Here is a 72,089-nt window from a genome sequence, read left to right as displayed (position 1 = left end):
CGTTACAAAATATTTTAATCTCCGAAATATTCCAATAACTTTAGATATTAATGTGGTTATATTATCAATGTGGTTATTCCAATTTAAATTGGAGTCAAGGGTTACCCCTAAGAACTTGGTTGATTTTTTTCCAATAATGGGCATACCATCAATAATAATGTTATTAGGCATTATCGGTTGCAAATGTGAAGTATTGAAGTTTATGAAACACGTTTTATCTATATTTAATGATAATTTATTGCATTTAAACCATGTAGAAATTTTTGCAAGCTCAGAATTAAGTATATCCACTAGTGTGTTTAAACAGTTGTGAGAGTAGAAGACACTGGTATCGTCCGCGAATAATACATAGGTGAGAAGGGTTGAGGAATTTATAATATCGTTAATATATATAAGAAAAAGTAGAGGTCCTAAGATGGATCCCTGTGGTACACCGCAAGTAATATATGACTTAAACGAGGTACTTGAATGAAATGCTACGTATTGCTGACGTTGGGATAAATAATCTCGGAACCAGGAAAGAACTATTCCTCTTATGCCATAATTATGTAGCTTTTTTAATAAAATTCCATGGTCTATTGTATCAAAGGCCTTGCTCAGGTCCATAAAAACTCCTATCACGTGCTGTTTGTTCGCAATAGAATCGATAATTTTGTCACAAGTTTGAATGATTGCAAAATCTGTAGAAAAACCTTTTCGAAAACCAAATTGGTTAGGATTTAAAATGTGGTTATCAACTAGAAACTTATACAAACGTTCATGTGCAATCTTTTCAAGGATTTTGGAAATGACGGGCAATAATGAAATTGGACGATAATTCTTTATTTGGGACGCATCATCTTTTTTGTGAATAGGGATTACTTTCGCAATCTTTAAAGAATTTGGGAAGATCCCAGTAGATAATGATAAGTTACAGATATGTACTATGGGGGTTACTAAAAAATATATTATTTGTTTTAGTAAGTGCATACTTAATCCATCGTGGCCACATGATCTACTCGACTTAAAAGATCGAACAATATTCAGTATTTCATTTTCATTCGTGGGAGTAAAAAATAAAGAATTATTATTACTTTCAGGAAGGTAATCTGTAAAATTTCCAGCGTTTGGAAGTATTGTTGAGGCGAGATTGGGGCCTATGTTGGTAAAGAACTTATTAAAACAATTTGCAATGATTTCAGGGTCGTTAACATCTTGGTCATTTTCGGAAATAACGGTCGGGAGTTCTTTCTTTTTATTCTTAATAAGGTCATTGATAGTTCGCCACAGTTTGGTTTTACTGTCCTTATTTGATTCTAATATGTCTGAATAATATCGCTTTCGAGATGCCCGGATTAATGTGGTTAATGTATTTCGATATGTTCTGTATTTTGCTTTGTTCTGTGGTGTTGGTTTACGTAAGGACATTTTATATAAGCGATTACGGGTGAGTATAGAACGCATTAGCCCTTTGGTAATCCATGGTTGTTTTATTTTTGCGCGATTGTTCTTATTAACTAAAGGAATACGATTATTGTAATAATAAAGAAATTTATGCAAAAACATTTCGTAAGATAGATTCGCGTCATTGACCGAAGTCACATCTTGCCATTGTTCGCGTGATAAATCAGATATTAATGAATTAATATTTTCGTGAGATTCTTTTCTTCGCGTTCTATAGCATTTTTGTTTTGGTTGAACGTTTCCAATCTGCTCGTGAATGGTAAATATGGGAAGATGATCAGATATATCTGAATAAAGTATGCCATTAGTATAATTTTTATCAATAATATTAGAGAAAATGTTGTCGATTAAAGTCTCAGTTGACGTGGTGTTACAGATTCTCGTAGGCTTATTAATGTGAGGATAAAGACTACTTAATGATAATGTGTTATGAAATCTAGAAGAATTTAAAGTCTAACATCAAGTCGTTTGTTGCATGCCTTCGAAAAAATATATATGATTTTTTTTTCCCGACAGAAAACATAAAGAGTACGTCTACTTTGAAGGTTGTGATGAATAATTTGAATATATGATGACATCAGCATTGTATCCATATTGTTCAAATTGTCAAAGTGTAATGTACACTGCTTCCAAATGGCTGTTAACTGAAGGTAATAACAATGCATTCGATTTACTTTGAGTTTTCTCGAGAAAACATTTCAAGATTGTTAGGCAAACAGAATGTTTTAAGACATTACTCCAGTGTCAGAGCTATGATAATACAGTATGTCCCAAAACAATTACAATCAGATTTTCACACTGATAGTACCCAATGTGATTAATCTGTCTAAATGCTATACTTCAGGGTCTTAAAATGTAACACATTAGCTCTATTTTGCAAAAAAAAACAAAAACAAAAACAAAAAAACCCACATACAATTCGGTTAAGCGGTAACAGAGAAATGTGGATTGTTGTAAAGCATGTCATGAGTCTGATTCTTCCAAGTTTAGCACTTGGATGCTCTTGTGTGTGAACACAATAGACAGAACTTGGAGGGAAGAAATTCCTGACATCCTCTACAAAAATCCTAATTTCTCTTTGACCTCTGAAGCAAATCAAATGGGGTTTCTGTAAGATGTGGGCAATGAATTATAGTTTTGTATGCTGAAATTGTATTTGGATTAATTCACTATCTTTAGGGTTATCATTGCGGAGGGTCCCATTGTATTTCTCTTTTTTTTGGGGGGGGGGGACATACGGTACATTTCTCACCCTCGTGCAGCTGTTCGCACAGTACATATAGATATACGTGTATATACATGATATAAGACAAGACTGGATATAAGTTGCGACGTTATTTCATATTAGTTCCTGGGTTGTTAATCCTTATTCTTTCCACGAGCGAATTCAACATCCATGATGAAATGGAATTCGATTTCCTCTGATCTCGTGAACAAATCAAAAATAAGCAATGAATAAGACACGGGCTCAATGACATCTGTTATGTTTGAGAGATTGACACAGGCCCAAAGATCTTTTTCAAATAGATGACAAATAACATTTATGGAACTGCAATGACAGTACTTCTTGTATTAGATGAAAGTATTCATTTAACTCCGTTCTGAAGGTTTTCTCATAGATACAATTTGTATTCTTAGGTAAAAATAGATAATAACTTTAGACATGTTAGTTTTCTCAGTTTGCTGAAATTGCTAGAAAATGATTTCCCTTCATTAGATGTGATGATTACGTATTCAACCACGGCGCCATTTTTCTTTTGGTGCCTTTTAGACATGAATTGTTAGAAGGTCATAGTCTTCTGTCCACACGAAGTACTATTGTCGTTACGGTCTTACGTCAAAAATATGTCACTTGCTACAGCATTGCCAAAGTACTAAGTATAGCTATTTACAAAAAGTCTAAGAAAAATGCCTTGTCTCTATTTGTGATTGTGTGTGTGTGTGTGTGTGTGTGTGTGTGTGTGTGTTATAGTCAAACACTACTATCACTGTTCTTTAAAACCCAAAGGTTGATAGACTGACGGTGGGTGTAATCAGTCTGACGAATTGATTTATTAAGAATCCACTGACAGACCTGAGGTTATCATGTCGGCAATATTTTGCCACGGTAAATAGCTATTCCATTGATGGTTTATTCATATAGCATTTTACCCTTCTGCGGGATCAAACTTCAAAAGGTATAAATCACATTTTATTTCAAAGGGTGTGTACAGTTCTGGTTGAGGTGAGGATTTAGCTTTTAACGTTTTGCAAGATATTCAGAAACCACTCTATGAGATGTCAATGAGAATGCAATTCCATGGGGTATCAAAAGTTTATTTGATGAAAATCGGTTTTGAATTGGCTGAGATATCCAAAAACAAGGCGAAACAAAGAGATCCTAATAAAGTTGTGGCCTGTCGCCTTTTATTATCATCACTTTTTTGGGGGGATATCTCAGCCATTTGAAAACCAATTTTCATCAAATAAATGTTGAACCCTTAATTCTTAAAAGTACATGCTCTTTCATATTTCATAAGAGGTTTCTCATTATCTCACTGAGGAATGTGCAAAACATGAATCCCCACCTCAGCCAGTATTGTACAGTCCCTTTAAGACATGCAGTAAAAGATGGCGTAAGATATAATTCAAAATCATACCGCTTTGCATGGGCGTCACCAGGGGGGGTGCGTTGGGTGCGAACGCACCCCCCTTCAGACCCTAAAAAAAAAAAAAAAAAAAAAATTAAAATTAGTCTGCGAGCGACCTCAACGCCGGACCCTAAATGATTATTAATTTCTATTTTTTTTTTCTTTTTTTTTGCATCGGGGACAAAAAAAAAAAAAAGAAAAGAAAAAAAATCGTGGGCAAAAACAATTCGCACCCCTGGTTCTGGCAGCACTGATTTTATACATATCTACTAGTACAAGTTGGTGTATTCTATACAGTGTTTACTATTTAGATAGATTTTGGACATCCTTCCCATGCTTGGTCACTTCGACGCCACCTCGCTGGTCATACCTCCCCCAGTCATGAACATAAACCGACACCCTTGACTACCAGTGGTGGATCCAGGGGGAAGGGCGCACCGGGCGTCCCCCCCCCCCCCCCGCCCCCGCCCCTCTTAATTTCCAAAGCGAAAAAGTATAGCTACAAACGGCAGTTTTTGGAATGTAAAATGTCAAAATTTTCAAGCTCGCTCGCTCCGCTCGCTGGCATTTAGTCGTAATGCCATTCTCCTGAAGTTGCTGCCAGTAATTGCCGGCAGTTCCAGCCGGTGCGCCCCCCCCCCCCTTACTGTAAAAAAATATAGCTACAAACGGCAGTTTTGGGACTGTAAAATGTCACAATTTTCAAGCTCGCTCGCTCCGCTCGCTGGCATTTAGTCGTAATGCCATTCTCCTGAAGTTGCTGCCAGTAATTGCCGGCAGTTCCAGCCGGTGCGCCCCCCCCCCCTTACTGCAAAAAATATAGCTACAAACGGCAGTTTTGGGACTGTAAAATGTCACAATTTTCAAGCTCGCTCGCTCCGCTCGCTGGCATTTAGTCGTAATGCCATTCTCCTGAAGTTGCTGCCAGTAATTGCCGGCAGTTCCAGCCGGTGCGCCCCCCCCCCCTTACTGCAAAAAATATAGCTACAAACGGCAGTTTTGGGACTGTAAAATGTCACAATTTTCAAGCTCGCTCGCTCCGCTCGCTCGCATTTAAATTCTCCTGATATTGCTGCCAGTAATTGCCAGCAGTTGCGCCCGGTGCGCCCCCCTTAATTTCGAAAGCAAAAAAGATATAGCTTCACACGGCAGTTTTTGGACTGTAAAATGTCAAAATTTTCAAGCTCGTTCGCATTTAATCTTTATGCAATTCCCCTGATGTTACTGCCAGTAATTGTCTGCAGTTGCGCCCGATGCGCCCCCCCCCCCTTAATTTCCAAAGCGAAAAAATATAGCTACAAACGGCAGTTTTTCTACTGTAAAATGTCAAAATTTTCAAGCTCGCTCTCTTCGCTCGCTCGCATTTAATCGTTATGCAATTCACCTGATGTTGCTGCCAGTAATTGCCAGCAGTTCCGCCCGGTGCGCCCCCCTCCCTTGATTTCTAAAGCGAAAAAATGTGGCTAAGAACGGCAGCTTTTGGACTGTAAAATGTAAAATTTTCAAGCTCGCTCGCTCCGCTCGCTCGCATGTAATCGTTATGCTCTCCTGATATTGCTGCCAGTAATTGCTAGGAGTTGCGCCCGATGCGCCCCCCTTAAATTCCAAAGCGAAAAAAAATATAGCAACAAACGGCAGGGTTTTTTTACTGTAAAATGTCAAAATATTCAAGCTCGCTTGCATTTAATTGTTATGCCTTTCTCCCGATGTTGCTGCCAGTAATTGCCGGCAGTTGCGCCCGGTGCGCCCTCCCCCCTTTCTTTCCAAAGCGAAAAAAATATAGCTCCAAATGGTAGTTTTTTTACTGTAAAATGTCAAAATTTTCAAGCTCGCTCTCTTCGCTTACTCGCATTTAATCGTTATGCCATTCACCTGATGTTGCTGCCAGTAATTGCCAGCAGTTGCGCCCGGTGCGCCCCCCCCCCCCTTAATTTCCAAAGAAAAAAATATGGCTACAAACTGCAGTTTTGGGATTGTAAAATGTCACAATTTTCAAGCTCGCTCGCTCCGCTCGCTCGCATGTAATCGTTAAGCCATTCTCCCGATATTGCTGCCAGTAATTTGTCGTTTCACACCGTCATTCCATAATCCATTTATAGGGGGACAAACCCCTCCCACAACCTCCCCCTTGCTCGTTCCGCTTGTTCGGGCTCGGTCGCGTTCATGACATCAGTGTAAGAATTATTATTAGAAGTTTATTTGAATTATACCTTTTATAGGCAAATTGTTCAGTAACAATTTACTTCAAAATGTACTGATACCTTAAACAAGTGGGACTGTTTGTCGATAAAACACGCAAAATACCTGCATCAAATTGCACCATTTACAACATCAAAATGCAAAAAGTGCTCACCGTGGGAGGAGGACACTCCCTCCCACATCCTCCCCCTCGCTCACTCCTCTCGCTCTTGCTTGGCCGCGTTCATGATATTCAGTGTAAATATTAAAACAAGAAGTTTATTTGGATGATACCATTTTATAGGCAAATTGTTCGATAATAATCTACATCAAAATATACTGCTTTACTTTAAACAAGTGGGACTGTTTCAAGTCGATAAAACAAGCAAAACATGCATCAAATCCCCCTCGCTCTCTCCGCTTGCTCGGGCTCGGTCGCGTTCATGACATAAGTGTAAGAATCAATGCAAGAAGTTTATTGAAATGATATAGTTTATAGGCACATTGTTCAACAACAAATTCCATCAAAATGTACTGCTACCTTAAACAAGTGGGACTGTTTCAAGTCGATAAAAACAGGCAAAGAGCCTGCATCAAATTGCACCATTTACAACATCAAAATGCAAAAAGTTCTCACCGTGGGAGGGGGGGGGGGGGACAACAGGCACTTCCACACCCTCCCCCCCCCCCCTTGCTCGCTCCCTCGCATACTAACACCCCCCCCCCCCCCCCTCACACACACACACCCCCAAGATGAAATCCTAGCTACGCCGGTGTCCTTTCCCCGCTTGGTTTCCCTCAAAAACAGTAAAAGTCTAGGGATTGAGAGCTTCCTATATTCCAAATGTCTGTCCAAAAAAAAAAAAAAAAAAATCTCGTTACATTAAGGTCAAAACGCACCCCCTTGAAAAAAAGCTGGTGACGCCCCTGGCTTTGCCTGTGTTATTGTACATTGCGAGGTATAGTTTTTAGAGTATTTGTTTCGCTGTCCGTGGCAGATATTGCATTTTCGCCTTTCCACAAAGGAACACATTTAATGTGTTCCTTTTTTCTTTCTTTCTTTGGTTTGAAAATACGATATCTGCATGGCACATGGCACATTTACGAGATGTAAAAAGTTAGAAGAAGACATTGCATGGTGTTGCGTTAGTATGCAAATAAATAAAGCGCACATCATCAGTATCTCCGTCCCAAGTACCTTACAAAAATTATGCGTATATGTTTGGACCTGTATAATATTGTACATAAGTAATCATATCGTATATGTTTAGTTCATGTAAGGTGCTGTAAGGTGTAAGCACACATTGCGCGTTGCTGATCATCAGACATTGGAAATGGAGTATTATAGTTGGACATCCAATGGCAAGAATGACTGTTCTTTATTCTGATGGAAATTACTTTATAATTATGTGTGTAAAAAGGTTGTTTGTTGCGTTTATAAAGACATCATTTCCTGCACCATGTAGGATCATAGCATTTTTCATACGTTTACCAAGTTTTCTGGCTGTCTTTCGTCACATTGGTAAATTGAATTGTTCGCAACATAATTGTTATAGTAGTGATTGCTTCATTTGATTGAGGTTATACTCCGAACATGCATTTTGAAATTGTTGATCTTAGACTGATTTTATAATCTTCAGCAAATCATCCACAGTTGATTGGCTTTATTTTTTCCTCAACAATTCAGATAGAGCAAAGTATCTTTGCACAGTGGTTTGTATAGGGGTATTTTTATGATACTACAATGTGATATCTTGTTTTCAAAAAAAAAATGTGCTTAGAAATCGTCATGTTTATCGATATTCAATGAAATATTTTTGAAATAAAAACCATATATACCATTCTACAATGCGCCTATATGATCTGTTCCTTCATCATTACGACTGCATGATTATTGCTAACAAGAAAAAGAAAGAAAGAAAAAAGAAACTCTATTCCACATACGTAGAAAGAGCTGAAATGATAATGAAACTAGAGAACAGTGTAGGCATTTAATGCTATAATGCCGGTGCTGATGAGAAACCTTGTAGGCCGTAATAGAAAGGGGTGAACGCAACTTAAAGCGCGACAGCACATAACGAGCCGTAACAACACTTTTGGGCGGTCCGTAGTGAGACGCGAGGGAAAATATTGTATAGTCTAGCCTGACTAGACGCCGTAAGAACTGCGTCTGACAGACTGCCTGCGGCGCACTACGTTTCGGGCAAACGGGGCCGCAGTCCGTGGCCGCCGAGAACATGGTGCAAACGTCACAGAGATATAAACTTCGAGACTGATCGCTCTCCGGCTCATTGAGCAAATTCTTCTGTTGTTGACATATTGGCATTGTCTGTCCTCTTCTATGGTCGTAAGTCCCTTTGTATTTGTGCTAATTTGTTGGTTTTGTCTGTATGACTTCGGCAATTGTCATGACTTGAAATATCAAACTTGCTTATTCAAGGGGCGTATTTATACGTGAAACTCGAGATAAGCTCCTTGCTCATATATAAAAAGTGATCAGAAGGCATATGACGTATGTCAAGTGTGTTTACAACTATTGACATTTTTATATCGTGGTCAAACGTTTGTTGAAGTCAAAAATTAAGATGCTTCCAATTTCAACTTCATACCTTTATGAATCCAATATGGCACACATATTCGTATTCATAAGTATAAAGGTTATGATGATAGATTCTATTAATGAGACTTGTTTAACGTGGCCATAACAATCTACACAATAAATGCTTTCTTCTTTTATAAAGCCCTACATAATGGATCACAGTTTTTAAGCTTCTCTTCTACCAGTCATCAACGATGATTTATAAGTCTTTTACACACCATAATTATGTTGACGAATTCATTTGTCGCCATTTTTCATATCTATTCGATTATGTTTAAACATATCAAAAGTATGCCCTACAGCTGTTTCTCGCCATGAAATATAACGAATAATCCAATCTTCCGTGTTAAGGGTTGCTCTTCGACAAGACCGAATTGGTTCTATTCTCATATTTTGACATTTCGGGCGAGCCTTGGTGTTATGTTTGCTTTATAATTATGTTTGCCGTGCGTGTGCCTCTGCATGACACAATAACGATGACCTTAATAATTTGTGAGATAAGTAGCTTCATTATTTAACATTAACAACATTAATCGTAATGCCAAATAACAAAATGCCTCACAGGGAGTGTTATCAATATCTCAAGGGTCTCAGTAAACATTATCGTTTATTATCAAACCAAAGTCTAACCGAATGGCACCTAGAAGTACCCCCCCCCCAAAAAAAAAAGAAGAAGAAGAAGAATAGGAGAACAAAGACGCTAAAAGAATAGAGAGATGATTAGTGATTAGTAATGCATCAAAAACCAAAACACAAAAGCAGAACTTTTGAAATGATTGTTCTAATATCCTGAACTTTCATCAAGTGTTCTAAATGAACTCCTTTCCATTCTTTTATTTTCATTCACCGACCCACAATATCATTCTTAGGGAAAATTGTCCTTTAAACACATAAGTTTGGACTTGATATATACTATATATATATATACATGTATAATATACTGAATATCCCTGACTTATTGCCTCTGGAGCATTCACCTGTATAGACTGTATCCCCTCGCGTCACCACTTTGGTCGTATGTAGTGTCATGTTGTCAAAGCGGCCATAGGCGCCGGAAGTGGGGGGCAGGGGGGGCGGCCGCCCCCCCAATCCAAAAAGTGGGGGGGCAAAACGCATTTTTGCCCCCCCAAAAAGCCCCCCCCCCAAAAAAAAAAATAAATAAATAAATAATAATAATAATAATGATAACAAAAACAAATGAATAAACAAAGAAAAGAAAATAAATATGTATATATATGAATAAAAGGGAAAAAATATGGCTACAAACGGCAGCTTTTGGACTGTAAAATGTCAAAATTTTTAAGCTCGCTCGCTTCGCTCGCTCGCATCCAGCAGTAGAGCCCGGTGCGCCTCCCCCTTAATTTCTAAAGCGAAAAACATAGCTACGACGGCAGTTGTTGGACTCTAGAATGTCAAAATTTTCAAGCTCGCTCGCTTCGCTCGCTCGCATTGAATCGTTATACCATTCTCCTAATGTTACTGACAGTAATTGCCAGTAGTTGCGCCCGATGCCCCCACCCCTTAATTTCCAAAGCGAAAGATGAATATAGCTACAAACGGGAGTTTTGGGACTGTAAAATGTCAAAATTTTCAAGCTCGCTCGCTCGCATTGAATCGTTATACCATTCTCCTAATGTTGCTGACAGTAATTGCCAGTAGTTGCGCCCGATGCCCCCATCCCTTAATTTCCAAAGCGAAAGATGAATATAGCTACAAACGGGAGTTTTGGGACTGTAAAATGTCAAAATTTTCAAGCTTGCTCGCTTCGCTCGCTCGCATTGAATCGTTATGCCACTCTCCTAATGTTGCTGCCAGTAATTGCCAGCAGTTGCGTCCGATGCCGCCCCCTTAATTTCCAAAGCGAAAGATATAGCTACAAACGGGAGTTTTTGGACTGTAAAATGTCAAAATTCTCAAGCTCGCTCGCTTTGCTCGCTCGCATTGAATCGTTATGCCATTCTCCTAATGTTGCAGCCAGTAATTGCCAGCAGTTGCGCCCGATGCGCCGCCCCATTAATTTCCAAAGTGAAAGATAAAGCTACAAACCCCAGTTTTGGGACTGTAGAATGTCAAAATTTTCAAGCTTGCTCGCTTCGCTCGCTCGCATTGAATCGTTATGCCATTCTCCTAACGTTGCTGCCAATAATTGCCAGCAGTTGCGCCTGATGCGCCCCCATTTATTTCAAAGCGAAATATGTAGCTACAATTAAAACTCCAGTTTTGGAACTGTAGAATATCAAAATTTTCAAGCTCGCTCGCTTCGCTCGCTCGCATTTTATTGTTATGCCATTCACCTTATGTTGCTGACAGTATATAATTTGTCGATCGTTTCACACCGTCATTCCATAATCCATGTAAGGAAAACTTACAATGTTCCTCAATGACTGCGTTGTTGAATGTATCACATTCCGTAATGTATTGTAGTCCCATTATTGCTCACGCACACACGCACAAGCATACAGACCGTCAAAATTACTTTATGGTTCCCCCCATGTTTCGACCCACCGTACGCCACTTTACACACACACACACACACACACACACATATATATATATATATATATATATATATATATATATATATATATATATATAATAGATGTGTGTGCGCGCGTGTGTGTGTGTGTGTGTGTGTGTATGTGTATATTGTGTAACATATGCATGGTCTAATCTTGAGCCCCCTCCAATGTTTGCCCCCCCCAATCCAAAACTGCTTCCGGCGCGCCTGAAAGCGGCACTTGCGAATTGTCGTATTATGATTAGTTGCTGCGCAATTCTGGAATCTTTTCGGCCAGACAAGCACTCCGGAACGGATTGTTTCGTGATAATAATGTTGGCCAATATTAATAATTAACAGGCATTGTTGGATGAAGAAAAACGGTCTTATGATGTTTAAAAAAAATGATATTGCACATGACTACATGATATCTTTAAGGCGTAATCAATGATTCTATTCGTCAAATTCCAAGACAAAAGAATATTTTGAACATTATGTTATGCATTACACAATTATCTTATGATGCAATCAGACAAGAGGAAAAGAAATGAAATAGTGTACGATCGTACAATTCATTGTATAAAGATGGAGTTAATTTGTTAATATATATCACTGTTCCGCATTCATGGGAATATAATTATTGTGTGTGTAATCTGAATGAAGTCTATCTATTTCATCATTGCATACATATTCAGGAAAAAAAAAGTTTATGCACAGAATACTGCCATTCATTAAAGAAATAGCAATTAGCGAAAGTTTATCACGTGTTTTCAAAGAATGATTCATCCCAAATCATTCGTTATCATATTTTGTGTGGTATGTGTTTAGGCTTAGATGACGAGGAGGTATTTTTTGCGAGAGTGCAAAAATCGACTAATTTTGATGAAAGAAGATGATATCAGCTCTACAATTTCATTGAACATTGTGTCTTATATCATTTCTAGACTTAGTGGTGAACGCATGTAACGTGGACACTGGACGAACCGAAATGCTACACTAAAGTTGGTCTGTCCATGTTACATGGCATTGCGTTCACCACTACGTCTAGAAACTGTATGAAACATATAGTACAGTAGAAGTTTAGAGCTCTTATTGTCTTTTCTTTTGAATATTCGGCCATTCATCTAAAAAAAACCAACAAAGTTTCAATGAGCATTCGTAATTTGACCTTCATAATTCTTTATGTTAGTACATAGATTTCTGTCCAGCGTTACATGCGTTCACCCAATTTTTTTTTCTTCATTTTGGCATAAATTCTAATAGATTGCTAATTGTTTGCAGCAATTCTAGTGCAAAGTTAATTAAAATGTTCCGTTCATTAAAATGCTCTAGAAGATCATTGTATGGGGGGGGGGGGGGTAATGCACATTGGAAACAGAAAATAAAGCAACATCCCTGAAAAGTACCCTTTTACTGTGGAAATGCCCATGTGATAGACCTATTCTGTCAGCAGCCTGCTATAAACCTCAAAAGTGAATACCGAGCCAAATGAAAACATCAGTAACAGGAAGTGATGCCAAGGACTGTGGGATATCAGGTCAGAGTTCACAGGCTATAATGACCTCACGCTCCTTTTCCGGGCTCCCATAGAAACCCAGCATATTCCATAAATCATAAAAAATCAATCGAAACATAGAATTTTTTTAAATTGAAGTAGATGAAGGGAAATTTTCTTTGCTTTCAAAGCAAACAACATATTGTGGGATGTTTTCCAGCTCTAAAAAAAAGTTAAGAGCCTCCATACGAGACTACTCATCCAGTCACTCTCAAAAACAATAAAAATAGCAAATACTCTCTAAAAAAATCGACTGAAAATATTCACTCTTAAAGGAGTGAATACAAAAAAGAGTGAAATTAGAGTGAAATTGGAGTGAATTTTGAGTGAAAATGTTCATTTTCACTCGTTTTAGAGTGACGTCAGGGATCACTCCAAAATGAGTGAAAATGAACATTTTCACTCAAAATTCACTCCAATTTCACTCTAATTTCACTCTTTTTTGTATTCACTCCTTTAAGAGTGAATATTTTCACTCGATTTTTTTTTAGAGAGTACCCCATACATCAATAACAATTCATTAAAAATACAAAAACCCTGATTCATTCAACTTCTTCATAGCCTACAGAAACTCCTGTCCTCAAGCAATGTCAAACACTACCAAAGGTGGCAATTTTCTACTTGACTGATTTTTAATGATTTTTTTTTTGGGGGGGTACAAAATAACATTACCTCATCTTTGTACTGCCTTCCCTGTAGGCAAAGCGCGAGTTGAATTAGGAGCGTGAGGCCTAATAATATAATAAACTCTATAAATGACGTCATCATCCAAGCCATTTCTGCTTCGGATTATCCGTTGTATCGGCGGATATGGGTCAAGAATACTTACCCTTTTGACCATATTACACTTTGATATGTGCTCTTATATATATATATATATATATATATATATATATATATATATATATATATATATATATATATATATATATATATATATATATATGTGTGTGTGTATGTATATACATGTATACAAACCCTAAACTTTTGTATGGATTTTTAGATCTCCGGTACGGTCGGAAAGCGATCAGGACGTGCAGTAAACACAATCATGGCTCACTAACAGGCACGATATTTCTTGAAGACATATTTTGCTGTCAATGACATTGTTATATTGGCTTAACCAGTGATGATCGAGGAAGGATAGGTACTAGATAGCACCATCAAACTTGAAAGGGGTTCGGCGTTATCATAGAACTTACTTATTGCTTACTCTACATTCGCTTTTCCAGAACGTTGCTGCAGGTAAGAGCCTGTTCATCAATCAGGGTCCTCGTATCCTCGGCATCTCTTGATCCTTCTAATCAATATAGCCTGGGCTAATCTCATTCAAACATGCACGTTAAAATTCTGAAAATCTATGGGACGTACACATGGGAGCTGGGAGGAGGGGGGGGGGGGGTGAAAACTGCTTGAGACCAAGGACATCATACTTATCCGTACTTAAAAGATGCACATTTCTTCCAATGCTCGCCCAACTTATTGCATTAACAGAGCACGCCGAGACCACAACTTCTGGAAGAGACTGAATTCCACATATCGACCAATCTGTTAGCAAAAAAAAAAAAAAAAAAATTATAATAATAATAAAGAATAAAAAATAAGAGGGAGAGTAGGACCTACTTCCTCACATCCAGCTTGCACAAGTGTTGCTCGGTATATCATGGCACATTGTATTTGAAATATTGAAATTGTTAATACTGTGGTATAAAAAAGATTTACCGTTGGAAATGTTGACTTTTTCTCTTTCCTTCTTTTTTCTTACTTCTTCCAATTTCTCTTCGATCTCAATACTTCTTACTTCTTCCTCTCTCTTTTTTTTTCTCTTCTTCTTCTTCTTCTTCTTCTTCTTCTTCTTCTTCTTCTTTTGTGTGTGTTTGTGTTATGGTATTTCAATGCACCATTTTGAAAAGTCAAAGTCTCCTTTTTCGATCTTTCAAATCCTTCCCCGGGATCCTTCTTCCAAAGACAGCAAACCAAAGCTTCAGTGAGAGAGAGAGAGAGCGCTTATCTATTATACTCTTTGATCACGACCACAGAACTCTTCACGACACCTTTCGCTCTCAAATCTAAGGACGACCGTAGAGGGTGTCATTCTTGATTTTCTGAAAGAACAGAAACCAGTCCGCTTGTCGGTGTCCACCGTCCTGTGAAACTCTCGGACTTGTGGAATTGCTCATTTGACATCGAAATGTGAGTCGATTTCTCATCAGTTTTATTTGATTACATGGTAGGCATCCGTACAGATGTTCTGCTTGGTTGATAGCTGGTCGCAGCTGGTATATCTCCCATGTAAATGTTTAGGGATAATGCTCCTTCGATGGTCACTTGAAATTTACATTGTCCCATATGCTTAAATATGTGTAAGTTGGATTTCGAGTTTCTATGTTTTTGAGAACTTCGGCCTTCGGGGGTCGTGCAAGTGTAATGAGAATTCATTGGTTGAAAATTTGCTGCTCATCTAGAGCTCTAGAGTACGTAGAGAGATCTAGACCGGTCTAGATCTATATGAAGGAAGGAATTTCTAGATTCTAGTTGTTACTAGATCTACCAAGAGTAGTTTATCGGCACCCGCACCAAGATTCGACCTCCTGATGAAGCCGAGTCCTGTTGACTGTGCCAAAGGTTTGACTGTGCGCAAAAGCACATAGGTTTCTACATGGTAAAATTTTGGACAGCATTGTGGTTGAATTATGGGCGGCTTGTGTTTATCTAGACTCGATCAGTCTAAATTTACGTAAACTTTTAAAAGCTTTAAAATTTAACTTTGATTCCCTTGAACGGCCATTTCTGAATTTGACTTCCAAGTTCTAGGTTTGTTCTAATCACCAATGACTGATTGGTAGCACTGCCTGCAGTTTCATATCACGTTTTAATATGGTTATGTTGCTATCAGCACTTGCTGTAGATTCTAGTGTGTTCACAAAGAGAGAGAGAGACAGACAGACAGACAAAAAGAGAGAGAAGAAAACCATAGGAAAACCAGGCAAAAAGGAGGTAACAAACAAACCACTGGCTTGAGCAGACGTTATTTGCTGCACTGCTCAGTCATTGGCCCATTCCCGTTAACTGCGACCAGCAGCCCCATACGCATAGCGTAATGGGGCTGCGGACTGTAGCATTCAGGATCGTGATTAGGTATTATCGCGCCCAAATATCAACTTTGAATTGAAAAATTCATTCAATTTGAAGACTCACCAGTGAAGTTGAAGTATTGACAATAGGGTTCGTGCAACGTTTGGTCCTGTCAATAGTCCCTTTCTGTTCGAATTGATGACTTAATGTGACTCGGTCGAGAGAAACCTGGGAAAGCTACACTGAATTGACGGCCAGCGCATGCGCACACAGACATCTTATCCAGTCAATGGATTAGAAATTTGTGCGCATGCGCTGGCCGTCAATTCAGTGTGGCTCTCCCAGGTTTCTCTCGACCGAGTCACATTAAGTCATCAATTCGAACAGAAGGGGCTATTGACAGGACCAAACGTTGCACGAACCCTATTGTCAATGCTTCAACTTCACTGGTAAGTCTTCAAATTGAATGAATTTTTCGATTTCAAGTTGATATTTGGGCGCGATAATACCTAGTCACGATCCTGAATGCTACAGTCCACAGCCCCATTATGCTATGCGTATGGGGCTGGTCGCAGTAACATTCCCGTGAGATATGGATTGTACCAGCTCATAAAGATGTTCAATGTGATCTAATTCTGAACCAGAAAAGTTTGGGCATTTGCTAAGTCAGGGGTGTTTGTTTTTGATAACTGGATTGTTCATTGTGTTTACATTGTGTTTACATTGTGTTTTGTTTTGTTGTGTTTTTTCTTTTTGTCACAGGGCTGATTATTGGAAATCTAATCCAAGGAAATTTTGTGACTTTTGTCAGTGCTGGTTTGCTGATAACAAGTCTGTAAGTAAAAGGATTTCTTTCTCACACATTTTTTTTTTTCAGCTGGTCATTTTATGTGTGTCAAAGATGATAATAAAATCAGAAATATCAGGAATGTCCCTGACAAAAGGTGTGGCAAACCTTCACATGAACTAAACTCCCTCAAAATGTTGCAGCTGTGATGCAATAACTCGTAAGAACTTTTTTTGTCACTGTGAGCCAATTAATAATTGCATTTTAGAATTCAATCCAGATGCAATAGACAATTTAATGTGATAAGATACTATTACTACCTGATTAAGGAGATAACATGTGACACACCGGTAGGTTTCAAGAGTGACGGGATGCTGTTGAAGCTTGTGTCTTAGAATGATTATGTGGTGCTTGCTGACTATGCACCCATCGATCTTTATTTTTCTTGCTGATAGCGTTATCACCAGTGTCTCTCCTTGAATATCAGTGATGTTGGCTTTTATCTCTAATGAAAATATTAATATAATCCTTTATTCTTTTATCTTTTTGCCCCAGTTATGTCCTGCTGTTTATAAGATGACTACATTCAATGATATTCTGTACAGCAACACTGATGTTATTTTTTAATATTTTTTTTGCATCTCCTGCAATTAGAGTATTGAGTTCCATGAGAGAGGTAAACGTCACCAAGAAAATGTAGCCAAGAAGATTGCTGAGTTGAGGAAGAAGGGCCAGAAGCAGCATGAAACCCAGCAAGAGCTCAGCGGCTTCCTCAAGCAAATGGAAGAGGTAGGTATGGTGATCGCTGATCTACAATCAACATTCCAATTTCTACTAAGAATGACAAGTAGGAACTGGTGGTTAGTGATTTAACTGTTCTTGCAGTTGTAAGTTCAAGCAGCCTAACTTTAATCAAAACAATGGTGGTTGACTGAGTGACTAGATGGGCTGGCATTGCACTGCGGGTGTTGAACTCTCCATTACAGACCCTCTCTCCATTTCCACCAATTGTTGTTGTTTTTCCCTTCTGTCTCCCTCTAGTTCCCTGAGTAGCAATTGAACAGTATCACTGTATGTCTGCAAAATCAGAACAGCGATATGTGTGCCGAGACAACAAGGCAGCAACACTCACAGGACGCTAATGGTTTTTCTCACCAGCAGTTGATACAATGGAGGAAATTTAGTGAAGAACAGCACAAAATCAGAATAAGGTAGCTGATTATGAAATCTTGTTCAAATATTTGTGGTTTGTGAAAGCAATATGTGAAATTTATACAAGGTTTTCATTTGACTTTTTCCTCTTTTGTCATTTTTTTTTTCTTTCCTACTGACAGGGGGCCATGAAAGCTTTCAAGAAGGATGTTGCCCAAAACCCTAACTTAGTCCCAGAGTACAAGGTGGCTCTTGTTCAGAAGAAAGTACGCGAAGCCCAGGGTAAGTTACAGGTTGTCTCAATCACACCTACAGCAGCAGAGGTGTTTAGGCTCCATTTTCACTTGTAGATGTTTTTTATCCTTTTTTTTCACTGTGTTTTAGGCTATTCATTGATGATTGGATATTAAACACTGTTTAATTCAAATCTTACAGAAAGTAAATGAGATCTCACCACAGTGATAGAAAGACTGATTCTATAAGGTGTAAGTCTGTTCACACAACCACATGTACTGTCTTTATCTTTTAAACTGGCTAAGTAGATTCTGCACCAACATTCTGGCCTCATTTGGGGTGTCCTTCTTTCTCAATTCAACCTTCCCAAGCTCCTCCTCCACCGATCTCATCCACGTCCTCACTTTGTAGCTCATTCACTTTAAACTCTAGCACTTACCTCAAAACATTGTCATCATCCTTCCTCAACATATGCCCATACCTTCGCATTCCATTTGCCCTTTGCCAGTTTTCAAGAAAGCTGTCAAGTAGGATTTTGCATTTTGTATGAAATTATTGTTTATTGAAAAACCGCAGCAATAATGGATTTTAGGAGAGGAGCTTAAAGGGGATGGCTAGTAACTGATTAGTGGGAATCAGTGGGAATGCTGGGGGATGATTGTTCCAATCCTTGTGGGATTCATTTAAGAGTACACAACATTATATATCTATTGTTGTGTGAAAATTATTTGCTTCAGAATGGTCTCATATTCAAGTAATGTGCAGTTCAATGTTTCCAGGTTAGCATGCCTGTACAGTGTCGGGGTGATCGACACTGATCAGTTACTAGCCATCCCCTTTAAAGTTTATCATTTGTAACCCAGAGACATGATTTCTATGCACTTTCTTATGCACAAACCAACAAATACTACTTTATTTGTTCCAGTCGAGTGGAAAATGATGCTAGTGGCGTATTAAATGAAAGCAAGAGATTATTAAGCAAAGGGGTAAAGATATGGGGTAAGCCAGAAAGCAGTTGATGACGTGTTCGATTCCTGCTGGTTCCTTTTTCACAGACATGTTTGTTAAAAATTTAGTTTAGCAGTTGCAATCTTACAAATTTCATTCATACAGACAGAGACAAATTGAAAGAAAACTCATACCGCATATCGTCAACCCTCTGATTAATCATCTCTTGCTTTCAAGTAGTATCTTAATTAAAGTGGATTAAATGTCAAATTTCAGATGCGCCCTCTGCCCTGCCCGGTAGTCGCACCCAACCAGCAGGGGATGGAGTTGCTTCAGAACAAGCAGCAACATCAGGGGCAGCAACGTCAGCCACTTCTACCACTGCCTCCTCCTCGATGGGTCAGAGCCAGGCAGAATGGGTGGAAGCAGTGAGTCCAGATGGACACACCTACTACTGGAACACAGTGACAGGAGGTGTGTGGGTTTCTTGTACTTTGGTTTCTAAATCTGTGACCTCATGCTTGCTTTTTGTTGTTGTTTTGTTCCTCATGTTATTTCTCATGTGTTGAGATTTTAGCTGTGGAGTGCGTTCATTTAATTTTTCTAGCTCATTTAACGTTTTCCTTAGTGAGTTTTATATTTCTGTCTTGACAGAGTAAGGTGTTCTTTTCCTTGACCTTCTTTTTTTCTTACCCCTCCAGACTGCTATCCTCTCCTTCCCTTTTATTATGCAGCTTTTTAATTTGTATTCTGTGTTATACAACACCTAAACACAATATAGCTATCTGATTGGTTGATTGCTCGTGACATGCAGTTAAAAGTTCCATTGCATGCTGTCGCTGTCAGCCGTGCAATATTGTTTGAGCAAAAATGGATCTTACACGGCTAATGCCACCAACTTCCATTGACTTCCGTGTTAAACTCATGACTGACTCGAAGTTTTTGTTCCATTGCACGGTTCTGATGTCACAATAAACGAACCTTTGCCACGCACACTCAGCAGTTACAAGGGTGCATTCAAGACTGCATTTTGTCATTCATTTTACTATAAATAAATGCAGCCAACATTGCCTCAGTCAGATCTATTTGAACTGAAGAAATGGCTTCGACTTAGAGAAAATTCAATTGATTTTGGATTAAAATTGATAGAATATAAAGATAAAAGGACTTGAAAAGATCTTCAACATAGGCGATTATTAGACTTATTAGATCGACTTATGCGCGAGGTCAAGGACTTCTGCATTTACATTAGTGATTTTTTTTTTAATTATGAAAACAAACACATGAAAATCATTTACATTTTTTTTTCATGGTATCGCTTTAAAGTTCTGAAAGTTTTAGATCTTGTGACTCTTTTTGTTTTTGTATCCAACAGTCTGATCTTTGTGAAACATGTTTGCCTTATGCCAGGTGGTAATGTTTGCATGTCTACTATCTACATTTTCCTTTCATTTCCATGTTATTAGAATCCCAGTGGGAAAAACCTGAGAATTTCACTCCAGTTACAGGTGGTTCCACGACAGAAAATGAGGCTCCTGCCCACAAGGTAGTTATCAACTGTTAAAAGTTTGTTCAATTGCAACAACTTGGATTATTGCCAAGTATTCTTATTACAAACCATGTTTTGCTAGTATCTATATCACTTAAAAAAAGGGGGGGGGGGGAAGGAAATGGAAGAAGAACAGGTGCCCAATGTTTATTGCAGAATTTAGAAGTTTGCAAAGATACAGACTTACGTTATGTCTCCCTTTAATAGACAATTTCATGTTCACTGGGATGAAATGACAGATCCTTGACATAGCTAGTGTGGTAAAATTGTATTCTTTCAGAAAACGGACCTCATAAGGGAAGACAATGTACAAAAGTATGTACTGGGAGTTGCATTCTATAAATTAGTCTAATCAGGATATGAGAAATTCACTTTATTTTCCCAGAAATATTGCCAGGATAAATGTTTCTTTCTACAGTTTGTTGGATTCTTTTTTTTTTTTCACTTTGACTCTCTACCCCGATGTTCTTCATCTTTTCTCACTTTCCCTATTATTTATTTGTTTGTTTGTTTATCAATTTATTTATTTATTTAATTTTTAAATATATTTCTTTCTTTCTTTCTTTATTTATTTTTTTTATATATTTCTTTATTTCTTCATTTCTTTCTTTATTTATCTATTTATCTACATATCTATCTATCAATCTATCAATTTTATCTATCTATTTACTTACTTACTTACTTAAATTTGTTTATTTTCAGGGAGGAAAGGATGATGGTGATAAGAATGAAAAGAGCGTAGAGGGCCAGGAGAGTAAAGGAAAGAGTGAAGAGTCCTCAAGAGCCACAAAAAGAAGACATGATGCCTATGGGGGATGGTCAACAGTGTCCAACGAAACAGAGGAGTAAGCTATCATCGAGCTCTTGTGTGTGTGTGTGTGTGTGTGTGTGTGTGTGTGTTTGTTTGTTTGTTTCCATTCTCCATCTGAGAAAATTTCTGGATAGCCCATATTCAGCTGCACACGCTGGCCCTCCTTGTGGTCCAGTTGTATGGTACTTGGGGAGGACCACTTCACCAGGTTAAACCAAGGAGGTTGAAGAGATGGAGTAACAACAGAGTTATTCCCTTTGATCTATGTTCGAAGCCGCTGCTCAAAAATATTTGAAGCATGTGCCAAACAGGATCTGCCGCGCCGATACAAAGACAATTGACTCGTGTCTCATTGCATAATCACCAGCGGCTTTCAATGGAAGATATGTCTTTGTGATGGTAATTACTTTTCGCTATCCCTTCTTATAAAAGCTAGGTGGTACAGACACGGGGATGCGGGAACAGAAATTGAGGAAAAAATGCTGAAATGAAGATGAAAATTACTCGACTGGGCATACCCGGGCACTAATCTGATATATCTATCAATAAAGAATTATACTTGAAGATTATTACATGTTAGTTTCATTTGGGGAAATTAAGTCGAAAAGTGATAAAACCAGATTCCCTGGATGGTACAGTTTTAAACATTTTCACATAATACAGCTCTGATTTACACTTTTGTGCAAATTTCTGAACGGAATTGACTTTTGTTTTACATGCTTTATTATTAAGTGAAATTTCATTTCATTTAATAAATAAATAAGCAAAATATGGCCAACATTATGATAACGTTCAAAATGAATCTTCAGATTGCTCAGCAAGACGGCGGCTTGGAACATCGATCATCAGAGGCACATTGTCAAGTGCACCTGTGGAATTCTTTTGTACATCAATAGAAATCTGACAAGTGTTTGAATAATTACAGCCAGTTGGAACTCCATGTATAAAACCTCCTTGGGTTAAACACCCTGCTCTTTGCGACAGATGAATGAAGCGGAGTCTTTTAGATGCATAGGTTGTGACTCTGTTGAACACACGGGACCTCCATTTATTGTCCTATCCGAGGGACAGAGTGTTTTGCTTCTACTAGAGGGGACAGAATGATAACCTGCGCTGGAACCCGAGCCATTTGATTGAAAGGCAGATATTCTACCGTCTTAGCCACCTTGCTGCCCTTTATAGACACATGAACTTACTCAATGAACACTTCCATTTTTAGAGCCATTCAATGTGAGGTTCTAAAATCCCCATAATTTTTGAAAAGGACCTCACAGATTACTTGTAGGTATTGGATAAATGTAGTGCAACGTAAACCTGACGAAAAATTGTTTAGAATATTTACCCTTAGGCATCTTTTAGCAAGACTAGAAGAAAGTAACGTTAAGTTCTTGGGTTTTTAAATTTTGATAGTCTTGCCTACAGGTGTTTTTGATAGTCTTGCCTACAGGTGTTTGCTCTTTTGTATCAAAGAGAGTTTTCCTTGCAATAAGCATGCTATCATTGTCTCTGCATATTGATGTTGGTGGATTGTTTCGTATTTGTGACCGATTCAGTAATTTTGGTGATTACCCCAACATGCCAGTCTTTCTCATACATCTCTCCACACTTTTGTGACCACCATTTCAAAACACCATTTATTATGCGTAAAGCTAGAGTGCCATGGTAATAAGTTAATGCTGCAGTCAACTTCTGTTAATTAGGTCAACTCTCTTGACCGAATTAATCTGACACTGGAGTTTTGGATGCATTGACACTGAACTGGTAACAAATGAAAATTGGCCCACAAAGAGTTAATGTTCCACTTGAGAGCTCTCAACAGGTGTATCTATGTGCAGAGAAACATGTACCAGTACTTATCGGCCATTCTACTTGTCCTCAGTGTTTGAATAGGAACAGTGTTAGAGGTTGCCATGTGTATTCTCTGGTTTTTTTTTTGTGTGTGTGTGTGTGTGTTTGTGTGTCTTTTTTTCCGGGGGTGGGTTAACCATAATGGACTATCAGTCCTTATCATGTGCTTATCTTCCTAGCCAGCCAAGTAACTTCCCAACTGTGTTTGCTAGGAGTAAACACAGTTATATGCCCTTCCCTGTTCCTGAGTATCTGCATGATTGTGCTGCGGATACATTACGACAAATTTGTGTTCTGTATATATCATTGAAAGAGTATGCCCATGTTTGCCAGGTTTAGACCTAGGCAAGGCACCCTGAGTCTGGATGCCATCATGACTTTACATCTATCTTTAACCAGTGCTTGACACTACATTTTGCTCTGTTGGCCCATTTGGGCAACTGAAATCATTGAATTTGACATTTTGGTGACCCCAAAAAGAAATGTAGGAGCCCAAAATGAAGGGAAATACAGCATTTCAATTTGAATTTTAGCTGCCATATTGGGACATCAAAAAATAACCTTTTTAAAAATTTGGTGGCCCTGCATCAATTTTTAGTGGCCCCGGGCCACCATGTCATTGCAAATGTCGAGCCCTGCTTTAACCCTCTCAGAATCAACATATTCTCATTTTTTTAGCATAATAAAGGAACAGTTGACTAACCTCTTTTAGAAGGCAGGGGGAATTATATTGCCCTTAAAGGAAACCCAAACCCAAAGAGAAATGTGGATCGAGTGAAAGCAGCAACATTAGTAGAGCACATTAGTGAAAGTTTGAGGAAAACTGGACAATCGATGCAAAAGTTGTGAATTTTTAAAGTTTTGGTGTTGGAGCCGCTGGATGAAGAGACTACTTAAGTTTATGACATATGTGTGGACAACAATTATAAAGAAAATATAAAGAAAATTCAACATGCTTTCACTTTTCTAGCATAATGAAAGATCACTTGACTAACTTCTTTCAGAAAACATTGGGAATAATTACTACCCTTAATACATGTCAGTATTAAATTGATGGAATGTGTAATTTTCGTGAAAAATGATTTTTTTTTTAAATTCCTTTTATATTTTCTTTATGATGTTGTCTACAATGACATCATAACCTCTAGGAGTCTCCTCATCCAGCGGTTCCCACACCAAAACTATAAAAATTCATAACTTTTGCAACGATTGTCCGATTTTCCCCAAACTTTCACTAATAAATTCTTGCGTGGGGTAACGCATCTAAATACTTACTGGATTCACTTTTTCTTCTTCAAAAGCGAGCGATCAGAATTATTAACCATGCTGGGTATTTATCTCACACTAACGCCTTATTTCAGAAAAATAAGATTTTAAAACTGATAGATTTGTTTGGTTATAATTTAGGTATTTTTATGTATAAATTTTCCTCAAAAGATCTTCCTGGTGTCTTTTTACAGATGTTCATAAGAAACAATTCTGTCCACCACTATCCAACTCGCCAGAGTGACGCTTATCACCTTCCACGAACTTGAACAGTTTTCGCTAAAAACACAATTATGTATACAGGTCCTAAATATTGGAATGATCTCCCAACAGAGGTTAAAAGCCGTCTGTCATTATCATCCTTTAAGCGTAAACTCAGACAGCATGTATTGAATAGCTACAACACACAAGTGCACTAAAATTCCTTTTTATTATGCTGATGGCTGCTCTGTTATACTATACTCGGTTGTTGCCATGTGAACAGACTCATGCATATACATTTTAGTTGCATGCTCTCTCAAATTCCTTCCCATCGGTGTTTTTCCTTCCACTTCTAGTAAGACCTTGGTCGTGTCGCATAGTTTTCCCCTCCTTTCTTTCTTTCCTTTCTTTTATGCATCATTGCAGCTTGCTGGTATATCACATATAGGAATTGCAATTGATTCATGTTCTCCATTTTTCAAATCTTTCCCCGTGTCTATGGAAGCCGGAATGTTTAAACCCTAATAGTACTTAAGTATTCACGTCATTATCACTCCCATGTCTAAATTGCTATTAGAGCAACTGCTATAGTGTGCAGCATGTGGTTACTTGTTCTCATTTTATCACACACATAAATGCATGTGAGAAGAATCTTCTGCGCCCCGAGTAAGAGTCATTCTCTTTTGTTTATCCTTACTTTGGTCTTAATTGTACCCGTGCTCCTCATCCTGTTCCCCTTACTAGGCTTTTGTTGGGACCTACACTCAACAAGCTTTGCTTTTTAGTAGGTTCCATCGTATTTCTCTTCGCATCCTTTACTTTGAATGAAAATGACACATCGACCGTTATGTATTACTTTTGTATTCCTATTTCTTCATGTATATATCCAAGCTGGACATTCTGTATTATATTTTGTTATATACCATGTATTTTCCATCGAGAAATACGAAAATAAATTGAAATTGAAATAATATGTTCTACTAATGTTGCTGTTTTCACTCAATTTACATTTCTCTTTGGGTTTGGGTTTCCTTTAACATTACGTCCGTCACAAGTCAAAGGAATGAGCTTTTCATTGAAAAAGATGTATTTTTGTGAAATGCTCTTTACATCTTAATTTGTTACACCACAAATTTTTGTAGTCTTATTATCTAGCATTGATGGCCCTCAGATGTGACCACAATCTTAAACATTGATAACTTTTGAACTGACTGTCAATTTTCTTCCAGCTTCACTAATGTACACTTCTAATATTTCTGCATTCACTCTACCAACATGTATATTTGAAGTAAATTCTCCTCTAAGTGCCGAAATGTTCACCTTAATATTCTTCAGGACGCCAGACTTGCAGCTTCCGGAGGCCAACCCGGCTTACATGAGCTCCTACGTCCCCCAGGCAGCCCAGTATGAGCCGCGAGAGAAGCTCGCCTTCAAGGAGAAGACAGTGGGAAGTATCGGTACCGGCAACGACAATGTCGCCTTCAAGAAGCGGAAAGCAGGCGGCCGACAGATTCGGTCGCGTGACACCACGTCTTGACAAATTGTGCGTGACAGAAACATTAAAAAACCAGCCCCAAACTGTTTATGACTGTAAGGCAGTTTTTTTGTATAAAAAATTCTACAGTATTTATTTTAGAGTGTGGTTCTACATTTGCAACAGCTCAATGCAAGAAATTGGAACAATGGAAGAAGACGTCACTACAACTTTGTCGCGACAGATAGAGAGGAGAAAACTGCTGTTTGTTTGCAGATAAGCGTCTATGCATCGAAAGCTGTCTCAGTAATGATTAGGCATCACTGAAGCTGAAAATGCTGTAGTACTTTACCCGCATCATTCTTGTCAGTGACTAGCTCATTCATTGGTGGGTATGCCAAGTTCACACTTACCAAAAAAAAAAAAGAAAAAAAAAAAGAGAAATCTCCAATGCAGTTGTGAACATGTCCATTTGATGCCAAATAGCGGAGGGCTTCAACTTCCGAGCAAGATGCGATGACCTAATAACCCCCATTTATGGTGCTTGTGATGTGTGGCCCAATTGTGAGCAGGCCTACGGAGTGGAGACGCATAGAAATAACTGAAGTGCAACTCTTCGTGTCCTCTTCCATGTTTTGCAGCTCCAACAAGGTTTTCTGCAAGACATGCAGAGCATTCCATAACTGCCATTCTATTTCTCATTTGTTTACCAAACTCCTGTGGAGGTCAGTGAATAGTATATACATGCACATGCGTACATACATTCATACATACATATACACATACGTACTACATACATACTGGTACATACATACACACATACATACATACACACACACACAAACATCTATACATTCATACATACAGAGATGTGGATGTATCATAGGTACATGAATGTAGATGTACATTGAATGGAATGTGCTTGCAATTTTACTATCAGTGTGTTGAACTATCAGTGTGTTGATATTGCTTGAAACGTAATGACTAATAATGAATTTTAATAATTTGTATCTTTATGAACAAGTACAGTCTTTAAAATTTCCCGTCCATTACTTCAGCTATAAGTATGTCCACTGGTGGACAGTGTTGGGAAATATCAACGATTATTTGCGAATATATGATTGGATGTCTCAAGTCACTGCACTTTGATTACATTTGTTTTCCAGCCTCAACTTCAGGTAGGGTTTTCTACTGGTAATGTCATCAAAGAAGATTAGAAATAGATAATCAACTAGTCACCTAAAATGACATGGGTTAAAAACTCATAAAGGCAAAGTCAAAGGCCACCAAAATGAAATTTTCTGGCCTCACAGTCCATTACCTGGGTCCAATAATACTGTCATACGGTGCAATGGATTTAAATAGATTGGAAAGTATGTTTTTATTTGTGTAGAGAGAGTTGAAGGTCAGTCCGTGGTTAGTGATCAAAATCAATGGACCACATCAAAATATGAATAAAGGGCCTTGTACTTGGGAAGCAGAGGCATTTAATTCACTGTGCAGCAGTTGACTTGCTCTAGTTTTCTTGTTAGAAAAGTCTGCATTTCAGAGGAAATTGAAGATTCAGGTGGCCACACATGACTTTTGACAGTTTTACTAGAAGAGCAAGTTAGCCTTTCTGTTTCTGTTGATAACGTACTACAGTCAAGCTTTTGGAAGTCGAATCTATTTGGACTGAAGAAATAGCTTCGACTTGGAGAAAATTCGAGTTATGAGGGATTAAATCAATAGAATATAAAAAAGAAGAGAACTTGAAAAGGCCTTTGACTTAGGTGATTATTCGACTCATGCCAGGTCGACTTAAGCGAGGTTAACTGTATATGTATAGTGATCAGTAAACAAAAGTTCCTTCCCCCCTCTTTTCTTATGCTTGCCTGTCTTTCTGCTTATAGATTTCTTATCTCTGACTGTCTCCATGGAAACATAATATTGAATCTTCTATGAATTGCAGCAGGCTGAGCAAATACCAAGACCAGATAAAAATGATCTTTGGACATAGGTTTTTATATTCAAGTACGAAGATATGAAATCAAAAAGGGTTGTCCTCAGCTACAATAAGCCAGTTCGCAGTTCCACTTTGCGCAAGAGCAGAAGAAAGGTCATTCGTACCAACAGGCATGTTGGTTTTTAAATTCACTGGGATAAGCATCTGTGATGTAATGATTATTCATGTAATCTTTATAAATGCTGCTTGCCAGCACATCCACCCGAAAGCAAAAATTGGTATTTGGCAATATCAATAGAAAGAGATTGTTAATACATTCAGAGCAAAATAATGAAATGGATGCTTTTCTAAGTGTTAATTGACCGATCATTCTGGTCATCTGGTCTACGCAAGTTCATTTTTTTGTCTAAACAGGATCAATGAATTCTATCAATTGTTATGTAAAGCTTACGCATTCTGTCACTCTAAAACGAGTGAAGTGCCCCTAACCGACTGAGAAAAAAAAGAAAGGTCATTCGGACCAATGTGCCCATGAGCTAACTCCGAACTGGCTTATTGTTCTTTTAGCAATTATGCCATTTTGTTGTTACTGGTATTTATATTTTGTGGATTTGGACTCTGTTATTTATTAATGCAAGGCTGCGACAAAGTGTATGTATCAGTGCCAGATAATGAATACAGAAATGCCAGGCAAATATTTTCTTGTCTCGAGGACTGACGTACAAAAATGATTTGTGACGGCCAGAATTTAGACAGAGCCAGAATTGTGCAGAAGTGGTGATGATACCGTGTGAGTCGTTTCTCTGGCCAATCAGTACAATCGGCCAGCTGTGAATTGACTTGTAAAAGTATTAATGTGCAATGACATTAAAAGGTACATTGTACTGCACTACATGAGAAATGACTTGGCTGAATGCAGCCACTGTACATGTATCAATCTACTGTACCAGAAAAAAGAAATACATTGTGGTAACAGTGCCCTTTGATGGTTTTCTTGCTTAATCAATGGGACAGAACAAGCTTCAACGCATATTTTCATTCCCTTGAAAACACACACACACACCCACACACAACACACACACACACACACAACATATATATACTATTGTAGATATATAAATTACACACATACACATGCAATGTCATACAGCGCGTACATACACATTGTTGTATGTGCATGTCTACTCTAAAAACAGAATGTACGCTTTCGACAGCTAGTGCTTCGTATACAGTGCACATTATTGTCACGGAGCTGCATACATGTATGTGTATACCCAGCCATGTGTAAATGCGTTTAGATCACCAGGTGTCCTCAAAGGACAGGTAGAGACAATAAACGCGATAAAATGCAAACAGATTGTGTTGACTGTGGGGTGTGAGTTTGTTTTTTGAAGAAATAGTCCTCCTTCCCCCATACAATAGGAACAAAGGAGTGGTTGACTTGTACATGTGTAATTAGTTACATAATGCCATGCGTACCTGAAAAGGTTGATCCGACTGTTCAGATCAGTGTGAGATAGGCTTGTTTTCTGCCAGTCTAGGGGTTCGTTTCATGACGCTCTTAATTGCAAAATGATTGCAGTTGCCATAGCAACAACCGAAATGCATAAAGTTGATTGGGGATTTCCTAGGGGCTGCCATGGATATTCCACGCTCTCTGTGAAAGAGGACCCCTTAATGGCATCCCTATCGTCAAGACATACGGTGAGGTGAGGGCATGTGTCTGTGTGTGAGTGTATGTGAGCTGGTATGTTGATAAGACTTATGAATCATTAATTTGAATAAAGACCTGTGATTTGTCCCCATCTTGTTACTATTTTGTATGTTCGTAACATTCCCCTAATGAACATTTTCTCTGTTGCTGTGTATAATCAAAAACATACAAACAAAATTCACAGTACATGTATAACCCTTCAAATCTGTTGCACCATGTACCCCAAAAATGGTACATTTTATTTTCCATCAATGATGAAACAAGAGTCAATATAATATCTATGTACATACAAAATCAAGAATGTAAGTGAGTTACTGAGATGTCAAGAGTAGTAATGACTTCACAGATCTGATTCGATACTTCTTTGTACATGAAGACACAAGCTCTTGCATTGTGTGTATAAATAAGAACAAACAATGTAACACATATTTCACTTTGCATTACGCACATCAAAATTTAGACGCTGATAACACAATGGAAACAAGGAATTTCCACACCGATCATTAAACCAGAGAATTGTTATCGAATCTCACACCTTATGTAACATGGTAACACAGACCAGAGTTAAATACAACACCTTCACTGTCCCACTCCTTTGCATACAGAAAATTAACATGGAGTAAATATACTCCTCCCTCTCCATTCGTAGAAACTTACAATAAAATGCCGGTTTTACCAGATTGCAAGGTTAAAAAAAGAGAAACACTTGGAAACTATTCATGAACACATCATTAAAAGATTGCTCAATGAGACTTACAGACTTAGACATCAACCAAAGACTTAATTCATATCCTGCATAAATAACATACAAAAGACAAGGTTATATCAAGATAGTAGAAAAAAAGAAAAGATGTGTACAGACCTCTAACAAAAGAGGGTACCATAATTATACAACACAACAAATCAACCCTTTCATCATTGTGAATAGTTTACTCCATGACAATCATAAGGGTGTACCAAAGTCTACTAAAGAGAAACAACATCCTTTTTCTTATAACCAAAGCATACAGAAGTATGAACCAAACAGTTGATAAAACTATCACTGCAAACAATGACCATAGTAACACTTTTTACTGACAAATTATGAACAAAAGTTATGCACACTACACTGTATGTACTGACCATAGACATTTTGCTATTCTTTGCTGCCTGTGTATCATTCAATAAAATGCATGTCAAATTCACTTTTTTTTTTGGCACATTCTGTAGCAAAAAAAAAAAAAGAGTGAAAATTAAATTTGAATTGAACTGAAACTGTCACTGTGACCCGTTTCATTATGACTACTGCAAGAATGCATGATCACCATGGTAACACAAAACAAATGAAGTGCCTCCTGTACCTTTAATGGGCAGAGGTAGAAAGAAGCCTCCTCTACGCTGATCATGCTCCAAAAGGAAACAGTCAAAGCCGGCTCATTCTCAAAACTACTATGTCCTTACAAATGAAAACTTATAGCACACATTCAATTACAGAAGAGCATCAAGATCTTACGGAAGGAAGGGGGCCGAGAGTGGATACCAAGTCATAATGTCTCTCTAGTAGTGCTGGTAAGTAGTGCCTCCTGGTAGCTAATAACGAGCAATCCTCCGGTTCATCAGTTATCATATACTTTAGTTCTCCATAGTAGTTTTGTTTGGTTTTGCTCACAGTATTTGCACACTTACCAACTTACCAACAGTGGACTGTCCAAATGAGAATCTTCATTCCTTTATTTCTCAAGTACTCACTTTTTAACAATACATCCTACACCACTGCTGAAAGTTACTTCTGATAGGCCCAGCATTTCCCCATATGCAATCCTAAACATTCACATCGATGTCCACAAACAATTGAATGCCCTACACTTATAGCTATCAGTCAACAAAAAAATACCCACAAAAACATAAATACAACATCTTAATGAATTTATATATGAAACATTTTTTTTTAAAGATTCTGTACATGCTCTTAATTCCATGTGATAACTTAACTGTTTTGGCAAACAGATAGGGACATTGGTAATACATTTACAAAGACAACAAACTCAAAACTAGAAATGTCGCTATGGCGACTGATGCCTCCGCCATAATGCATGATTCTCCCAATAGGGGTATAGTACAATGTCTTCACAATGTGTGATCCATGACAGTTTCACATAACTGGCAAAAAAATAAAAATATGACAGGTTTGTCAGAAATGACTTGAATGTTCACTTTCCTTGAACTGGGTTTGCTATAATTGTCGAAGAGTGCAGGTACACATATTTGGGGAATTGAATTCTGACAGACCCTTTTATAAGTTTAATGCATTAAGTAATTTCCAAGGTACAAATGTATGAAGAAAGAGTGTAATTAGAGTACAAAATAGATTCTTTTTTTTTTTTTTTTTTTTTTTTTGGGGGGGGGGGGGGGCATTGAAACCTGGCCTTTGACCCTTAACCTTTGACCTTTGACATTCTGGCTGGAAATTTCCTGGAGAATCTCCATTAGGTAATGCATGTAGATATTAAGTTAGAAAACTAATAATAAAATGCAAGCATTTCATATACTAGTGTATGAGGGAAATAATAAAATATTGAAGAGTTGACCTTGACCTTTGACCCTATGAATATTGACCTATGACCCCTAAATTCCCTAGATAATCTCTGCAAGTCAGTACATGCGTATGTACCAAGTTCCATGAAGATACATTGAACCATTTGTGAGAAAAGTGATATTACAACATTTTCACCTAACCTTTGACCTTTTGACCTTTGACCTTATGACATGAAACTCTCTGGAGAATCTTTATGCAGTAGTACATGTCTACACCAAGTTTCAAGAAAATACCTTAGGGCATTGCATAGATATTGGGGAAATACATGTAGCAACATTTTCAGCATTTGACCTTGACCTTTTGACCTTTGACCTCTTGCCAATGTCACTAAAATCTACTCAACTAATTGTCCCATCATACATCATCCTTGGACCAAGTTTGGTGAAAGCTGCTTCATCCAGTTTTGAGTTATCACGTAAACAGATAAATTTCAGGATTTGACCTTGATCTTTGACCTTTGACCTCAGTCCGATTTCACTAAAAAACCAATCAAGTAATTGTCCTATCATACATCATCCTCCGACAAAGTTTGGTGAAATTTGCTCGATCCAGTCTTGAGTTATCGCGTAAACGGATACAATTTCATGATTTGACCTTGACCTTTGACCTTTGACCTTCGGCGGATTTCACCCAAAATCTAATCAACTAATTGCCCCATCATACTTTATACTTGGACCAAGTTTGGTAGAATTCAAGTCAATATTACTCAAGTTATCGCGTAAACGAAAGCGGACGGACGTACGGACGTACGTACGGACGTACGTACGGACGGACGGACAACCCGAAAACATAATGCCTCCGGCACCACTTCGTGGCGGAGGCATAAAAAAGAAAAAGAGGAAAACACAACAGCCTTTTCAGTGACTGCAATCAAACATCTTGAAAAGAAGAAACAGCAATGCATATTCTCAATCGATGGTGTGAATAAAATTGTGCATCTTAAGAGATGAAAACCAAAATTAGTTTTAAAATCTCACAAAATGAACCTGTAATTACATAATACACAACCAAAAGCTTACAACAAAACTGAAGAGAATAATTTGCATACAGACTGCATCATTGTTAAGTCAGACATGGAGACTTATAAAACACAAAGAAGCTATAGTTCTCTTTTTGGCATTCAGCTTAATGCAATCTTGAGCAACAACGTACCTACAGTCTCACGGCTGGTGACACAAGGCAAGTTCATCACACTGACCTTTAGGGCTATCAATCTTCAAAATACACAAAACTATCACACATGATACCCAAGTGTGCGTGATAGTACTAGTGCAGTACGAAATCAAAATAGAAAATCCATCATCTGAATAATTACTGCAGTTTGTTGCAGCCATTCTGCTCTTCATGTTATTGTTTTTTTTTACACTAAGACACTAAAGGCATAATATGCACAAACCAGATACAATGTAAATCTGTAATTCATACACCTTTGAAAGTCAACTCAATAAATAGTAACAACTTACAACTGCCTAACTAAAATGAAAGAATAAACAAAGACATATTTAACTTCAGAGATTTAGACAGAAACATCACAACCCAAATGACATTCACATTTCTTTCATCTGAAATGCAAGAAAGTTACAAATACACTTGTATGCCAACATAATTAGCAGTCAGGCATAACTGCTGGAATATCTCTGTATTGAACATGCGTTATCATAATATTCCTTGAACACATGCTGATTTCTAGCCTGCACAAAATATGTTAATTATCCCATTAAATCCCAATGAAGGTCCATCAAATAAATCAAACTTTGCAAACGAATGATAGCAAATCTTGCGAATGGAACTCAATCATTTGGCACTTTGCAAGCTATGAGGAAAATTTTCAATACATACACAAGGTATACTTATAGCAAATTGGAGCAAAAAGTAGAATAACATGTACAGTGTCAGTGCTTGGGAATTTGATGCATTCATCATCAGTTAGAAAGTGTGCTGTCTCTGCTCGTGATCTATGTACATTTATGATTCATTCACTTAACATGCAGACTGCACCCATGTATGTTGCATCCATGGTTCAAAAAAATTTTAGGTCAAAGTGAGTACTAGTAATATGCTTTACATTTTTTTCTTTTTCGTTGAGACAACACACAAATCAAGTGCAATACATGTACTAGTACATCAGTTTTCTTTCATTAGGGATATCTTCTCCGTAGTGGCATAGAATGAAAAAGGCAAAGAGTATTGTTGTTGTTGTTTTTTTAATTGATTTGAATACCCATAACTAAAAAACGCATCAAAGAAGTCAGGCATCTCCTGCAGATGGTCCAGCTGGAGGATTTGTTCCTTCTGAGGTAGTAGAGGGTGAAGGGGCTTCCTTTGCTGCTCCTTCGGCTGCAGGGTCTCCGTTCCCTGGCTCCAGTGTCTCTTTGGTCATTGGCACTTCAGGTGGCTGGGTGGGACTGGTTTCTTTCACGGGATCTTTGGCCGTCTCAGAGCCACTGCCCTCCATATTCGAGAGGGCAGGCGGAGGTGTCAGCTTCTCAAAGATGCCCGTAGAGGTGGGCTGGCCAGAGTCCTTCCTCTGGCCTGGGCTGGAACTGGCCAGGGGCACCTCTGCCTCCAGCACCGGCGGCTGGCAGGCCTCTTTGGACTCTCGCAGGGATGCGACAGCTTCTGCCAGCGGCGGAGGCAGCTTTTTGGAGTCTGGTTGGGGGAATGACTTGCCGGCACCTATTACCTCAATAGGCTGGGCCATGCTGGCAAAGTCTGACACAGAAGGCGAGGTCTCTGTTTTGACCGGGTTGTCAGCTGGAACCTCGCCATGTGACGTTTGTGTTGACGATGCACCAGGTTCGTCCGTAACATTACCCTCTATACTCGACGCGCCCTGCTCCGCAGTCACTGCAGCTGTTTCACTCTTCACTTCTGGCACTTCTGCTTTAATGGGCGGCACCTGTATATGAGCCTCCTGCATCTCTGCTGGCTCTGATTTCACCTGGGGCATCTCCTTGATGCTTGCTCCTTGCACATCTGGGCCAACCTCCATTGGCTCCTCAGGTTCTATTTTCACTTTCACCTTCACATCGGTGTCGGCTGCTGATCCACCTTCGGTGCTCTGGGTACCTTCAATCTTGCCTGCCTGCTCCGTCTCCATGGGAGTGGTGCCCGCATCAGGTTCTGTGATGGTGCTAGTGCCTCCCGCAATTGTCGGGAAGGGCAGGGTGTCTGTGGCTGCACCCAAGGGACCTGGGAAGAGGGGCTGCTGGGAGCTAAAACTGGCACCAGGACTGATGGGTACCCCACTGAAGGAGATGTTCCTGGTTCTCACAAACGGTGGACTGTGAAGGTCATCCGTAGGTGTCTCCAAGAAACCAGAAGTCTGGATATGACCAAAGGAAGGAGATCAGAAAGTCAGTATCAATACAAGTCCAGTATTAGTTTCACACAATTTGGTTGTAGAATGGTCCACAACAATGAGAATTCATTAATTAATCAGCTTGTTATCAGCTACTTTCTTGTAATCAAATAATTCATCACAGGAGCATTGCTTAAAATCTTTCAAATCTGGTCCTCTAAACATCCAAAGTATTTGGTTCTCTAAACATCCAAAGTATTGTACATTAACATTTCAATCTTGTATGTGGAAAGTAATTGTCATAGATTATAGTAGATACATGTGTTACATTCATAAAAGATTTTATCTTCTTCTTTTTTACCAATCCCTTCATAGATTCAGATAATTCAAGTAGCACAGAAATGTGAATATGATTCTAAAAACAAGTCAATCTGATGCCCACAATGCATAATGATGATTTCACATAGATTTAAAGTTTCCAGCATCACATTACAGAGACTAATCAATGGAGAAAAGTATAATACAGTGCATGTATGTGTACTCACATCTTTGACATCATCATAGCAGGATGGGTGGAAGGTCTGCACAAAAATAGAAATGAAGGAGAAATATATCGGTACATGAAATAACTGAGCAATGGAACTCATATTAAAGGGTGTGTACAGTTCTGGTCGGGGTGAGGATTTTGCTTTTACCGTTTTGTAAGATTTTCAGAAACCACTCTATGAGATGTCAAAGAGCATGCAATTCTAAGGGGTATCAAAAGTTTATTCGATGAAAATCGGTTTAGAAATGGCTAAGATATCCAAAAACAAGGTAAAACAAAGAGATCCTAATAAAGTTGTGGCATGTCGCCTTTTATTATTCGCACTTTTTTGGATATCTCAGCCATTTGAAAACCAATTTTCATCAAATAAACGTTGAATCCTTCTTAAAACTACATGCTCTTTCATATTTCATGAGAGGCTTTTCATTATCTCACTTAGGAATGTTCAAAACATGAATCCCCACCTCAACCAGTACTGTACAGTCCCTTTAATGGAGAAAGCAAAGCATGTTGCAACACTGTAAGAGGATCAAAGTCATTTCAAGACAAGTGAAGAGTTCTGAAGGTTACCAATAAATATACCAAACATTGCACATTGTTCCATGGTGGTTGACAGTTCAGACAGCAGAGTTTGGTAATAACACACAATCCTGTTGCAAAATCGACATACGTAATGAACAGAATCCATGCAACGATGACTTATTGCAGAATCAAACAATAAAAGGATCAGTATAACTGCAAAATACTGCAAAAATTTTAGAGACTAAAAGACATTTTCAACCACACGAAATTGGCACCACTCCTGGGCCCTGTTTCATAAAGCTGTTTGTACAGTTACGCATGACTTTACAAACGACTGGAGTATGAAGTGCCAATATGTGTGCCCATTTTTTTATTACATTATAAAAACAGTACGACGGTATGTCTCTCTCATGTCTATTTTCCCAATTTCTATTAGTTCCTTCCTTCATTGCGCATAGACATTAATCTATTGTTAGTGATATGCTCGATACAAATATGGATTCTAATTATCATTATCATTATTATGTGAATATTTCACCTACATTGATGCAAAAATACACTTTCAACTGAAAATGCATGTTAAAATGTAAGAATAATCATTATCATCTACAAATTTCAACTTTATCTATTGAAATTAACAATGGTTAGGAAATCCACTTGGCTTGCCATATTCAAGCTGTTCATAAAGTCGTGCGTAACTTTACGAACAGCTTCATGACTCTATGCAGGGACTCAAAGATGCACGACAAGCCCTGGCAACTCCTTGCAGAGAGTCTAGTGAACCCATGTGAAAAACTCACCCGGCCTTCCACACGAACAGCATCCCGAAGATGCCATTCCTCTGTCTCCTCATCAAAGAACTGCTCAAACTGTTCGCGACATATCTTGCAGTACTGGAAGGGAAACACATGGGCAACATCATGAAGAATACTGTGTTCCTTTCAAGCATACTATCTCTTGATAACTTGAATAAATTCACCTACACTGAAAAAGTCTGCCGCCTCCTGTAACCTGACAGTCATGAGATGACAAGTTTTACATAAATATGTATCATCTCTCCCTCAACATAAAATTCATACTTAACCTGTCGAGTACAAGCTGATTTTGCTGCAGGGCATGTAATGCAAATTTCCCACATAAACCTGTCTGAGTATACTCAGAGCAGTCTTCATCAGATTAAGACGGTTTGTTGGACTTAACTATATACCTGGATACTCTAAAACTGACACAATGCACTGCACAAAGATTGTACAAGTCTACAGAATATATTCAATTCCGTCATCTTCATAATCACCTGATAATCATTTCTCATGTGTTGTTTGAGTATTCACATGGGTATTTAAAGCAAACTACGGCTTTGACACCAGGATCTGCACAGAACAGGTTTGTTCATCTCAGACACAAACCAACATACTGTCAACTTCTATCTGTAAATTTCACGATTGTCCTCACCTCATCACTCGGGTCACTGGTGATGGGAACGCTAGAAGCACCTTGCCCTCTCTCAGCCAGCTCCTGGGCCTGTTCATCGAAAAAGGTGCTCCTCGCTGTTGGGGTGAAATTAACATGGATAGATAGATAGATTTCATATGGAATTAATTGTTCCAACACTTGATTATCATGAGTTTTATGAACTGGGGTCATATTGATGCTTTACTTATTTCAAACACATTCTTCATCTCTTTGTCAGTTTTTGCAGAAAAAAACAACTCTGCATAAATTTCCTTATACTCCATTCAACACATCTACACCTCTTTTCTCATTGGCACACGTATCACAACAACTCAAGATTGCTCAGTAATGTCCAGTTGTACTGACAATACCAAGGTGCATGCAACATGAAAACAAAGATTATTGCATCAACTGAAATCAACACTGAGTCACATGATTGAGAAGGCACCTTATATAAGCAAACATAAAGTTTGATATCACAAAGACCCTGAAACCATGCATACTGATTATTAATCATGAAAAATGACATCAAATCAGTGTCATCAATGGTAACAATGATGACAAAAATGGTGATGATAATCACAACAATCATTACCATATGGCCTAACTCGTTATCCTGCCCTGACAAAGAGGGCGCCCCACTCACCGTCTTCCATGTCGTTGATCTCCTCGTAGTCCAGCCACTCGTCCACCTCGTAGAACCACTTTCTGGACGTGGTGGCCTTGTTGCCGTCCTGCTTCTTGCGGTTCTGGCGGAAGTGCCAGTCCAAGTGTTTGCGGTAGCGATCCATCTGGGCCATGACAAAGCGCTGGCCACATGACGTACACTGCATCCCGCTGTACATGCGCTTGACCACACCAGGATACCGCCTGAGCAGTAGGGGGAAAAAATTTATCACATCACAATTAGGAGACCAACACTGTTTGTGTTAAATCAAGATTGAAAAGATCCTTATCTCAGTTGTATCTGCAACTTCATCTCTCTATTAACCATAGCAGTCTGTCCTCCATGCAACACACTCAATACTTCAGTAATTTCCACTTTCCGCTTCAGATATTATCCATCTGTTTGTAGAAAATTCAACTTGCTCAATAAGGATACAATGTACTTTAATAAGTTCTGTAGATATTTCTTTGCATGCTTGATAGTTTTTATAAAAACAGGCAATGAATTCAAAAGAAGATGATGAGTAAAATGTGGGCAAGTTAGAAAAATGATACTAAAACTAGTGATCACTACGCACAGTCTTTGCAGCAAACATAATTGTGTGTTACAAAATCTTTACTGTTCACAAAACAATTATTCACATGAATCAAACACAAGTAATATTACTTGGGATACTTGTTGGGTGTCAATCCCATATCCTGGTAATCTGTATATTCATGCTTTACCAAGTATAGGCACAACTGCTGATATCAGCTCTGCTCAGAAAAAGAAACAAATCTGCATAACACCCCATAGTTGCTCCATGCCTTCCATGGCTAATTGACGATGCATGCACTGCAACATGGTGATACATGATTGCAGAGAAACAGATAGAGAAGGAAGGAGAGAGAGAGGAGTGAGAAAAAGAGTGGGTGAGTACTGCTTACGGTTTCAGGTCCTCCAGAGTGAGGTTGATCTCAGGAATGTCGTAGGAGCCTTGGTCCTCTGGCTCAGGAATTTCCTCTGCATCTTCCTTGTCATTACTCTCCTTCTCCTTGTCACCATCCTCTTTGGTCGGCTGCACACTTGTCGGCGGAGGAGTACCAGTTCCTTCCGGATGCGGGGAGTCGGACTTGGCCGGCCCCTTGATGATGCCCGTGGCAATCAGCTTGGAGAAGAGTGAGTTGATGTCGACCTGGGAGGTGACCGACGCTGGTGGCGCTATGGTGTAAAAGGATGAGCAAGGGGACAAAATAATAATAATGATGATATCATATATCACTATACATACATCATCATGCCTGTCAGGAACACAAACAGAGCAAAACGTGCAAAAAGTTTGAATAATTTCATCTCACTTTTTAGAACATGTAAGATTTGTCTTTCAGGAAGTAACCCTTTTTTTTGCAAGCTCTACCCACGTTCAGGAGTGTGTGTAAAGCTTGCAAAAAAGGGCTACTACATGACTAAAATTTTCTTTGCAATTGACATTTGGTCCACGAGAAACGTCTGCTGAATGACAGTCAAGTATCAAAGTAGGACATAACACTTGTCTTTATAGATGGCACAGGATAAAATGACATACCCTTAAAGTTCCAACTGTTTCGTATTATCCCAAACATCCCATAAGATCTTGGTCACTTTAACATTATTTTGTGTGTGTGCGTGGGGGGGGGGGGGGGGGGGGGTGGGGAGGGGGTTACAGTATGGCTTTCATTATGGAATGCAACATCAGTTTGTTCTTTCCTTGCTAATCATTTTTTGCCTACAAATTTGTCACATAGGTGATACTTTGGGGATTTTTCTGTACACCAATAACTTGTAAATTTGTTTTGTGTCTGTTCTTCACGCACTGTGTAACCATTAACTCTGGGGTATATTACCAAATTTTCAACCTTATGGACGTGACAGCAAGAATGGGAAGAAACCTACAAATATGCTTTCTTCAATCAAAATCTCACCAAGAGGCTGTGTTCCTTCTTGGGGTGGATGGAATCCCTGTTCCATAGTTGGTGCAGCATTCATGATGGGTTGCGGTCCACCTGGTCTCATCCCCAAAGGCCCACCTGGGTGCATGCCTGGTGGTCCCTGGGGAACTCCATGCGGGGCAGCCATCATTACTGGTGGGGGTATCCCTGGGCCACCTGGCATCATGACCAAATTAGGGCCTCGAGGACCTTGTGGACCAGGTATCATTCCCATTGGTGGTGGTGGCATCATCCCTAGGTTTGGTCTCGGCATGTCAGGTGGACCTGGGGGGGCCCACAGCTCCCTGTGGCATGCTATGTGGAGGCATCCCTTGAGGTGGCAGCACCTCTGGCTGGAGTAGGTGGCCCATATTTCCTGGTGGCATACTGTTTGGAATCACTCCCGGTGGTCGTATGCCTGGCGGCATGCCTGGCGGCACTCCAGGGGGTACTCCTGGAGGCAAACCTTGGGGCATGTCAGGTGGCACCCCACCTTGTTGTGTGGGATCAGATGAGATTATCCCTTGAGGAAATGGTGGCCTTGGAGGCATACCTGAGGGACCACCCTGCTGGTCAAACATCTCTTGCTGAGGCTGCATTGGTCCTTGCGGATGTGGTTGTCTTTCACTACCCCCCCTTGATTAGGGAAATTGGGAGCCCCTGGTCTGAGCCTGTTCATCATGTTCATGCCTGGCATGGATTGTAACTTCTGTAATAAGCTTTGTTGTGCAGCCTGGAGGATATTGCTGGGAACATTACCTTCTCACTCCTAAATTGTGCAATGCAGCTTGGAGAAGGTTAGGGGAGTTCAAATGTGTCATCAACTGTGGATTTGAAGATAACATTTGCTGCTGCATTTGTTTAACCACTTGCTGACTAACATTTTGTACAATTTGTTGTAGGTTACCCAAATTGGGTACAATTTGTGGGGGCATACTTCCTCCAGATCCATTTGTTGGACCCTGTGCAGAAGACGTTGGCGGGTTGATAGAAGTTGGAATAGGTTGGTTTGGCATTCCATGTATAGTCCCTTCAGGACCTTGGAATCTTTGGTGTCTGGGACCATCTGGTCCTCCCGGACCTACATGCCTTGGACCATCAGGGCCGTGTGGACCCATGTGCTTTGAGCCATCTGGTCCTCCTGGACCCATATGTCTTGGGCCATCTGGTCCTCCTGGAACCATGAGTCTTAGACCATCTGGTCCTCCTGGACCTCCATGTCTTGGACCCATCTGTCTTGGGCCACTTGGTCCTCCTGGACCCATATGCCTTGGACCATCAGGTCTGCCTGGACCCATGAAGCGAGAACTGTCTGGTCCACCTGGACCAATAAATCGTGGGAAATCTGGTCCTCCTGGACCCATATGCCTTGGCGGTTCTGGACCCATATGCCTAGGCGGTTCTGGACCCATATGCCTTGGAGGCTCAGGACCCATAAATCTAGGTCCATCTGGTCCTCCTGGACCTAGGTGCCTTGGACCCTCTGACCCCACGGGACCCATGAATGGTGGGCTATCTGGTCCTCCAGGACCCATAAATCGTGGACCATCTGGTCCCTCTCGATGAATGTGTCTATGATTATCTGGTCTCCCTGGACCCATGAATCTAGGACCATCTGGTCCCTCTGGGCCAATGCGTCCATGATTATCAGGTCCTCCTGGGCCCCTGTGTCTTTGTTCGTCTTGTCCATCTGGTCGCATATGCCTCCGCTTTCGAAGCCTTTCACGCCTTTGTGATTCTGGATCTATGGGCCCTCTGTAATCTGGTCTATCCCCTGGCTGGAAAGGTGGTCCATCTGGACGATGGAACTGAGGGCCTCCTTCCCTGCAGATTTTTGGAATAAAAAGGATGATTTACTTAGCAACATTTAGAAATGTCTCCATCTAATACATAGCTTCAAAAGCCACGCCTGCTTTGTGGTGCCCACATCATATACACTGTAAAGTTTCCCCTCTTCTCTGAAAAACTTCCTGAGAATGCAATATAACACCAGCACTACAGGTGATGCTTGAATGACATTGAATTACAAGTAAGACATAAAGTACCCATAATATATGATTGAAGTTTGACAATTATTAGACTTCAAAAAGAGGTCGGTACACTTCTTATCACATCCAATGAATCCAATGACACTTAATTCAATCTGAATAATGAGACTCAGAGTTTCCATTAAAATATGTTATTATTCTTTTGCATTTAAATGAGGATTTTATCAATTTGCCACTCAAATACCATCAAACAAGATGAGTAATTATATTTCATAGTCTAGGCTCTTTGCATAAACATATGAATTCTAACTTCCCTTCCTATCCAACTCCCCCTTTCATGACAAGCAGTCAAACTTACCATCAAGATGTTTCAGAAATAATAATATTAGGTCGGGTGCAATCAGAATGATATGAGATATCAAATATACCAGAACCCGAAATGCACACCACATCATACTTCTGTAACAACCATCTCTACATCCAAGTCTTCATGAAGTCTATTCCCCCTCATATACATGGGTTCATCTCTCATCTCTGGTGGGCCTTCTTGTTCTCTTTCCTGATTTTCCATACTTGGGGAATGAGGGGCATCTGGGTGTCTGCTTCTGGGCCCCCTTTCAGGTAAGAACTCTGGACGATTTCCTCTCCTGGAGGACCACCTATCTCTTCTCTGAAACTCCTCAAAGTTTAGATTCTCGGAATCAGCATGTGGGGGGAAGTCATCTCTGCGATCCATCATTTGTCCTTCATCTGGATTGTGTGGAGTTTCTAACAGAGAATCACCCCTTTGTTTTATTCGCATGTGCATAGGTGGATGACCCCGTGTCTTTCTTGGCTCATTTCTTGGTTGGTCCCTGGGTTGAATGGCTATGTCTTCATGTTGTCGATAAAGAGGCCCACTGAAATGTTCATCTTTCCAAGGTAGATCGGGGTGCTCAAATGGTGGTATATTTTCCTGTCTCCCAGGAGGGTGTTCAAGCAGGTGTCTCTCACCTTCCCTAGAGGATACTCTGTGGTCCCTCCTGTGTCTAGTATACCTTGGATCACGAGGGTCCATGCCTTCACCTTCTCCTTCATTGTGAGGAGCACACACTTCATCAGGATGATCTTTCTTCCACTGCTGCCAGCGGTTTGACATGCCACCTGAAAACTGTCTGAGCAGAGGCCTATGCCCACAGACGGGCCCATTTCTTGGCATTTGTTCTCTTGCTGGAATGTCTTCCTGAAGATGGGGCTGGAAAGGACCTGACAATTGAGGAACATCTTGAGATTCGAGAGGTGCTCCTCTCTGCTCCATATTTAGTCTCTCATTTTTGTCAAATCTTTCCTGACCTTCAACAGGATGCCTCAGGTCAACATCTCCAGCTGGCAACTCTACATCTGGATTGCTGCTCTCATTCAGATCAGTCAACAGTTTCCTGTCATCAGTGTCTCTTTTTGGTTCTTCATTTTCAGTAGGGATTTCCCCTGCCTTGGCCCTCTCATCTTTGTCGCTAGTTTGTTCTTTCAATTCACTGAAAGCAGTACTCTTCTCTTTTACCTGGTCCAAGTCTGGCATTTGCTTCAATTCTTCTGTAAAGGTTGCACTATTAGAACCAACTGTCTCTGATTTACTTTCTTTCTTGCATTCAGGTATTTGCCGCATGTCGACATCTTGTTCTAATTTGGAGTCTGTCTGCTTACTGGCTTTAAATGTGTCCCCAGCATTAGCCTCATTCTCATTACTCCACCTTTCATCTTTCACATCTTTCCTCTGTGACTCTGATGGCATGCCAACATCTGAGCTTTCATTTTTAACTGTATCCATCTTTGTGTTTGCCTCGGTAGTGGTCTTGGCGAGTTTCTCAGGGACAGTGGTAGAATCATCAAGCGCTCTACTCTTGTTACTGTCACCTGACTGGAGGCTCTTGCGTTCATCTGTGTCGGACAAAACGGCTTCTTTCTTGGAGTCAGCATGAAAGACAGTGGGTAGCAACCTGTCATCCGTATCAAAATTTCTTCCAGGGGGCAATTTTCTCATGTCCAAATCCCCATGATCAGAACGCATTGTGAAGAGGTGTACATCCCTCTCATCTGTATCACTTGGTGCAAATGGATGACCATGCTTCATGGGTCCATTGTATGGCTTAAACACTCCAGTCTTCCTCTCATCTACATCTTGTCCAGCTTCCTCTGAAGTGCTCCTGAATTCGCCCTGGCTGAGAGAGTCTCCTTTGTCCACATCTCCAAGCTTTCTTACGTCCATCCCAGAATCTCCTTGGATACGTCGCTCAGATGAGAATGAACGCATCCGGGGATCTTCTAAGAGCGTCCTCCTTTTTGGATACTCGTCTTTCCTGTAAGCATCTGCATCGGAGTGTTCTCTCATATCATGAAAATCTCTGGAATCCATTGTATCTCTGGGATCACGCTGACTAAAATTCCTCATATCTGGGGGACCTCTGTGATCCTGGATGTCTGGGTGACTGTGCATCTCATGAAAGGCCCTTGGGTCTCTCGGATCTCTAGGACCCCTGGAATCTTGCGGTGCTCTGGCGATACGGGGATCCTGAGCTGGCAAGGCTCGCCTCGGGTAGTGTGGCGGGTGCTGACGCCTGTGCTGCTCTTCTTCACGTTTCCGGTGATGGATCTTGTAAATTTCATTGAGCTCTCGTAGAAGTTGCTGATGTTGGTCATGGCTCAGGGCTCCAGAGTGCAGCTGTTTATCAGCCTGTTGAAATAAAACAATGGCATACACATCAGAGAATCTTTCTTGAACAGCAAGAATATAAATTTGTTACATTTTAGGTTAAAAGTCCTGTTAACCTTTGGGAGCAGTGATTTTAGAAATATTCAAGATATCACATTTGACGCATATGTGTAGGTCTGTTGTATCACAAAACATCCTACCATATAAAGTTTTGTAATAAAGCCTAAAATATAAGGAGATATCAGCATTTTTCTCATTAAACCGTAACTGTAGACGGTTTAGTCTGGAAATGTTTTCATTATAACTATTGTTCGCATTTTGTGCACTTAACAATACCTAACATCCATTATACGGATTCAAACTTTTACAGTGGTTGTTTTTATCCCTAACTCACATTTAAGAACTATTTTAAAGCACTGATGATAGGTTTATGTTTCTTCTGCAAATGGTAAATTATGTCTTTAAGCATGTGTATACATATTGAAGATAGTTGAATTGAAATGATAAAATACAATGTTGACTGAAAAATGAATGTACAGTGTTTACCACCAAGATATAAAAGCTACCCTTAAACCAAGTCCAGATGATCTGTTGAGGCTCAGTGGATAAGATCACAGACTGTCAATCATGATGTTCCTAGTTCAAGTCCCTTACAGCAGTTTTGCCCCCAACCAAGGCACCTTATCATTATTGGGGACTAGACATGGATTGTCGGGACCATGGTTGCTTGCTTCCTTAGCAGCCACATAAAACAAGCCAATTCAATTCATTTCATTTCAATCTTTGCACTAATTGATAAGCCATTTATCCTTGCATCACAATGGGAGCACATCTGCCATTCTGTATGTCATGTAGAAAATCACATTTTACATTTCAATAACAACTGATCAGGAGTTGTTACCTGCTTGAGCACCTCAGCCAGTTTGTTCAGGGACAGCTCTTGGGGGATGGTGACATTGGGGTCGACAAGACTGGGCCTTCGGTGGGGTGGACGTTGCCCATATGGGTACTGGCCATGGTGACCCTCATACTCCCTAGAACTGCTTCGCTCCCAGCCTGCTGCTCTTTCACGTGCACTCCTTTCCCTAGTGTTATCAAAGTAAGGCATTAAGGTATTTAAAATTAGGCATTGTGTCACACAAACTAATGCATAGCAAAACTTAAATAAACTTGTTGAGCACAGACAAGGCTGTTTTTCTGTATCAGCTTCACACACAATGATGTTGCAGTTAAAATCGCACATGGCCAAGCATCCCTCAGGCAAGCACTATGAACTGAATCGAAACTTAACTAGAAATCAAAGTCTGTTTGTATTGACGTCTATCATTTATTCCAGGATTTTAAATTTCATTGCAGAATGAAAATGGATTCTCAGGGATATTACCTGGATAATACAAAAGGATTTAATGAGTTAATGCAATGTTGAATGATAACCAATAGTCAAAACATAGTGCAGTGAGAGACTCATGTTACATTCCAAGGTATGGAGGCCTTGTATTGAAGGATGTAACATTGAATCACACTGTCCTTTAAGCGCAACCTCACTTTGTCAAACATTATAACACCATGAGAGAACATTTGAACACTTGTATTACAAAATAACAAAAGGAATTTGTTGCAACATTTGTTCTCAGTAAAATGAACTCTTGAATTTTGAAGGCGTATGAGTGATTCATGTGTGATAATCCATATCACAATGACTTACCTCTGAATTTGATTTTCTCTGTCTCTCTCAGCTTTCTGTTGTTCCCTCTCTATAAGACGAGCCCTTTTCTTTGGTGGCAATTGATCTGGCTTTGCATATTTCTTCAGCAATGATTTATCCTCATCGAGCCTTTCTGGTGATGGTGATTTCCGCTTTTCAGTCTTGATTTCAGGCTTGTTCTCTTTGCTGTCCTTTCTCCTGCTGTCTTCTTTGGTCGTCGACTTCCCACTGCGCCTCTCGCGATCACTCCTCTCACGATCAACCCTCTCAGACGAGCGTGGCGATCTTGATCCGGAGTGAGGGGATCGTGACCGAGACCTGGGCTGGGTTTCAGAGCCAGACGCCGACTCAGAAGAGGAAAGTCGCTTTGATGTGCGTGAGTCGCTCCTCCCTTTCTCCTCCTTTTCATTATGCAAAGTCTTGCGATAGTTCCTTGTTGAAGACCTCAGTCCTCTCTTGGTAGTATCCCTTTCAGTTGCCTTTTCAACTACCTTGTCCTTCTTTGTTGACTGCTTTCTGGTCTCCTTTATCTCCTTCTCATTCAGGCTCTCCTCCTTCGACTTTTCCTTGCTAGAGAGATCAAGGTGCTCCAACTTGACAGCAGTCTTAGATGATTTGGGAGCAGGTGCTTTTCCCTTGATGGGTGATTTTTTCTTTGGTGCTCCGCTGTCTGAAGATTTCTGCACACCACTTGGACCACTTGGCTTTTTGGGTTCTGCACCTGGTGGTTTCTGCTTATCTGATGATTTAGATGAAGCAGTGGGCTTGACAGGGAGCGGTGTCACTGATGCTGATGATTGCACTCCTTGGGTGGGAGCAGCAGTGGTAGTGCTGCCTCTGGTACTAGATGTCATCATCTCTGCTGTGGTATTTCCCGCTGTCACAACCGAAGCGACTTGGGGTTCTGCCCCAAATGCTTGCGGTGAGCTGAATGGTGCCACTGGGTCACTTAACGCTTGCTGCTGCTGCTCCTGCTGTTTCATCTGCTGTTTCCTCTGTTGCAAGATCATGAGCTGCTCTTGCTGCTGTTTCTGCTGTTGTTGCTGTTCCATGGCTTGGCGGAGCCTGGGATCTCTAGCCAATCTTGGGTCACGCGAGGCAGCAGCAGCGCGCCGTGGGTCACGAGACTGGGGTGTTGGCATGCTAACATGAGACATCTGCACACATTACAGACAAAGAGCAAACACAGAGGATGAGAAGAGTTCAATTCATTTTTAAAATCTTTTGTTGTGGTGTCCAAACAGACATTTAACAAACACTCAAGTCTACTGCACAGCCATTAAGACCATCACGTGCTTGGGTCAGAATGTGAAGGTCTGACATCAAATTGGTTTTCTGCAAAACCACTAAATAATGACATTCTCAAGCCTTATCATTTTGAAGATAGAAATGTGACAGACATAACACAGTGGATCAATATGGACTATTCATTGAACAAACACTCAAGTCTACTGCACAGCCATTAAGACCATCACGTGCTTGGGTCAGAATGTGAAGGTCTGGCATCAAATCGGCTTTCTGCAAAACCACTAAATAATGACATTATCAAGCCTTATCATTCTAGGATAGAAATGTGACATGCATAAAACAGTGGATCAATATGGACTACAATCATTTAACAAACACTCAAGTCTACTGCAAAGCCAATAAGACCAACATGTGCTTAGGTCAGAATGTAAAGGTCTGGCATCAAATCAGGTTTCTGCAAAACAACTAAATAATGACATTATCAAGCCTTATCATTCTGGGATAGAAATGTGACAGACATAACACAGTACACAGATTTTACTGGAGAGCACCTTGCTACCGGATTGCTCACCTGGGTGTCACTGGTAGCTGCCTTGCTGGCTTCCTGCATGGAGGACACAGGTTCTGAGGGAGCAGGCTGCATCACTGATGGTATTCCAGTGGGAGGGCCCCCACTTACAGGGATGAGAACAGGAGGAGGAGCAGAGGGCCTGATGTGGGGGGATACTCCGAGGAGGCCTGTCTGAGGACCAGGAGCTGGCTGCTGATGCTGTATGGGCATAGCTCCAAGGATGCCTGGACCAGCTGGCACCATCCCCTGGATACCCCCCTGTTTGAGCAGCAAGGCAGCAAGTGCCAAATTGCTGGTGGGGTCTGCAATGGAGGTTGGCAGGGGCCCAGGAGGCAAGGTCCCAGGGGGAATTGCCCCAGGAGGCAGGGTCCCAGGGGGAATTGCCCCAGGAGGCAGGGCCACAGAGGGCGGGGCTCCAGCAGGCAGGGCCCCAACAGGTGGGGCCACAGAAGGCAGGATAGGAGGTGCTGCTGAGCTGGTTTCTGGGGTCTTTTGTGTACTCATCTGACTTAGCTGTAGCTGCTGCTGAGCAATAGCTTCATTCTTCACGGCCAATTCTTTGGTCTGTAATGAGGTAAATAACCATAAGCATATAAATCGTATGTGAAGTTAAGTGTAATGTAAATACTCTACATGTGTCTCATAGACAGGGGTGTCAAAATTGGCAATGTTACAGAAAGACCCTAACTTCGAAATATTAGAATGAATACTTAACACAAAATGAAACATTTGCAGGACCTTAGCATTCAAAATAGCCACAATACTGATTTGTATATCATCATATTCAGTCTTACAACCCTTTTAGTGTGTTTAGTGTGGCATATACAGTGTATATATTTTGAATAACTTTAAATGCACATAGAACCGGTAGTTGCAGTTGCTGTTGGATGATAGTGCCGATCACGTAACCCTTGATATGAAGATTGCAGAAGTTGAGCTGTCATCAAGAGTAAAGTACATAGGGTGTTGCTTGGTAGCATTGCCTTCGTTGTCTTCTGCGCATCATGCAGTCTGTAGTGATGCCAGGGTGTGTGCTCCTCAGTATGACAACACAGAAGAAGTTTGCTAAAGCTGTCATCATCGGCCTAATCATGAGCTGAACTGTGATCAGACCACTGACTACAGTGGATCGGACTTCTTTGGACTCATGGAAATGGGTCATAGCGTAAGCACTAAAGAGGAGTTGATAGCATAGGTTTATATAGGAAACTTGCGCCGTGCGCCCGCGTACGCATTCGACTAAACCACCGGGTCTTTGTGCCTTTAACCATTTAATGTAAGTATTTCAAAAAGCTGAAAAACTTCTTTGGAGCCCTATTTGTCATAAGATATTCCTTGATCAGTTTATACTTTACATTGGACTAGTACAAGTGAAATTGCGTCCAGCAATCACAAGGTTTGTCAACAACTAGAGAAGGAAAGGGAAGCAACGACTACTGTACATCATTCCCAAATTGTATCATATCACATGGCCCAGATATGCTTACAGCTGGCCAGCAATGTCATGTACAAGTTAAATGGACCCATGCATTAGAATACAACAACCGGTTCTGATTCCAAACTCCTTATTTCAAAATGAAACCCATCCTCAACCCAGCGAACAAGACACAACTCCAGCTGAAACACAAATTTATGGTGTACCTGAGCCTCCAGTTTGGCCTTGGTCTGCTGCAGCTCCAGCTCCAGACGCTGCTGCTGGATCTGGAGTAGCTCTTGTTGCTTGGAGATCAGGCTCTGACGCATCTCTTGCTCTATCCGCTCCTTCTCCGTCAGCTGGGCGCTGGATGCTGAACCAGTCGATGGAGGCACGCTAGTGGTAGTGGTGGTGGTAGTAGACTCCATAGGCGCAGGCTGATGAAATTTAAAAGACAATGACTTAAGACAGTCCCTTCCATGAGTTCATATGACTTTACAAGTCTTCCAAACTTCTTCACCTTGCTTGTGATGGAATGCACGTACCATGGCATACGAAACTGTATCTTACATGTACCTCAGCAGTGACAAAAACTTTTGTGGTAAACAGAATAATTCCTTCATTAGATTGATTCACCATGCAGAGAAAGTATGTACCAGGTACATTTTACAATAAATGAAAGTGAAGGTCACACATAGCAAAGTAAGTAGTTGAAAGACTACAATTTGTTATTCGTCTACTGAATTACAATAGCATTGCAGGGGCGGATCCAGAAATTCCATAAATAGGGGGCGTCTTTACAAAATTGAAGGGGGGGGGGGGGCATATGCACCCCCATTTTTTTCTTTTTCTTTCTTTTGTTTTAACAAAAGACAAGGGGGGCCCCGCGCCCAGTGCGCTCCCCCTGGATCCGCCACTGCATTATAGCCATATTCAACTGTGATTCACGTAAATTATACCACATTGGCTACATAACAGCCACACAAACTGGCATTTTTAGAGTATATACTATGAGGTAACTTTCAATACCAAAGTACAACATCTCACTGTGATCTGGTCATGATTTTCTTCATTGAGGAAGCCAGTGTTATAGCCAACATCAAGGAAAAAATGGTGTTCAGCTGCCCCCGTTCACGGTGCCACAATATCCCTTCACTGTCACTGGAGCTGGTTGCAGATTATACTTAGAAACTTGCATTGATGATTTAAGGTGAAAACACAAAACTAAACCAACTTACCAATCACCAAAACACAAACAAAACAAACCTAGGAAAGCCACCCCCCCCCCCCACGTCATCAGACTTTCCTAACCTTCCTTCCTTTTATCGTTACAATTGAAAAGGGAACTTCAAAATATCTGACCACACTGTTTCTCCTTCCTTTGCTTCCTCTACTTTTTACAGTTGAAAGACATGGTGGAAACTACAGTCGAAAAAATAACAGCATGCGAATATTTTTGCACGCCATACAAACAATGTGTATGTAAGTTCAAGTAGTTAAAGGGATCGTACAGTTTTGGTTGAAACCTAATTTCAGGTTTCTAACATTTTTTGGTGAAATAATGAGATACCTCTTATGAAATATGAAAGAGCATGTAATTCTATGAGGAATTCAATGTTTATTTGATGAAAATTGGTTTTGAAATGGCTGAGATATCCAAAAAAGAGCAATTCTAATAAAGTGTGGGACTCACACTTTATTACGATCGTTTTGTTTTACTTTGTTTTTGGATGTTTCAGTCATTCCAAACCCGAATTTCATCCAATAAACTTTGAATTCCTCTTAAAATGGTATGCTCTGTACTATATCATAAGTGTTTTCTTGGTATCTCGCAAAAAGTTAAAAAGTCCAATTCTCATCTCAACCAATACTGTACCATCCTTTTAATGTCATGATTCCAAAGAACTAAAAACCCTCAAAATTCGTCTTCAAAGTGCAAAAAATTAAAAATAAAATAAAATAAAATTGCTCAGGCAAAAATAAACTTTTATAAGTACAATGTATATATGTATCTGTAGACCTAATCACTGTAGTGTCATAGCTATTGTAAGCTCTCTCTCTATGCAGTTACAATAGTGACAGGCCAAAACTTTGTTTGCATACAATACATCAAGACCATAGAAGGGATACAGAAGACTTGACCCCCATAAGAGTTGGTCTTTATAATCAGGTCCAATTCTGTGAGAGGTCTCTCTACATATAGTCAAGTGGTCTGTGTCCACAACTACTCTTTTGGCACAGAGAAGTTATAATAAACAAATTTGGTGGTATGTGTGTTACTGCATAATTGACGAGATTTTGACTTGCACATCAAAGGATTACAGTGTATTACCTTTTTGATGAATTTTATTTTTCCAATAAATTTTATATTGTTATATGTTATGTTATTGCATAATTGATGAGATTTTGACTTACAGATCAAAGGATTATTACCTTTTTGATAAACTTTGGATTGATGTGGATGGAGGCTGATGGGGCGGCTGCAGAGGCCATGATGGGCCAGGCTGGGTCAATCTTCTGCACCCGGACATCCAGACCATGCAGGATACCACTGGCAAAATATTGATTCCATGTTGACCGCAGCTTGAAGAGTGATGCTCTAGTCTTCTCGTCAACCTGCCAATGGAAATTGACCAATATCATTGAAATAAGCACTAAAATATCTGCCAAATATTTCCACAAAGGCTCTTACAGCAGGCTTCATTGCAAGTAGAAAGACTTTTTAAAGTGAAGTATGCTTTATACAGTTGAGCCATCTCACTTACATGACACAAAGTGGGTCTAGGGCAATTACCCCCTGGGCAATTACCCCGCACCCTTCTCCTGGCCCTAATCCTTATCCTGAACCTAACCCTAACCTAAACTCCTAACCCTAAACCTAACCCTAACCATAATCTTTACTCTAACCTTACCACCAACCGGGGGAGGGGGTGGCGGGGGTAATTGCCCTCTGGGGGTAATTGCCCAGATACGCACAAAGTAAGTGTGAGGTTGTGCATGTGTATGTTTGTGTGCATTTGAGTGGATTCACAACTGTCTTATTCTCTTTGAACCCATGGATGAAACTGCACAAAAATTGATGACATAAAATCAAAATTTCTCGCCTGGGCATGTCAACGCTCTAATCGGACATTTGAAGAAAAAAAAAAATATCATATAAGTTTTCTGTCAGAATAAAGTGGAAAAGTGATAAACTACAGTATGCCTTCCAAGAGGGTACAGTTTTGAACACTTTACATGATTTAGCTTTGATTCATTCTTTTGCACATGCTTCAGGATGGGATTGACTTTAGTTTTGTTTATTTATTAGGAGAAATTTCATTTCATTGGAATAATGATAAAACAAGCGAAAATATTTCCCAACATTATGTTAAAGGAGTTCTAAATGAATCTTGAGATTACTCAGAAAGATGGTAGCTTCAATTCCCTATCATCAAAGGCACAAATGCACCGGTGGAATTTTTTTGTCCATCCTTATACAGTGTATAACTGATAGTTGTTTGAATGATTGTGTGAAACTCCAGCGTTATCTTTTGGCAGTTGACAGTAACAAAGCAAAAGCACACAACACTCATTATTTCTAGATCATAAAAAATTCACTTCTATAGTTCATATTTGCTGAGCTTCTTCCTATTTCTCATGACCTAATCCCCCCCCCCCAAAAAAAAAAAAAAAAAATCCTGGAAAAAAAAGGGGGACAAGATATAACAGAAATAAATACTATCAGTTTCATATTTTCATAAATCAAAGCTGAAAAAAACATTACAAAACATGTCATGCATTTATAAACATTTCATTGCTGACAAATAAAAAAAAAAGAAAAAAGCTAGGTTACCTAAAGGTAAGATGGCGGGTGTATGCAGCATATAAAGAGGATATCCACATCAAAAATAAAAAGGAACTCTAAAAGGAAGAAAAGAAAAATCCTTCAGGATGTTCCAAAAATGACAAAAATCGGACAAGGAATAAGAAAGATATGACATCTTGAAATTTCATATTTTGGGGAAAATAATTTCTTGACCACTCCTCATTAATATTCAAACGACCGAGTTGATGATGTCATGCCCTCACAAATTTCAACAATGCATCAACGTGCTGATTTTAACACTTATAGCGACTGGTCAAGAAGTGTTTTCCGAAAAATTTTGTAATTTCAGAATGTCATGACTTCCATATTTCTCATCCAGTTTTTGTCATTTTTGCACTATTCTTCAGGGATTCTTCTCTCTTTCTTTTGAAATTGACATAAGTTCTATCACAGACAACTCTATGCTGTTCCCTTTAGCAAATAGATGAAATTAACCATTTTGGTAGAAATGACAAAAAGTGCATAAAGAATCCCCTCTCCTCTACCAAAGAGTATTTTCTGTAAAAAGCAATTTTATTCCCTTTTTCAAATTCTAGAATAGCAGGGTTATCAGTTTCAGTCTTTGTTTTTGTCTCATGAACATAAAACAAGGAAATATGATGGCATATCACTCACAAAAAAATAAGACATGTCTGTTTCGAAGCACATCTAAATTAAATGCTGCAAATTCATACATAGACCGTTATTCCCTAGTATCCTTTTTTTTTTCACTATTAACTTCTGAACAGAATGTTATTTCTGACAGGTGTATATATTGCCTTTTTCTTTAAATGTCTTTTTTTTTTTGGGGGGTGGGGGGGGGGGGGGGGGGGGGTGGGGGTGGGGATGGTATTCGAGTCCACCGAAGGATTTGATTTCCATGAACTGACTTTTTTCCCCTACTGTTAGGTTTTAAAAGAGAAATTTCCTTCATGCTAAGGTTAACTCTGACTTCAACAAAAATCAGCAAGTCAGAAGAAAAATGTTTGAAACATTTGCTAAATTTCATTATTTCATGATCACACAAGATAGCAAAGAAAAAACTTATAAGAAAATTAACTGCCTCTCAAGCCCCTTATTGGCTTCCATATGCAGGGGCGGATCCAGGAATTACGTATAAAGGAGGGGGTGCGAAAATTACTTCTGGAGCCACTTCCAGCCTTAAAACAAGCAAGCAAGTTTTATAAAAAAAAAAAAAAAAAAAAAAAAAAAAAAAAGCTTAAGTGCAGGCTTCTGCGCAATTTTTTGGTGCCCCCTTGCATGTTTTCCTTTTCATTTCTTTCATTTAAAAAAATGAAAGTGAAGGGGGCATGGATCCTCGTACCCCCCCCCCCCCAATTTGCCACTAATATGGAACTTGTGACCTTTATTTTTTAATAACTGATATTCCCTCTCCTTATCAATTCAAGATTCTGAGCAATCTTTCACAAGGTGAAGCAATTTTTGCCAAGATTAAAAAAAACAAAACAAAGATTTTCCCTTTCTAAATTCTAAAATTGCCTCAGTGACAGTTATGATAATTCCGAAGAATCACTGAAGGTAGAGCAACCCCTAATCTAAGCAGTTCATCTAGCCCACTGAAGATGTTACATCTTAGGATTTTCCTTGGGACAATTACATTTCACTCCTTGCTTTTGCATAGAATTTGGAGGTCTCAAAAGCTATTCAACACAAAATGTTCACTAAGACTAGTGTAGAGGGGAAAATAACATGTAGCTTTCCTCAAAATGCTCATTTTCACAGGCATGTTAACTAGTCGGATCGGACGCTGTATACGTACCTTAGCAAATACCCCACAAAAATTGTTGGTGAGATTTTTCGCAAAAAGCTGTTGGTAGGGACCCTTCTTCACATTCTTGACAATCGAGTCCATCAGATACATTACAGGCAACTTCTCCGTCGCAGGGGCCTAGGTGAAATAGAACAAGATACCTTGGAAAATTAAGCAGTATTCATTATAACGAAAACTTATCTGGTAGAACAGGACAATGGCAAATTTGCCATTCAGATTGTAAGAGTATGTAGAGGTCTTTTGATATGGCTTGCTGAAAGAAGATTCTATACACTGTTATTGTTTTTAACAATATATCACGTGGTGCTTTGTGTACACTTTTGTAACCAAACAGGGTTTTGTTTCATTTGTGTCTTAGTGTTGTGTGATGTGTTGTGAGTTGTTGTCATTGACAAGTCAATGTTGATCATCACTGTATAGCTGTACATTTTTTTAAAAATGAAAAAAAAAAAAAAATGTCACTCGGCTTTTGTAAGTCAAACTTGTTATGCTCCAGAAATCTCTCCTTTATCACACACCCCACATACACACATAAATGTACAGCAGACACAATCACAATGGTTTGGTTCAAACAGAGTTCTCACTCTCTCAACCATCTTGCCTTTCATATTCACCACCAAACATTATTTTCTCTTGTCACATTCACTATCATAATAAAATTCAATTTCTATTCACAACAACACTGACTAGTACACAATATGTTGGTCATATTTTTTCATATCATAGAAAGTTAAACAGAGCTGCATTTCAGACACAAGTACAAGCACTACTACATCGCACCCTCCTGTTGTACAAACTTATATCACATATTCATCGTTATGCACACCATATGCTGCCCATACATCATTACAATGAAAGGGGGGGGGGGCACGGCATAGTCAACAAATAGCCACTTCCTGAAGATATCGCTGTGTAACACAAAACCAGCGATGTCAATCAACGGGCTCTGGCAATATCAGAACCATCCAGGCTTATCACAATGGTTGGCTGCCCAGATCACAAGTTTCAATGGGCAAAGGTCACTTGGCAATAAGCTACACTGTGTGGCGCAAACAGGAATTACATGTACTGTATCATTTTGCAACAGACGCAGTGTAAACACACGGGCAATATCAAATTGTGCAATCTCATTAACCAGCCATTTTTGACAGTGTATGAATTTTTACATCTTATTACTGCCTGCCACATAAGGATTCTGATTTTTTACAGCTGAAGAAAAGAAGAAAATGCTTCATATTTACTCAATAAAAATCTATACTTTTAATCTACATGCAGTCTTAAAACATATAGACCACACTGCCTTTAAATTACAATTGTACACCCTTTCAATAAGGTGCACTGGCAATAAACCATTTCAGCATACTGTTCAAATGGGTCTGCACAAAATATTGAACAGGTGTTACATGGAACACCATTTGCATTGCAACCTTGTCAAAACATGTACGGCTGCAGTTAAATCTAGCTGACATGTACTGCCATTATCTTTTGCACTGCTGAACACATGCAATACATATTAACATTCCCATGTTTTATATAATTTCAGTATGGCAGTGATTTCTATTAAAAAAAAGAAAAAGAATTGAAATATTTGTCGACAGTGATTTGAAATTTACTGTACCAAATTCACTACAGATGTTTCCTGGATTTTGTGTATCAAATTTCAGAGTGGGAAATATGTAACTCTCTTCTCCTTACACTTAGTTTCCAAATTGCTCATAATTTAACTCAAATCACAACAACCAGACAAATTACCAGGGCTTCCATAAATGCAGAAGTTACATGACCAACTCACTTCAATTTCCTCTTATATATATATATTTTTTTTTCTTTACACAAATCTTCTCAATGGCTTGCCAACATGTAAAGATTGAGCTCAACTGCAGCCCACAGAGTTGAGATGCAGGCATTGAAATTGTTGCCAGGATACAAATTGATCCATCCATTCAGGCCTCTACACTCGCATGGCGACAATACTCTATTCATGAGCTTCCCTCGCTGAGCAGTCCTTTTTTTTTTTTTAAGAGACTTGGCAATCTGAGAATGTTGTATAAAAAAAAAATAGCAAAAATCAAACTTCCTCATTACTGACAGTACCTCGTACCCTTCCTAAACAGCACAACTGAATACAAGCACTTCAATACATCACCCCCCCCCCCCTTCATCAGCATGCATTTCTCATACAGCGTACGATAAGAGTAATCTTTCAAGAGGCTATGATAATGCACATACCATTGAAATTTTAGTCATTTCTTTTCAGACCCCCCCCCCCCCCCTATTTTATTTTTCTTTGCCTTGAATAAGGGACTAAGTGCAAAATCATGTACTTTCAAGGTCTGCAAAGGATTACAGAGCTCACATAAAAACAGCTGGGGACCTTCAGTATTCTTTTGCTGTGCTAAACGGATGAATTGTGTGCATCCTCAGTGAAACATGAACAGCTACAGGACTTGCATAAGCCACAGGATACACACTAAATCTCCCAGTAGGCCTACAGCTTTAGAAGCGATGCTGCACAGAAATGAATTTCTTCAGTCAAATTTGATTCCTTGTGTTGCTTTAACTGTGGGAATATGCACACTGCATAGAATTAATGTTGACTATATTAGTATAGTGTTAAACCCAAACTGCAATAAAGGGGGGAACCCCACAGCTACAAGCCAAAAAAGGAAAATTTGGCTGCATAAATGATGTGACCAATCCAAGCAGCAAAATACATTTCTGCCAAATCCATAGCCTTGGCTGCTATCATTTGATTGTTTTTGTTTTAACAATTACCATACCATAGAATTATTTTTTCCCCTCAGACTGGTTATTTCCGCAAACTACAACTACGCTGACGCTTTTAACACAATGCATTAGCCCTCTATGATATCCTCATGTGAAAGAATGATAGGCCTACTGACTTTCAAAGCAAAACAGAAGCATTCTGCTTATAGATGCCTGTCTAGAACAAAGAATTCCCCAAACAGCAAATCAGCCCCCATGTTTGGTGCACCCTATACACACAAAGTTCTGAAGTTACCCAACTTTGATACAGCACAACACAGAGACTCCAACTCTCCCGATTTCGACAGGAGATCTCCCGCCTAAAGCCCATTTTTGCAGAATCTCCCGTACTTTCTCCCGCTTGAGATTTAATTTCTCCCGCTTGAAATGACTTCTTACTTAATTTCATTGTATGTTGAAAAATAAGCCTTAGATAGCGCGAGAGAGCATCTAGAACCGTAGACCGCAAGGAACTTCGCGCTCGTGATGTGCGCAAAGCGCACATCAAGTTGGAGTCTCCCGTTTGCTAGGGGTTTCAGGCGGGAGAATCTCCAGATCAGAGGGTACTTGGGGTTGGAGTCTCTGACAACATTCCAATGCTTTTTACACTTAAAAAAAAAACCAACAAAAATGATTTAAAGTTTGAGAAATTTGTAGGAATAAACATTGATAACAATTGCCTAAAACATCACAGTGGTTACATAGAATACTTAAGTCTACCTTATATGTTTGTTTTTCCCTTTGGCAACCCTGGAAATCATATTCCTTTCATAAGCTGACAGTATACTGTAGAATAGGTAATTCACAGCTTAGAGTCTCAATAATAAATAGTTGATGAAAATCTTGATGCTCATCAGTTACAAGTCCCTTGTCTAAATGGCAATAATACAACACTGAGTCTTCCAACATCAAACTCGCCTTGGTTATGTCAAGACACATTATACCTTAGACCCGACAATACTTAGCAGCATAATCTTCACATTGTCTCACCATTACACATACTATGTACCTGTACTTCAAAAAACACTCACTGAAGTTGCAACATGTATATTCTTTTCTTCTTTTTTTTAAGTCAACATCTCCATATTTGCAGAGTCACTGAAGTTATTTATTGATTGAAATCTGCACAGAGCAGAATTTGTATGATTGTTGCTCACCATTCTTTTTGTGTAATCTCTATGAACAGCTGTTGCTGCTAATGCTGCTAAACAAGAAATAACAAATAGTGACAATGTTCAATTAGACTGCAGCTTTGCAAGCATTGTCGAAAGTACAATTTGAAGAAAACAAATAATTACAATTTCCAATACATGATTTGTACACACTTCTGCCAATTCTGCTCAAATTTGTTCAACAAATTGGAATAAAATATTATCTAGGCATTCACCTTGATAAATGTCTGTGATAATCCTCTCTTGAAAACCCAGTCTATAGGTAAGACAACAGCTCACTCGGCCCAAAGTACTAGTGTATGATTTTTTTTTTGTACTTTACTGCTTTCGTGTGGGGGGGCTCAAGCAGAAGGGATACTATGTCACATTAGAGGAATAACCAAATGGTCCTAATGGAAGCATACATGTACCTACACAATCCTTCAACAAATGTTTTTTCTCCCAGTTCATCAAAAACAGTTATACAGCGATGGTATAACTTGGTCGAGATGGGGATTCAGGTCCTAATAAAAGACCACTTCAATTTACTGTTTTTCATCAAATACATTTCTAATTCCTCTAGAATTGTATCTTTTTGAATATTGCATTTGAGTGGTTTCCGATTATCTCAGAGAGTTAAAACCTTAAATTCCCATCTCAGTCAAAACTACACTATCCCTTTACATGTAATATGAATCAGATCACAAGTGCAGGTTTCCAATCTCTCTGAAAAAAAAAGGGGGAAACAAAAACACAAACACACAAAATCCAAGGAAAACTTGCTTCCTTGCTCAGGACTTGTTTTTTGCTAAAAAATTAACATGTCCCTAAATTGTATCCCTCAGGAAAAATCAAATCCTGCAACACTAAGATATGACCATAACAAGCAACTCTGTAAGGTGGAAACTTTTACACAATTCTATGTGCAGGGGCAATTTCTTTTTAGTGACCTGCACTTGTCCATCTTGAAAAATTCTTCATTGTCTTTCTTTTTTTTTTTTTACATACCTCACAACTCATCTCTGTTATTTTTGTGCTTAGTTCAGTGGAATGCAATACTGTATCATGGAAAAAACAAATCATATTCCACATTCAGGGAAATAACATGTTGTGGAGGCAATGACTCTTTTGCTCGCAAATTCACTTTGAATTTCTTTGGCGGTCAACTGCCGGAAAGATTTTCTGCTTTAGTTTGTCACAGATCAATTGCAATTTCTTTGGTACTCTGTTGAACATTTGGAAAACTGTCATTGTACGTGAATTTAGTGGTATGGAAATTGCTCTCTGATCAGGTGAGCTGGTGCCACCGTTTTTTTTTTTATTATTATTATTTTTATTTTTATTCGTCATCATTTTTGCCAGAGTCTTACCAAACAAATAGTCACAAGGGAGTGGAGCAAAAGTTTTCATCTGCTTTGTGTACTGCCTACAAAGGTTAAACACAACATGTGTGAGTGGATCGGAAGGATGGATGGACATGCAAAAAACAATGAAGCAGCAGCAAGAGCCTTTTACTGGTACAAAGGCGACTTCTCTGCGTAATGCAATCTTACACACCCTGGCACAGCAAGTCTGCGTGGGTAAAGATATCCCCATCATCGATGTGTAATCCTGCAATTGCATCCTTATAGCCCCAAGGAAAATGGTTCGATGAAGTTCTTACGGCCGACGCAGTGCAGCACGTTCCATGAGACGCGATGACACAGATTCAACACTGCTACTAGTACTCCTCCTCAGTCAAGTTTGTGCATTCCCTACTCGATGGCTCCGGAGTCGTCGTCATCCCAGCAACTGTGAATGGTGGCACGTCAAACGCAGTCTGTCCAGCTCCACATCAAGAACAAATTGAATGCACATTTCCCCCACTTTCCTATATCACTCTACTCGGGTAGATTAATTCAGGAACAAAGTGGCAGATAGGATGAAGGGCCACTTAAAAATGTGCATCCCCCCCCAAAAAAAAAAAATAAAAAAAAATTGATGGGCAATAAAACAAAGTCAAACAAAACCCAAACTCGATTAACTTATGACCATCTCATCAGGCACCACTGAAAGCTGACCATACATTATGACCATTCCTCCTCATTAAGTCCCGGACATGGGCAAATTTATGATCGTGTAAATTCAACACACCCACAATCCACATAGAAGGGCAATAAAAGCAAGATCAAACAACCCCCCCCCCCCCCCCGAAAAAAAAAAAAAAAATAAAAAAATAAAAACAATCATTAAACCTACAGCATTCTCGTCAGGCAACACTGAAAGCATACATTATGACCACATCACCTCATTAATTCCCATGCGTGGACAATATCATGATCTTGTAAAGTCTACACTGTTAAGTCTTAAGATGTTAAATTTTACAACCAAGTTACTAACTTAGCAATTAATTTATAACACTTCTCCACATGTGCACCTGCTGAAGAAAGATACATCAACAAGGGCTGAAAAACACAAATTTGCAGAACTGCAGTCTTTGTGTACTGTAAAAGCGCGTATTTTCACATACAGTAAAAGTGGATATTTTCGCGCAACTAATTTTTTGCGCTCAGCCGGGCAAGAAGAATTTCGCGCGTTCTGAATTCCGCAGAATCAAGACATCAACTACTGGAACATACGGCATGCAAAAATATTCGCATGCTTTTATTTTTGCGCTAGGCTCTGGTTGCGCAAAATGCACGAAAATTTCAACACCTCGAAAATTTCCACTTTTACAGTAGATAATTTCATGGACAAGACTAACATTTTTGCAATGCTGTTTTCTGCAATTTTGACGCCGAGGCTACTAAGTGCACCAATACCCTAGCATGTGGCAATATTTTTGCATGTTGTTAAATTCGCGACACAGCTGTGCTTTGCTAAATTTGCAATTTCAACCCTTCCAAAAACAAGTTTTTACAGTGTTATCCTTTCCACGTAATGCCAAGTTGCTCTCTTTGCCAACTCTTCGACACCAATCTGATAATTCATATCCAGATTCACATTAGAACAGTCCAGACTAATAAAATTGTTACATCAAATCACAATTTGACCAGCACAACAGTACAAGACATTCCTCGCATTCCTCGCAGTGTACACTCTTACATCTTTATGTCAAATTGCTGCATTATGATCGGTCATGTATCAAGGTACAGAGGACTCCCGTTGACTGTTCTCCTCGGGACCAGTGGTTTTTTTTTTTTTAAATCTCATCACTTTGTGTGAAAAGGGTTTAAAAAACAAAATTTATTAGTAAAATTTGAGGCAAGATAAATGTTCATAAAACAAGTTTGATGAACAGTGTTCTTTGCAACAAGAGTCCACCGTATTTGATTTCAAACACGACTCTCTCTGCATTAGGGCCATTCTCCTTCACACAACGCTGCTTTGCCTCTCAGTCAGTCAGTCACAATACCACACACAAGTTCTCTTGAACAGTAACCATCTCCTACTGCTCACAATCTCTAAGCACATATGAAACAGCTCGACACATTCACTCATACAATCAATAAACCACTCTTGAACTTTTTCCCCCCACACTCAAATACATAGTTTGCTCGCGTGCAAGTGCCGATGAGTACATATTTGCCATGGAAACATGTTATGATATGTACCAAAGGTATATCTCGGTTATAAAATACATGTATTTGTGTGGCTACACAAATGGCTCAAAACCATCTTCAGCATTTGCAAGACATTTTTCTTTCTTTTGTTTGTTGTTGTATTGTGTTTAAGTTGTGTGTACTCACAAGTGATTTATCCAGTTTTCCTATTTTGTAACTAAACACCATTGTAGCACCATGTTGCACAATGAATTTTCACTTTTTAGCATCTAAGTTCAAGAAAATATTTCACAAATGGGCAAGTCAGTTACATATCATATAATACATGTAAAGTAAAAGATAATGCCAATTAGTGGAAGTGGTTCCACCTCCCCCCCCCCCCAAAAAAAGATAGAAATTGCTTCACAAGAGCAAAATTCACATTCCCCATGAACACTAATTGCTCAATGTAAATTTCCAGTGCAGTCACGCGCCGTGCAGACAATTTACGAAGAACACTTCTCCAGAAGGGAATAAGAGTGTGGAGTGTATTTTTGTAAGCTCTGATTATCTGTTGCAGTGGCACTGTCTAAGCCATCCTGTACAAATAATAAAATAGAAGCATCATAGATAAGTCGATGAGCCAAAGTCAGAATCTTTCGGGCAGCCCGTCATCTCCCAGCATCGTCCTCTGGGCAGTCTAGATGGCAAAGGTACATCAAACAGGAGCACAGTCTGCCCAGTCTGTCCTCAAATTCAGCAGCAGCCAATGTACAAGTGTATGCAAGCAGTCGCTTCTCGGATTCGATGCGGCAAATAGGCAGCCTCCATGAGCTGGCTGACAAGTTGGCAGGACCACCTTCATTGCACCGACTTGTGGGAGGAAATTGTAGTTACAATGTAATCTACATGTCCATGTCCATGGCAAAAAGAAAGCTATGTTTGCATTCTGAAAACCCACTGCAGCCACACACAACACAAGGCTAACGCACCATACTAGCCACATCTACATAAATCTGACTTCCTCTTTTGACCAACAATCAATACACTGAGCACGCCCCACTCGCACACCACCAAAGCCAACAAAGTCCTTCAATGCTTTGCATTGAAGCAGCTTGTTTGCATTGGCCGTTGCTCATCACAACACAGCGCATTCAACAAACAGCACTACAAAGTCAAAGAAACAAACTCTCACTGCTTTCAAAACTCAATCACACAACCATGTTTATGGGAAAAAAGATATTTCATATAAACATGATGCAAATCATTCTAAGCCTGTAAATGTTGAGCATGAAGAATTCATCATAACACCTGTGTATAGAGTGATGTACCGATACAATGGGGGCATACTCCTGAACTGCACACATCACCATCCAAATGTAAATGGATATGATTACTACAAGAGTATCACAATTCACACCAGACACATTTACACAAGCCAAAATTCAATAAACACACAAACATCAAGCATACTACATAACAAAGCCTTCATCCAGTTACCGAAGGAAAAAAAAGCCATGGCAAAAATTGTGCTAAGACTGAAAATCTTGTGGGAAAAAGATGAAGAGATGTTGGTACATTGAAGCATTTCCAAATACTGTATATGAAGTTTTTGAGTATGCTTCAGTGCCACTACTCTAAGATTTTAGTTGTACATGTATAAGAATGTGTTCCTCTATAACCCACAACAATTTGCAAAGGAATTAAAAGATTTTGCATAATGACATATGATTGCCATTGTGACAAAGTTCAGTAAGAAAACCCAAAGTTTGCAGTACACTTTACTTTGTACACACCTTACACTACACCATCGTTTTCACAATATCATTACAAATTTGAAGGTTTATGAACTACAAAAAAAAAAAATGTACATAGTAATCCCACTACTTTGTTCTATAAACAATTACACTGTACAGTCATCATTTGCCTGCTGAGAAATTTTATTAATTCCATGATATAGAACAAAGTGACATTCATGTAGATAAGTGAGATAGAAGTGGGACAACCATCATTTACTTCTGTGTAAAGATCATGATTATATAGTAATACTACACGTAATGTTGAGAAGAATTCTGAATAAGATGTGAAATGCTCAGACACCAAAATTAACCGCAGAAATGTCACAAGTTTGAAGCCAAAGAAGAGAAAAATGTCAGAATTATCATTATTAATTTTATTTTATTTCATTTTATTTATTTATTTTTTTTTTGGGGGGGGTTAAAAGATATATATTTACATATGCAAAACTTTTCATCTTCCGACAGCAAAGAATATAAAATATTTTATTATTTGTTCTCCAGTGTTGACTGCACATTGTTATTTTGGTCTGTCACACAGCAAACACCTCCCCAGATATAATTTCACTCTTGAAATGCAAGCGATCATGATTTCCGCCAGTCCCTTGAGTAGTTTTCTCTCAAAGCAGCTGTTCATCTTTCATTTTGGTGTCTGAGCAAAGAATTAATCAAGCATATAATTTACTTTATTTACATTTAAAAATAATCACATCTTAAAAATTATGTTGTGGTCCTCCTCTCATGTTACTCTAATTGTTAAATAAAATCAATTTCAGAACAAACACAGTCTCCATTTACCCTATCCGGTGCATCCCTTCTTATCCAAACAAATTAAGCGAATGAGAACTGCATTAGACTGGGATTCATATATCAGCCACGTATTGTCTAGCACAGAGCTTACAATAAAGAGGCAAACATATGAAATAAGGCAGTGTGTCTGGCTCTGTGATCAGATCTGCAGATACCCGCAAATTAGTGTTGTAATGTGCTTGAAAATGACTAGTTTGATGAACACCCGGGCTGGCCTGGTACTTTTTTTTTTCAATTTGTAACAACATAGCATTTAATTGTTAAATTTCTTTGAAATGAAAATGGGAGATTTTTTAGTTAAAAAAAGGAAAAACATAAAAATAATATAGGATACAACTTCCAGGACCAGTTTTAAATGGCAGAGGGGGAAAAGAATCACACGAAAAAATTGAAACAACCTATGCATGATTGGTGAGAATTCTGATCACAAATATTGCTCTACACATGTCACGTCAATAAGCATCATCTCCAGAAGTAAATGCCACATTAAGCTGTCAATTTCTCAATTGCTAATTTTCATGGGTGTTCATGAAGGTAAACTGATACCCATTACATCATTAACATGTCCCACTACATAGAATTAGCAGGGTCGGGGTCTAGTTGATTCTTTTTTCGCCCGATTAAATCTGCTATCAGTCTACCCTCCTACTTGTATAGCACTATGGCCTCAAGCACAACTTGCAATCAGAAAAAGCAAACAAAACGAAAAAAAAAAATTCTGCAACCACCTGCTTGCTTACAGACTGACCACATATTTGCCACATATTTTTGTCAAATATATGAAATTGAACCTGATCATGAAAATGCTGATAGAGGCAAAACTGGTGAAGATGGGGGAAAATTGACATGAAAAAAAAAAATTGTCCGTATCTAAATCAAAGTTTGATAATATTTATCATCAGCTTTCAATCTAGTTAAGGTCCAATGATTGGTTTTACAGATGTCTATCACCATGGCAATTGGAAACAATCTTCCGTTTTACTTGTTATGCAACTCCAGCTGGACATTTACATCAAATACATGCTCAATAATGAAACACTATTTTGTAGCAGGTCATGATCATGGTCACCAGCAAAAAAATGCTAAGTCTTCTCAAAATAAACAGATTTGAAACATTTTCATCTAACATCTCATCAGTTGAGTTGTATCTGGTTAGTGGTATGGGCGGCAATCTGATGCAAGCAAGATATGGATGCAAAACACTTCGACAAAAAATGCTAGGTGGCTACCTAACGACAGAGTCAAGTTTGCGCCATTTGGACTTGTAAAATTGTATCAGTTTTTTACTTTTGTGTCTAAAAGTAAGTTGGGTAATCAATGACGCAAATATGATCAGGATAGGGCCTAGGTCATTTTATATTTACTTGAAAAACCAATTTTTTATGCCAAGCCCATGAAATCTCATCCATGCTTGACATCATCCAAAATTGAAAGGATAAGTGCATAGCGTGCACGTGCACTCTGTTCCGCCATTGTTACGAAAACCTAGTGTCGTATCATACACTACAGGACACTGCGTAATCGCCGTAAATAGGCGCTACCGATCACGTGACAAGACAGCAGCCATACAATTCGGTGTACGATACGAGTAACAGTATTTTGGACGAAACGGGCATGAGGTAACAGCATAGAAACTTCACTCTACCACTCCTGACAATAACTACACACCCTAAATTACGAATCAAAATCTACTTCACAAATTGAAAATCATGATGTAAGTAACCTTTACACAATATCATATCTATGAATGCGGGTAATCTCGAGAGAAATGAACCTTCTGCAAACGGGCTTCGATGAGTCGCACAATGTGCGATGCATGCTCGACGTTCTCCTCCGCTAGCATGGTGAGCATGTTGATGTGTGGTTTGCTGTTGATCTTCAAATCGGAGAGAGACGAGCCATATTCTCGGCAAATTGCCGCATCCATGGCGATGACTGATGCTTGTTTCGACCAGCAGATGGTGCGTTGGGATGTCAGCGTGGTAACCGTACGAGAAAGGTGTGATTTGACCAGCACATGACGGTGAAATAAGCGGCGATCTCCTCACGACTATTTCTGCAACACTCGACCGTCTCTCGTTGTTTATGGCGTGTACTAGTATGCAAATTATGCGCAGCTACGTGAGTTCTGTATGTATGTAGTGCAGTAGTGCGTAGTTGCAACGTCGCAGTGCATTGCACGCAATGAAGGTTTACCTCGCGTACCGTTCATGCGCAATGACTGGGGAATACCAGTGCGCATATATGATGCGCATGTTCAAAAATACACCTGCTCATGTGACCGAAAGATACTGTATTACATGCCATTTCATTGGCTGATTATCGCACAATCGCGGCAAAATGCCCACTAACACGATCCGAAAGAAACTCACCATGAATGCAGGACAATGTGCAATCGAGGAAGTTGGCCACCTCCCTGTGAAGAAATCTTACGTTTTTCATGTTCACTACTTTGCCTTCTTTCCACCTATCTGGTTTTTAAGCAGTACTTGTAGACTAGATTGCCTTATCAAAATACAATGTAATAGTTATGTTGTTTGTTTGTGTAAGTAACACAGAAGTTGTTGTTTTCTTGTGAAGTGGCTTGTTACACAATGACACACAGTAACACATATTAATTAGCAAGAGGTCCTTGTAGGGGGAAGGGGGGGGGGCGAGAGGAAAGCAAGTTCAGGGGAACAAAAAAATGTAAGGAAACTACATACCAGATGAACAACAACAACAACAACAACAACAACAACAACAACAACAACAACAACAAAACTTTCAGGCAAGCTAGCGGGAATGCACTCGGAAATTACTATCGGGCAAAATCTTCACATTCTATTTTATCGGAGAGCCAGAAAATGTAGTAATGTAGTAGGCTACAATGTATTTACAATATTGTACTTTCGACTTTTTGATTAATAATATATTTTATTGGCTAGACTTCTTATCTGTATTTTATTGATTGCACTCTAATTTTTGTACGCAGACAAAACTACCCATGCTTACATGATTGCTACTATGAAGAAACGAAAGAAATAAAAAACAGACTTTTCGTATATTTTTTCAGGTGTTTGGAACGATTACCGAAAAATAGACAACAGGATTTCAAGTGTGGCATTAAAATGTCAAATCATATCCCTGCACCCATTCAACTACACCGGTGTACAGGCCTCAGCACAAACAAGATAGGGAGTGGTGAACAAGAGTTATCTACCTGGCACACCTTTGTTCGTTTGTTTGTTTGTTTGTTTGTTTGTTTGTTTTGCTTAAATAATGACAGATTTGATGCACACACCACTTTCTTGTCTTTTTTATCGAATCGAAAAACAAAGTAAAGCGGCGTTTGGACATCACAGAATGTAAATTGTTTAAAACTTTATTCAAGAAGAAGGTTGAATGTTTTAGGCAATCTATATGGAAAGAAAGAAAGAAAGAAAGAAAGGAAGAAAGTATCAATGTATAATATTATTGAAACCCAGTTGTCTTCTTGTCATGTCTTGTTTTGTTTTGTTATGTTATGTTTTGTTGTTTTTGTTTTGTTTTGTTTTTGTTGGGTGTGTGTGTTTGTGTATGTATTTTATCGTCTCACATAACCCTTTCTTTATCTTTCCTTTCCACCCTCCCTTCATTCCTATCCTTGTATTATGTAAATAATCTCCCTTCACCTCATTGCGCATAGCCTCCCTTGTCTATTCCCTGTTTTCGTTTGAGATTGGGTATTTTTTGTTTTTTTCTTCCACTATGTATACATATATACATGTATTTTTTTTCTTTTATTCCTGAGGGACCTTGTCTTACAAGCTATGCAAGTTCACTAAGGTCTCCTCGTTTGCCTTTCTCAAAATATTGTTATATCACTTACCCTTTCTTATCATTTCACATACACATGTAATTATATATTTATGTATTTGCAAAAAAAAATATATATATATAGTGTTAGTTGTTGTTGTTCCTATATACTCCTGAAAGAAAGTGTCAATGTTATTGTTATGTTATTGTTATATTGCTTATTGTTGGAAGAAAGACAAATGAATAAATAAACTTGAAACTTGAAACTTTGGATCGTCTAAAATATGCAACAGATTATTCAGCGGCCCAGTAATACTAGCACTTCGACATGGGCTGCTGCGGGCCGCGGACAGGGGGAGAGGGGCCCTTGGCTCAAAAAGATAAAACAAAGAAATACAACTCCCCACTTGATTTTCCGAGTGGATTTCTACATTAATCAATTCCAGTTTGTATTTATTTGTTTTAAGAGGAAACAGTGAATGTTCAACAGTAAGCAACCACGTGATCGACGCGGCGGCTTCTCCAATGGACCAGGCAATCAAAATAAAGTGTATTGCCCATACATAGGGGCACAACGACTGCAGGCTGCAGCCACGAGACTCGAACCAAGGACTTCGTGGTTTATTTTCCGTGGTCTATACATTTAGTCACAAGGGGGGGGGGGGAGGGTTAGGTCTTATCAACGTCACTTCGAGTGATAGTGTTATGTCCGTTAACATTATAGAGGATTTACGTTATTTGGATTTGTTGCAGCAACACGTAATAGAAATAACACATTGTGACTCTGTGTAACATTCAATAACAATTTATTGCAATAAAGCCCTTTACAAGGAATTCATCTACTTTATCGATTGAATAAATCATGAATATTTTATCCCTATGTTTTACTTAGGATAAAACGATAGGCTCTTATCATCAGTTTGTGTAGTAGAGTGCAACTGAGTGATAAATTGATATACAAAATATTATATACATTGTATTCCTGCATTTCTTCACCCTCGCCGCTTTAATTCAAGCAATACGCCGGTCTATATTGCTTTCTGGTTTCTATTTCTTTCTGCATCACTGTAACGTTACGTTCAACTACTCGTTCTTTACTTCACAATCGTGGTAATAGTAATCTCATACCAATTTGATAAAGTACATCGGCCTACTGAGTATGATAATACATCTGCGTCAGGCCCGTAACTATGATTTTTGTTGGAGGGTTCAGAATTAGAAAAAAAAAATGGACCACTTCCGGGTTTAATAGGCTCACAAGCAAAGAAAAAAAAGCCATTTCGAAAAATACCAGTATTATACATATTCTAGTAATACTCTATGCTGCCTCTGCCCATGCCACTTTTATCGCCACTGAATTCAAGAAAAAAAAAGCAGAAAAAAGCAAACAGGAATATTATAAAGAGATAAGGTACGAATATATGATTATGTATATATAGGCCCTACATATTTTTTTATTAATTTGAGATATCTGAGATTAAAGCTGTTGAAAAAAAAAAGAAATTATCACAATGTATGTGATTATATCAAAAACATCTTCAAAATTATTTCTTGTTATGTAACAAGTGCAGAATCATTGATATGATTTACTATGGGTTCTTTTTCCTGCTTTATGACCACCTTACTTTAGAAAATGTGAAAATGGCGTTTATCCATGTTCTTGCATTTAAACTCTTCGTTGATACATGACCTACAGACTACAAAATAATACTAACGATGAATGCAGCCAGCCCGACTCACGGGGCAAAACTCATGGAACGCTCATCACCAGACTCGCAAATGTTGCACTATTAATATCAACAAAAATAAAACAATAAAGCTATAATGTATGAGCAGAAAAAGAAGATGACGCTTTATGATAATTACTTTCTGATAAAAATTAAGATAAGTGGGCATACCTGAGAATAGTAGAGCAGAGGTAGGAGTAAAGCAGCCTGTGATAACATTAATGGTAATGATGATGATGACGGTAACTTCTTATACGTAATCATCATCATCAATATCATCATACTAAAAAGTGAAAGCAACGTGGCAGGGTTGGGCCACTTACACTTTTTATGCTGTCAGTCGGAAAATAGAAAAATAGTGTTTGTTTTGT

At 39.2% G+C, this 72,089-nt stretch overlaps 1 protein-coding gene and 1 pseudogene across 1 annotated transcript; one reads left to right on the top strand and one right to left on the bottom strand.

Moving 5' to 3' along the window:
* Window positions 1–15,063: 15,063 nt before the first annotated feature.
* Window positions 15,064–26,445, top strand: LOC139743373 (WW domain-binding protein 4-like). The gene is made up of 8 exons (XM_071653856.1): window positions 15,064–15,095; window positions 16,740–16,812; window positions 17,419–17,553; window positions 18,099–18,198; window positions 19,375–19,572; window positions 20,565–20,647; window positions 21,350–21,492; window positions 26,109–26,445. Coding segments are annotated over exons 1-8 (936 nt in total). The 5' UTR covers window positions 15,064–15,093; the 3' UTR covers window positions 26,311–26,445.
* An 8,284-nt stretch (window positions 26,446–34,729) lies between these two features.
* LOC139743398 (uncharacterized) lies at window positions 34,730–68,303 on the bottom strand (annotated as a pseudogene).
* Window positions 68,304–72,089: the final 3,786 nt, after the last annotated feature.

The sequence above is a fragment of the Diadema antillarum genome, unplaced genomic scaffold (assembly GCF_040938485.1).
Source record: "Diadema antillarum isolate AM-2024a unplaced genomic scaffold, OU_Dant_1.0 seq00001076_RagTag, whole genome shotgun sequence".
NCBI classification, from domain to species: domain Eukaryota; kingdom Metazoa; phylum Echinodermata; class Echinoidea; order Diadematoida; family Diadematidae; genus Diadema; species Diadema antillarum.
Note: the sequence above shows the minus strand (reverse complement) of the source record. Positions and strands in the feature narration are given on the sequence as shown.

What these genes read in the sequence shown, in the direction of transcription:
- LOC139743373 (XM_071653856.1), top strand. An exon ending in TCCTCAAGCAAATGGAAGAG is followed by an intron (nt 17,554 to 18,098) that starts GTAGGTATGGTG and finishes TCCTACTGACAG; the next exon opens with GGGGCCATGAAAGCTTTCAA. An exon ending in AGGCTCCTGCCCACAAGGTA is followed by an intron (nt 20,648 to 21,349) that starts GTTATCAACTGT and finishes GTTTATTTTCAG; the next exon opens with GGAGGAAAGGATGATGGTGA.